A 70782-nucleotide genomic window follows, 5' to 3' on the forward strand; every position below is an offset into this window, starting at 1 on the left:
CACTGGGGATTCGCATCGAGTGAACGCCTGGCCTGATCACCCAGACGCCTTGCACCCCCCGCTCTTGAGTCTTACTGAGTGTACTCCGAGTTGGTCGACCCGAGTGGAGACAGTTTATGAGCGTGTGACCGGTACTTGTGTTCCTGCTGTCTCCAGAACTGGTATAACCCCCCCCCCCCCCCGCCATCATCCCTATCCTAATTGATTTTTTAGTTGTCCTTATTGCTTGCCAAGTGACAGTGGCTAAAAAGTTACTAAGTTAGTTTATAAATAGTTGTGGTTTAGGTTTTTTACTGTTTCCTTGTATAAAGTTGTGTAAATAGTCAGCCCTATGGATAATACCAGTGTTAATTCAACTGTTCCTAACCCCTGGGCAGTTATTGGGAATTATTGTGATTTAGAAAAGCCTCAGGGAATTGTTTTGTGTTGTCTGGCAATCTGTTTAATTTTTGTTCTGATGATTGTCTGGCGCCATCAAAATAAAATCAGTTTGTACTTTTTGAAACCCCCAGTTGTGGTCTCATCCTTTCCGGCATCCCTTCGAACCTCGTGTATTACGGGGACTGACATGGCGTCACGAACAGGATGCCGGAACCCCGGAGACCATGACAACTCTGATAGTTGCCCCTGGGCTAAAACTGAGACCCCAGGTTCTGAGGAGGATCAGTTTAATCATTTGCAATACCACCTCCTCTGTACTCGACAGCGCGAAGGGGCCCCTAACACTTTTGACTGGGTCTGTGTCATAGGACACGGCCATGATTGTAGGACCTACACCATTCCTTTGGGGTTGAGCGATGTGGGCTGCTTGCTAACTTGCCATCCCACCTTCAGGGCCACCCCGGCTGATAATAGCCTTCAACCGTGTCTCACTCAAGTGGGTGAGACAGCCCCTAATTCAAACCCTCTTAGCCTCTGGAAAGAGGTGAACAGAGTAATTAAACTCTGTGGGGTAGCCCCCTCCATCTTGGCCCCCGAGCCAAGAGCCCCACATGGATCACCTGCACACCACCTGTTAATAGGATTGGTCCAAAGGTTAGATGGGATAAAAAAGGTTAAAAAACTACGCCCCGATTCTTATAAATCAGAGGATGTTCTGGCTGCCATCTGCAATACCCTAGCAGCGGCCCTTGATAAAGTTACCATCTACCATGGGGCCGTTACAAATTGTGCACGTGGGGTGGCGCACTCACAGTCAGAGGGAGAACCGGAGTTTTCCCCTCAGGCGCCAAAGACGCCTCCTTTAGAGACACAACTTCCTCCCCCATACCAAGGCTCTCATGACCCACCAAACATTTACCCTGGCTTGACTACCCTGAGTTCAACCATACCCACAGCTCCCGACCTGATTGTACCGGAGGCCCTCCCTGTGACTGTAACCCGATTAAAAAGGGATGGTCAGGGGAATACCTCTCAGGTAACTGAGACCCGCCCCCGAACCAAGGCGGAAATGAAGGAGTTCATCACAGATACTGCCCGACGTCCGGATGAGCCTCCTATAATCTGGGTAGGGAGATTAGCCTTGGAACAGGGGAGTGACTGGGTTGACCGGGAGGAAGCCTTAACGTTAACCCGTACCGGGAGTTGGTCGCGGGGCCTTATGGGGGGAGTATTGGCAGCGAATAATCATTGGCCTGTAACGGCCGCAGCTGCCGCGCACCTCCAAATACAAGGGGGATTTCGCGCAGTACAGATGCCACCTGATTGTGTGAATAACTCCACTACCCTTATGTACGCAATCGCTGGGAGTTCTATTCTGCTCTGGGATCCCACTGCACACCCCCTCAACTTAACTAACGTTCAGACGGTAGCACAAAACCCATTTCGTTTTGTTGATGATCCCACTCAGATTCCCATAGAAGATGCGGCTGTTACCCTAGCCGTGGACAACAGCCCTAATCTAGACACAGGGGCTCTTCTGTGGCTAAGGGGATACACAGGACAACCTATTGGCCGACTATACGACGCTGTAGAGAGGGTGAAGTGGGCAACACTAAAGGCCGCCCTACTTGCAACCCCCTCTACTCTGGTGAAAGGGTCCAAAATGGTGCCCAAACCCAAATACCCCGAGCGTTCGTTCATCGAGCGTAAGATTTTTGGATTTTTATTGGGTAAGGGACTCGCCAAGGAAGCTATTAGGAAAATGAATAGTGATCAACAGAAAGACTTGGCTGTGAAATTGGGGTGGGAAGATCGCCCTATTCCCCCGCAGCCAAAAAACGGGGAGAGGCCGAGTGCCTAGCGGTCACTTGGCCCGATTTAAATGACCCTCGACCCTATCAAAACCTGACTACCGAAAACGAGACAATTATCCCCTTTTTGTTAGGCACGGGGGCACAGGTATCCATCATCCCCCCCGATATGTCCCACACCCCCACTGGAAAGATAGTCTTTGTACAGGGATTAAATAGCGTTGAAGCAACCTACGTTAGTCCGTCACAATTGGCTTTCTCTTCGATCTTAATTAGCCCGCCTTGAGGGCGTTGTTTGTCCCCTTTTTGTTTTTCAGGTACCAACCCATTCGAGCCCCCCACCGGCTGTTTGACTTCCGGAGCCGACGAGAACCATTAAGATGGAAAAAATTTAAGTCTGCCACTGAATCTTTCGTTTGGGGATATGTTACCAAATGTCCCGCAATCTCGAAGCCCTCATTAATTTGACCGCTGAAGGGTTTCGACAAGTCGATTTGGCTCTTACTGTACTAGCTCATTATGCCGAACAGAATTGTCTAATGATACAGGTTATATTGCAGAAGGACTTTTGTATGGCACTCGAGGACCTTGACCCCAGGTTTAAGGACCAATACCGTTTGCGTTTCAAGCCCGGGTGGAACAACGTTTCAGCCATCACCCAACAGCTGACCTCACTTGCAGTTCAGATTCGCGAACAGCGGGAAGAATGGGACTGGTGGCAAACAAAACTTTCCTCTTGAGGACTGAGTACTTGGGCATCCACCATTAAGCAGTGGTTGATTGTATGTGCTCTTGTGTTACTAGCCTTTTTAGTGGGCACTGCTGTTGCAAAAGCTCTTATCCACAGAGTTGTTTCCGCTTTCCCTGTTACTGTTGCTTACTTTTCCCTTTCTCCCCTTTCTGAAGACAGCAGCTCACCAGAACCTCAATTTACCCAATTGGCTTCTTGCTGATTACCCTTACGTGCGCTCTCACCTTAGGCAACCCCCTTACCGCTTGCTCCGGACAGCCACGGGGGCATGTCCGAGACAGAACATCAGAAATGACTGCCCGTCGCAGGGAGCCATAGCCTGTAATACCTCTGAGGCTGGTATAGGGGGCTCTGTCTGTGAGGTGGAGTGTTTTCCATATAAGGGCATGTAAATTAATAATCTTCCCCTGCTCGCTCCACCCATTGCAGTAACAGATCAGCCAGTGGGCTGACTGGTGCTCAGGCCTGCTACTCCACCCACTGCAGCAAAAACCAACCTATGGGGTGATAAGTTCACAGGCAATAAAACAGGCAGGCAGCCCCTCTCTCACTGGGGATTCGCATCGAGTGAACGCCTGGCCTGATCACCCAGACGCCTTGCACCCCCCGCTCTTGAGTCTTACTGAGCGTACTCCGAGTTGGTCGACCCGAGTGGAGACAGTTTATGAGCGTGTGACCGGTACTTGTGTTCCTGCTGTCTCCAGAACTGGTATAACCCCCCCCCCCCGCCATCATCCCTATCCTAATTGATTTTTTAGTTGTCCTTATTGCTTGCCAAGTGACAGTGGCTAAAAAGTTACTAAGTTAGTTTATAAATAGTTGTGGTTTAGGTTTTTTACTGTTTCCTTGTATAAAGTTGTGTAAATAGTCAGCCCTATGGATAATACCAGTGTTAATTCAACTGTTCCTAACCCCTGGGCAGTTATTGGGAATTATTGTGATTTAGAAAAGCCTCAGGGAATTGTTTTGTGTTGTCTGGCAATCTGTTTAATTTTTGTTCTGATGATTGTCTGGCGCCATCAAAATAAAATCAGTTTGTACTTTTTGAAACCCCCAGTTGTGGTCTCATCCTTTCCGGCATCCCTTCGAACCTCGTGTATTACGGGGACTGACAGTTCTGAGGTGAGAGCCCTAAGCTCTGACACCCTCCTTGCCGAGGTAATGGCCACGAGGAAAGCCATCTTATAGGACAGGTGCTTCAAAGAGCATGAAGCCAGCGGCTCGAATGGGGGCTTCATAAGGGCAGTCAGGACCAGGTTAAGGTCCCAAGTCGGGACCGGAGGTGTCTCGTATGGCATCATTCTGTCAATTCCCTTCAGAAATCTTTTAACCAAGGGATTGGCAAAGATAGACCTTTGACACCCCTCCCCCTCCCCCCCCTCGGCGTGGAAAGCTGCTATGGCCGCCAGATGTACCCTTAGGGATGCTGTGGCCAGGCCTTTTTCCGCAGGTGGAGAAGGTATTCCAAAACAGTCTGAACTGCTCCTTCACCTGGAGCGAGCGTCTTGCCCTCCAGCCATGAGGTAAACCTCTTCCACTTAGCCTCATAAAGGGCCCTAGTGGATGGCTTTCTAGGAGGACCTCCTGGACTGCTCTAAATCAAGCCAGCTTCGTCACTGAGAGTCACTGAGGAGCCACGCTGCTAGGTGCAGAGATGGTAGGCTCGGGTGGAGTGCTACCCCGGCCTCGCAGTTCTGAGCGATTAGATCCGGCACGAGGGGTAGCCTGATCGGGCCCTCCACAGTCAGATCCAGCAGGGTGGTGAACCAGTACGGCCGAGGCCACACTGGTGCTATCAGGATGATCTGGGCCCTGAACCTCTGCACTCTGAGGAGTGTCGTGGATCAGAGGGAACGGGGGGAAAGCATAGAGTAGGCCCCTGGGCCAGCTGATCTGCAGTGCATCGCCCCAAGAGCCCAGACAGTGTCCCATGTACGAACAGTACTCCCTGCACTTGGCGTTGCTCAGAGTCGCAAACAGGTCCAGGCGGGGAGACCCCCACCTTTGGAAGACCCCGTGAAGTACGTCCCATCTTAGCACCCACTCGTGTGCCTGGATCAAACGGCTGAGCCTGTCCGCTAGCCCGTTCCTGGTTCCCGGGAGGTGAGATCCTCCAGGTAAATACCGTGGGCTATACACAGTTCCCATAGATCGAGGGCTTCCCGGCACAGGGGAGAGGAACGCGCCCCACCCTGCTTGTTGATATAAAACATGGCCGTAGTGTTGTCTGTCAGCACCGCCACCACTCTGTTCTGCAAGTGGGGAAGGAACGCCCTGCAGGCCAACCTGACCGCCTGCAGTTCCTTGATATTTATATGGAGGTGAACCTCCTCTGTTGACCATGTACCTTGCGTCCTGAGGTTGCCCAGGTGAGCGCCCCATCCCACGTCCGAAGCATCCGTGACCAGCTGCACTGACGGGGACGGTTTGGTGAATCGGACCCCTGCACACACCACGCCCTCATCCTTCCACCAGTCCAGCGAACGAAGAATGTCCTGAGGGATAGTCACTACCGCATCTAGTGGCGACCTCAAGGGGTTGTGCGCTACCCTGAGCCACCCCTGCAATGGGTGCATGCACAGCCTGGCGTGTTGGCCTAGGAGCCTCGTACAGGTCCTCACCATCGTAGTTGGGAACTCCTGCAGCTCCACTACCAGCGAGTGAATAGCCATGAATCTGTCTCTCGGTAGAGACGCCTTGCCCAAGGGCGAGTCCAGATGGGCCCCTACAAAGTCTATGACTTGCGTGGGATCTAGCAATGATTTGGCATCGTTTATGAGGAGGCCGAGGCTCTCGAACAAAGCTCTGGCCCGTGAGACATGATCCATTACCTGTTCTCGAGACTTGCCCCGTATGAGCCAATCGTCCAGATATGCAAACACTTGGACCCCGTGCCGCCGCAGAAACGCGGCTACCACCATCATACATTTGGTAAAGACTCTCGGGGCTGTACACAGTCCAAATGGGAGGACCGTAAACTGGAAGTGGTCCTGTCCCACCGTGAACCGTAGAAATTTTCTGTGACTTGGAAAAATTGAAATATGGAAGTACGCATCCTTCAAATCGAGAGCAGCGTACCAGTCATAGAATCATAGAATCATAGGACTGGAAGGGACCTCGAGAGGTCATCGAGTCCAGCCCCCTGCCCTCAAGGCAGGATCAAGCTCCGTCTACACCATCCCTGACAGATGTCTATCTAACCTGTTCTTAAATATCTCCAGAGAGGGAGATTCCACCACCTCCCTTGGCAATTTATTCCAATATTTGACCACCCTGACAGTTAGGAATTTTTTCCTAATGTCCAATCTAAACCTCCCCTGCTGCACTTTAAGCCCATTACTCCTTGTCCTGTCCTCAGAAACCAAGAGGAATAAATTTTCTCCTTCCTCCTTGTGACACCCTTTTAGATATTTGAAAGCCGCTATCATGTCCCCCCTTAATCTTCTTTTTTCCAAACTAAACAAGCCCAGTTCATGAAGCCTGGCTTCATAGGTCATGTTCTCTAAACCTTTAATCATTCTTGTCGCTCTTCTCTGTACCCTTTCCAATTTCTCCACATCTTTCTTGAAATGTGGCGCCCAGAACTGGACACAGTACTCCAGCTGAGGCCTAACTAGTGCAGAGTAGAGCGGCAGAATGACTTCACGAGTTTTGCTTACAACACACCTGTTAATACAACCTAGAATCATATTTGCTTTTTTTGCAACAGCATCACACTGTTGACTCATATTCAACTTGTGGTCCACTATGACCCCTAGATCCCTTTCTGCCATGCTCCTTCCTAGACAGTCGCTTCCCATCTTGTATGTATGGAACTGATTGTTCCTTCCTAAGTGGAGCACTTTGCATTTCTCTCTATTAAACCTCATCCTGTTTATCTCCGACCATTTCTCTAACTTGCTAAGGTCATTCTGAATTATGTCCCTATCCTCCAAAGAAGTCGCAACCCCACCCAGTTTGGTATCATCTGCAAACTTAATAAGCGTACTCTCTATCCCAATATCTACATCATTGATGAAGATATTGAACAGTATGGGTCCCAAAACAGACCCTTGAGGAACTCCACTTGTTATCCCTTTCCAGCAGGATTTAGAACCGTTAACAACCACTCTCTGACTACGGTTATCCAGCCAATTATGCACCCACCTTATCGTGGCCCTATCTAAGTTATATTTGCCTAGTTTATCAATAAGAATATCATGCGAGACCGTATCAAATGCCTTACTAAAGTCTAGGTATATGACATCCACCGCTTCTCCCTTATCCACAAGGCTCGTTATCTTATCAAAGAAAGCTATCAGATTAGTTTGGCATGACTTGTTCTTCACAAACCCATGCTGGCTATTCCCTATCACTTTATTACCTTCCAAGTGTTTGCATATGATTTCCTTAATTACCTGCTCCATTATCTTCCCTGGGACAGACGTTAAACTGACCGGTCTATAGTTTCCTGGGTTGTTCTTATTCCCCTTTTTATAGATGGGCACAATATTTGCCCTTTTCCAGTCTTCTGGAATCTCCCCTGTCTGCCATGATTTTTCAAAGATCATAGCTAAAGGCTCAGATACCTCCTCTATCAGCTCCTTGAGTATCCTGGGATGCATTTCATCAGGACCTGGTGACTTGCTGACATCTAACTTTCCTAAGTGATTTTTAACTTGTTCTTTGTGTATCCTATCTTCTAAACTTACCCTCTCTCTGCTTGTATTCACTATGTTAGGCACACCTCCAGACTTCTCGGTGAAGACCGAAACAAAGAAGTCATTGAGCATCTCCGCCATTTCCAAGTTTCCTGTTACTGCTTCTCCCTCCTCACTAAGCAGTGGGCCTACCCTGTCCTTGGTCTTCCTCTTGCTTTTAATGTATTTATAAAAGGTCTTCTTGTTTCCCTTTATGCCTGTAGCTAATTTGATCTCATTTTGTGCCTTTGCCTTTCTAATCTTGCCCCTGCATTCCCGTGTTGCTTGCCTATATTCATCCTTTGTTATTTGTCCTAATTTCCATTTTTTATGAGACTCCTTTTTTATTTTGAGATCATGCAAGATCTCCTTGTTAAGCCAAGCTGGTCTTTTGCCATATTTTCTATCTTTCCTACACAGCGGAATTGTTTGCTTTTGGGCCCTTAACAACGTCCCTTTGAAATACTTCCAACTCTCCTCAGTTGTTTTTCCCTTCAGTCTTGCTTCCCATGGGACCTTACCTACAAGTTCTCTGAGCTTATCAAAATCTGCCTTCCTGAAATCCATTACCTCAATTGTGCTGGTCTCCCTTCTACCTTTCCTTAAGATCATGAACTCTATTATTTCGTGATCACTGTCCCCTATACTGTCTTCCACTTTCAAGTTCTCAACTAGTTCCTCCCTATTTGTTAAAACCAAATCCAGAACAGCTTCTCCTCTGGTAGCTTTTTCAACCTTCTGAAACAGAAAGTTGTCTCCAATGCAGTCCAGAAACTTATTGGATAGCCTGTGCCTCGCTGTGTTAGTTTCCCAACATATGTCTGGATAGTTGAAGTCCCCCATCACCACCAAATCTTGGGCTTTGGATAGTTTTGTTAATTGTTTAAAAAAGGCCTCATCCACCTCTTCCACCTGGCTAGGTGGCCTGTAGTAGACTCCTAGCATGATATCACCCTCGTTTTTTACCCCTTTTAGCTTAACCCAGAGACTCTCTACACAGCTATCTCCTACATTCATCTCCACTTCAGTCCAAGTGTGTACATTTTTAATATACAAGGCAACCCCTCCTCCCTTTTTTCCCTGTCTGTCCTTCCTGAGCAAGCCGTACCCTTCCATACCAACATTCCAATCATGCGTCCCATCCCACCAGGTTTCTGTAATACCAATGATATCATAGTTGTATTTATTGGTTAGCAATTCCAGTTCTTCCTGCTTATTACCCATACTTCTCGCATTTGTATATAGGCATCTAAGATACTGATTTGATCTTGCCTCCCTGTTGTGCCCTGACCCTCCTTTCTCCTTGCCATTATAGGCCGTAGTCCCCCCCATTTCCAACCCATCTCCCAGTCCCGCACATTCAGCACTTACCTGTGGGCTTTGCTCACCTGCCCCCGACAAACCTAGTTTAAAGCCCTCCTCACAAGGTTAGCCAGTCTGTGTCCAAACAAGGCCTTCCCGCTCCTGGAAAGGTGAACTCCATCTCCGCCAACCAGTCCTTCCTGGAAGAGCACCCCGTGATCAAGGAAGCCGAATCCCTCCTGGTGACACCATCGTCGCAGCCAGGCATTCACCTCCAGAATGCACCTCTCTCTGCCCGGGCCCCTACCTTTGACAGGAAGGATAGAAGAGAATACCACCTGCGCTCCAAACTCCTTCACCCGTACTCCCAAAGCCCTGTAGTCACACTTGATCCGCTCAGTGTCACACCTGGCAGTATCATTTGTGCCCACGTGGATGAGTAGCATGGGGTAGTAGTCAGAGGGCCGGATAATCCTCGACAATGCCTCCGTAACATCTCGGATACGGGCCCCTGGCAGACAGCATACCTCTCGAGATGAGCTGTCAGGGCGACAGATGGGTGCCTCCGTTCCCCTCAGAAGAGAGTCTCCAACCACCACTACCCTACGTTTCCTCCTCGCAGTGGTGGCAGGAGACTGCTCAACCTTGGTGGTGCAAGGCCTGGTCTCCTCCACTGTGGGGGATGACTCCTTTTCTCCTGCTGAAAGTAAAGTGTAACGGTTATGTAACACAGTGGGAGGGTTAGGAGCAGGGGTGGAACACTGCCCGCTGCCAGAAGTAACCAGCTGCCAGTGCTCACCCTGCACCACTGCCTCCTCCATAAGTGGCTGGTCAACAGTCCCACATCCTACGACAGTGACCTCCGTGGACTCCACAGGAATACTGTCCAGGAATTCCTCATGGCTTCGAATGCTCCTCAGCCTGGCCACCTCCTCCTGTAGCTCTCCCACCTGCTGCCTGAGAGATTCCACTAGCAGGCACCTTTCACAATGGTTGTCTCCCCCAGCCTGGAGATCACTCAGTGGGAATTGCAAGCCACAAATACAGCAAGACCACACCAGGACCTGGGTAGAGGCATCCATGCTCAGGTTCTCTGTCTGGATACAGGCACAGGTGGAGGAGACAGGAGAAGCACTGGCACAAGCGCTTCGGGTCTTCATCACCATCAGTCACTCCCTCTGCCCAACTCCCTCTTCAACTCCCCTGTCTGCAGTCCCCTGTCCGCTTCCGGACTCCCCTGTCCGCAGTCCCCCTTTTTGAACGATGGGATGATGCAAGCTAGCGTCACCATCCTGAACTTTGCTTTCCTTATAAAGGTGTTCAGGTTTCGGAGGTCTAATATGGGACGCATGCCCCCTTTCGCGCCTTGGGTACTAGGAAGTAGCGGGAGTAGAAACCCTTTCCTTTCACGTCTGGGGGCACTCTTTCTATGGCCCCTAGCGTCAACAGGTTGGACACCTCCTGCCGAAGGAGTGTCTCGTGAGAAGGGTCCCTGAAAAGGGAAGGGGATGGAGGGTGGGAGGCAGGGCAGGAAAGGAAGGGGATAGTATATCCCTGCTTTACCAGGTCCAGGACCCAACGGTCCGACGTGATCTTTATCCATTCCTGGTAAAAGAGGGAAAGACGGTCCCCAAAGAGTGGGCAGGTAGGTGCGACTGGTACTCTGCTCTCTGGCGTACCTTCAAAATGATGGCTTAGTTTGGTGACCGGGTGACGGTCCTGAGCCTCTCTCGGAGTCTGACCGAGGGCCCCTACGCCTGCCTCTAAAGAGGTCAGGGCAGCTATTGTTACGGCCCCTCCTGTGACCCCTATCATTGTTTTGCCCCCGTCTGGGGTAGGGTCTAGCCTGGAAGGAGCGCCTCTGAGGTGCCGGGGTATGTGTCCCTAGTGACTTCAATGTCGCTCTTGAATCCTTCAAGCTATGAAGCTTGGAATCAGTCTGCTCTGAAAACAAGCCCAGCCCCGCAAAAGGCAGGTCCTGAATAGCGGTCTGCACCTCGGGCGGGATGCCAGACACCTGCAACCACACACTATGCCTCATGACCACCCCTGTGGCCATAGTGCGGGCTGCCGAATCGGCCGCGTCCAAGGCCGCCTGGAGAGAGGTACGCGCCACTGCCTTTCCCTCTTCCGCCAGGGTACACGAGGAGTACAGATAGTTCAGAATGGCTACGTAGTTCGAACTATCTAGCCCGTGCCGCGTGTAGCCGCGCAGCACGGGGTTCGCACTAGCCGGCTTTTAAAAATGGCGGTGGCGGCTTTATGCTAATGAAGCCCGGGAAATTCAAATCCCGGGCTTCATTAGCAAGTTCGGTATGCATACATTACCCCGCTACTTCGAACTAGTGGGGTAGTGTAGACATACCCATAGTGTGAGCAGGGATCGGTGCCGGGAGAGGCATCAGCGTCGGTGCCGTGCGGGGCGCCGGCTGTGGCACCGCGGTCAGCGTATAGTACGGTGCAGGGCCCTGCACCGCCCAAGGGCCCATCTGCGGCACCGGACCCTGCACCGGTGCCAGTGCCGCCGGCGCCGCAAGTGCGCTCACTCCTGGTGCCACTGTCGGTGCTCCCACGAAGAGGCCCGGGGTCGGTGCTGGCGTTCGTCCCGGCTCCGGTGCTCTTCCCGGCACTGGGAAAAGCTGCTGCTGGGTCGAGGCCTGCCCTTCGCCCAGAGGGTCCCACGACCCGGCCATAGCCTGCTGGGGGGCACTTGAGGCCGACGCCGGCCTGGTCTGCTCCTGCAGCACCGGGCCCTCTCCTTCATCCGCGGCCATCTGAATGAGGTCCCGGGTCGCCTCAAAGGTTTCTGGGGTGGAGGGCCAACGGACCTCTCCTATCCCCGCGGACTGCCCTGGGCTCTTGCCCTTGTCTGGGCTGCGCCTCTTTTTGGAGGACTTAGAAGAAAGGTGCCCCTCCTTAGGGCGCACCTTCTGGGCACTCCTCTCTGCCGAGCGTCCCCTCGAGCTCTTGGAGGCCCTCGGCACTGGGGACTGCAATCTGTGCCTCGGTGCCTTGTCGGTCTCAGGGCGATGCTTGGCCGACACGGGTGCTGCCGACGGTGTGCTGCGGACAGAGTGAGGCAGCTCCTCGCTCTGAGGCTGCAGTGCCGACTCCATTAGTAGGAGTTTTAGCCGGGAGTCCCTCTCCTTTTTGGTCCGGGGCTTAAAGCTCTTACAGGTAGAGCAGCTTTCAGCTCGATGGGCCTCACCCAGACACTTTAGGCAGTCGGAGTGGGGATCTCCACAGGGCATATGTTTGGAGCAGGAAGCACAGGGTTTAAAGCCCTGGGGCCCTGGCATGCCCTCCCCTCACGGGGAGGGTTCCGCTGTGCTCCCCTATCTAACTAAATATTTACAGCACTTAACAACTACTTAACTAGATAAACTTCAACTAGAACTATAATACAACAGATAAGGAATACAGCTGCTAAGAGATAGGCTATCAGCCTGAAAGCATGCTCCAGCTACCAACACAGGCGGTAAGAAGGAACAGAGGGGGTGGAGGGGCCAGCAGGGGTATATATGCACCGGTATACCGGCGCCACTCCAGGGGGCTCCCTGATGGCCCTATGGATACTGCTAAGGGAAAAAAGCTCTGGAATCCGTGCACGTGGCGCACGTACACCTAATCAGAATGGACATGAGCAAGCACTCATCTACCTCATCCGCTTGATTCAGTGGCCTGTACTAGACACCAACCACAACATCACTGATGTTGTTTTCACCTCTAAACTTAAAACTCATAGATTCTCAACAGGTTTTTCTCCCTCTATATACTGGAGTTCTGAGCAATCATAGTGCTCTCTTAGGGTATGTCTACACTACAGCGCTAATTCGAACTAACTTAGTTAATTCGAACTAAGCTAATTCGAACTAACACATCCAGACTAAAAAACTAGTTCGAATTAGCGTTTTGCTAATTCGAACTAGCATGTCCACATTAAGTGGACCCTGAACTGGGGTTAAGGATGGCCGGAAGCAGTGCCGGCAGGGCATCAGAGGAGGACTTAGAGCGTGGAGCTGCTGCCTCAGGCTAACTGAGGGCTGTGCTTAAAGGGACCCGACCCCCACCCCGGACAGACAGTTCTCAGGGGTGCCCCGCTTGCAAAGCAGTCCTGTCTTGGAGTGCCCTGAGTGCCCACGCTGGGCACATCACAGCACTCGGCCATCAGACCGGCTGCACTTGCCGCAGGCTGCCATCTGGGGAGAGGGTGCAACTGGGGGGCTGCAGGAGAGCTTCCTCCCCCAGAAGCCTGCAGAGCCAGCCCAGTCCTCCCCATCGGTGGCTCGTACCCCATTCCTCCCTCACTTCCTTCCACTTACACCTTCCTAGCCCCCCTTCCTGATGTACAAAATAAAGGATACGTGTGTTCAAAAATAGAATCTCTCTTTATTGAACAAAACTTGGGGAGACTGGGAAAAGGAGGTGGGTGAGGGGAAGACAGAGGGTGGGAGAGGAAAGGGAAACTAAAAGGATCAGAGGTTTGGAAGAGGTCCCATATGAAGAGAGGCTAAAGAGACTGGGACTTTTCAGTTTAGAAAAGAGGAGACTGAGGGGGGATAGGATAGAGGTCTATAAAAGCATGAGTGGGGTGGAGAGGGTGCATCAAGAAAAGTTCTTCATTAGTTCCCATAATAGAAGGACTAGAGGACACCAAATGAAATGAATGGGTAGCAGGCTTCAAACTAGTAACAGAAAGTTGTTCTTCACAAAGCAAAGAGTCAAGCTGTGGAACTAACGCCTAGTTCGAATTAAGTAGTTCGAATTAAGGGCTGTGTAGCCACTTAATTCAAACTAGTGGGAGGCTAGCCGTTCGCAGCTTGCCCTGGTGGCCTCTCTGGGCACCACCAGGGAAACTCGTCTGCCCCTCTCCTGGCCCCGGAGCCCTTAAAGGGGCACGGTCTGGCTACGGTGCCCGGGCCAGGTGCAAGCCTGCCAGCACCCAACCAACAGACCCTGCACCTGGCACGGCACGAGCCAGCCACCTGCTGCCACCCAGCCCTCCACCTCTTCCCGGGATCAGGTAGGCGGCTCCCAGGAGTCTGTCCGGGGCCGCAAAAGGCGGGCGCCCACCTGGTCTAGTGCGGACATTGTGGACCTCATCGAGGTTTGGGGGGAAGCCTCCAACGTCCATGACCTCCGCACTAGGCACAGGAAAGTGGCCTTCTAGGGCAGGATAGCTGCTAGCCTGGCCACCCAGGAGCAGGTTTGCATGAAAATCAAGGTGGTTGGGTGAGACCCTGACCCTGAGCCCTGAGCTTAGAACATAAAAACAGAAGAATGGCCGTACTGGGTCAGACCAAAGGTCCATCTAGCCCAGTAGCCTGTCTGCCGACAGCGGCCAACACTAGATACCCTGGAGAGAATGGACTGAAGACAATGACCAAGCCATTTGTCTCATGCCATCCATCTCCAGCCTTCCACAAACAGAGGCCAGGGATACCATTTCTACCCCCTGGCTAATAGCACTCCATGGACACAACCTCCATGAATTTATCTAACTTCTCTTTAAACTCTGTTATAGTTCTAGCCTTCACAGCCTCCTGCAGCAAGGAGTTCCACAGGCTGACTATTTGCTTTGTGAAGAAGAACTTTCTGTTATTAGTTTGAAGCCTGCTACCCATTCATTTCATTTGGTGTCCTCTAGTCCTTCTATTATGGGAACTAATGAAGAACTTTTCTTTATGCACCCTCTCCACACCTCTCATGCTTTTATAGATCTCTATCATATCCCCCCTGAGTCTCCTCTTTTCTAAGCTGAAAAGTCCCAGTCTCTTTAGCCTCTCTTTATATGGGACCTGTTCCACACCCCTGATCATTTTAGTTGCCCATTTTCTGAACCTGGCTTCCCCCTACCAGTTCCCTCCTCCCAGGTTTCCTTCTCCCCTCTCTCTTCCCCTCTCCCACCTCCTTTTCCCAGTCTTTCCGAGTTTTGTTCAATAAAGAGAGTTTCTATTTTTGAACTCACGTGTCGTTTATTTTGTACATCAGGAAGCGGGGGCTAGGGAGGGGTAAGTGGAAGGAGGTGAGGCAGCAATGGGGTACGAGCCCCCTATGGGGGCTCTGTGGGCTCCTTGCGGTGGAAGCTTTCCTGCAGCCCCGATTTACCCTCTCCCCTTAGTTAATTTGAACTAAGCTAATTTGAACAAGTGCATCTAGACCTAAAAACTAGTTCGAATTAGTATTTTGCTAATTTGAACTAGCATGTCCACATTGAGTGGACCCTGAACCGAAGTTAAGGCTGGCCGGAAGCAGTGCCAGCAGGGCATCAGATTAGGACTTAGAGCATGGAGCTGCTGTCTCAGGCTAGCCGAGGGCTGTGCTTAAAGGGACCCGACCCCCCACCCCGGACAGACAGTTCTCAGGGTTCCCCGCTTGCTTCTCTAACTTGATGAGGGACAGCAAAGCAGTCCTGGCTTGGAGTGCCCTGAGTGCCCACACTCGGCACATCACAGCACTCGGCCATCTAGCCGGCTGCACTTTCCGCAGGCTGCCATCCGGGGTTTGATACAGGTCCCATGAAATGAATGGGTAGCAGGCTTCAAACTAATAACAGAAAGTTCTTCACAAAGCAAATAGTCGATCTGTGGAACTCCTTGCTGCAGGAGATTGTGAAGGCTGGAATTATAACAGAGTTTAAAGAGAAGTTAGATAAATTCATGGAGGCTGGGTCCATGGAGTGGTATTAGCCAGGGGTAGAAATGGTGTCCCTGGCCTCTGTTTTGGAAGGCATGAGACAAATGGCTTGGCCATTGTCTTCGGTCCATCCCCTCCATGGTAGCTGGTGTTGGCCGATGTCGGCAGACAGGCTACTGGGCTAGATGGGCCTTTGGTCTGACCCAGTACGGCTGTTCTAAGCTCAGGGTCAGGGGTCTCACTGGACCAGCTTGATTTTCATACAAACCTGCTCGTGGGTGGCCAGGCTGGCAGCTATCCTGCCCTAGATGGCCACTTTCCTGTGACTAGTGCGGAGGTCGTGGATGAGGTCCACGATGTCCACACTAGACCAAGCGGGCGCCCGCCTCTTGCGGCCCCGGGCAGGCTCCTGGGAGCCGCCAGCCTGGTCCCGGGAAGAGGCGGAGGGCTGGGTGGCAGCGGGTGGCTGGTGCGTGCCATGCCAGGTGCAGGGTCTGCTGGCTGGGTGCTGGCAGGCTTGCACCTGGCACGGGCACCGTAGCCAGACCATGCCCCTTTAAGGGCTCCGGGGCCAGGAGGGGGGCGGGCAGAAGAGTTTCCCTGGTGGTGCCCAGAGTGGCCTCCAGGGAAAGCTGGGGAGGGCTAGCCTCCCACTAGTTTGAATTAAGTGGCTACACAGCCCTTAATTCGAACTACTTAATTCGAACTAGGCGTTAGTCCTCGTAGAATGAGATTTACCTAGTTCGAATTAAGCGCTCCGCTAGTTTGAATTAAGTTCGAACTAGCGGTTTGTATGTGTAGCGCCTATCAAAGTTAATTCGAACTAACGTCTGTTAGTTCGAATTAACTTTGTAATGTAGACATACCCTTGGTTAGGTGGATCTCATCTCTTCCTAACAATCCTTGTGCCTGAAACAGAGTCCCAGGGTTGAAGAAACCAAAGCCCTCTCTGCGACACCACCTGTGCATCCACGCATTTAATTCCTCAATTCGACAATCCCTGCCCAGTCCTTTCCCTTCAACAGGGAGGATGGACGAGAACACCACTTGTGCTCCTAATTCTTTGATCCTTCTTCCCAGCGCTACATAATCCACAGTAACCCGCTCAAGGTCATTCTTGGCCGTATAGTTAGTTCCCACGTGGAGAAGCAGGAAGGAGTAGCAATCTGAAGGTTTGATCGATTTTGTAAGCCTGTCAGTCCCGGTAAGCAGCACACCTCTCAAGATTCCAGGTCCGGATGGCAGATGGATGGAGTTTTCTCTCTCTCTTTTTTAAAACCTCTGAGAAGCAATGTTGTTAGACGGCGGTAGCTTCTTTTGACTTGATCTTTTTGGCCTGCTGCCCAGTGTTCGTGGGGCTCCTCCTTGCATTTCTTTGCTTCAACTTTGCCAATATCTGCACTGGCAGTGGTATGTAGGATACGTATAGTTACATGCCTCAGAGAAAGGTAGGCTGTGCCCAGTCTCACCCCTGAAATGGGAAAATGAAGAGAACAGACAGGAACTCCCTAGGTGTTGGCCATTTATGGTCCCGAGAAGTACCCGTCTAGCAGGTCGGCCAGCATGTTCTGACAGTCGGGAAGGAAGGAGGCTGAAAGGTTTATGTTGTGGTGGATGCACCAGTTCCACAGTTTCATGGCTTGGTGCAAACCAATGGGGAAAGAATCCAGTGGCAGGGAGGCAATGGACACTATAGAGCTGGGAGAATAGGTATAAGACTCTTATATTAGCTCTGTGGGGAAATGATCACAAGATTTGGCACGAGAATAAGATAGAAATTCAGCTTTGTCCTTTGCATTGAATGGTACAAGTTTGGTGAGGACCAGAGTGAAAGCTGATGTGATTTTAGATATTTAAAGTTCATTAACTCCTTTTGGCTGTGTCTAGACTGGCAAGTTTTTCTGCAAAATCATCTACCCTTGCAGAAAAACTTGCCAGCTGTCTACACTGGCCGCTTGAATTTCCGCAAGAACACTGATGATCTCATGTGAGATCGTCAGTGTTCTTGCGGAAATACTTTGCTGCTCCTGTTCGGGCAAAGGCCCTCTTGCGCAAATCATTTGCGCAAGAGGGCCAGTGTAGACAGCACAGTACTGTTTTGTGCAAAAAAGCCCCGATGGCTAAAATGATGATCGGGGCTTTTTTGCACAAAAGCACGTCTAGATTGGCACGGACGCTTTTCCGCAAAAAGTGCTTTTGCAGAAAAGCGTCCGTGCCAATCTAGATGCTCTTTTCTGAAAATGCTTTTAACGGAAAACTTTTCAGTTAAAAGCATTTCCGGAAAATCATGCCAGTGTAGATGTAGCCTTTGGGTTTAGAGAGATTAGTTCCATTAAATCTTTGTCCCAAGGGGACAATGCCTGAGGGAGAGGTGAGGAGCACAGGGACAGCCAGGACAAGAGCTAGGACAGGGGTGGGCAATAATTTTTGACATGGGGCCACTCCAAGATTGTGGAAAGTGGTCAAGGGCTGTACTGTCTTGTGATATTAATGGAGATGTGTAATCTGGGATTGAAGTTGTGTGCAGAGGGGAGCTTGGGGTAAGGGAATGGGGTGGCAAAAGAGGGCCTCTGAGGGGGTTGCTAGGGATAGTGACCAGGAGCACCAAAGAACAGGCCTGGGCAAAATGCAGCCCACCAAGCCACCAAATCCAGCCCATAGAGGCAGAGGGGAGCCCCAGGCAGACTCCTCTGCTTGCCCCACAGCCCCACACCCCGTGCAGAAACATGGCTGCAGGGCTCTGTTTCTGCTTTAAAACTGGAGGGGAGGAGGGAAGTTTCAGGATCCGCCACGCACCCTGCACAATCCCATTGGCCAGTTTCTGGCCAGAAACCGGCCAATGGGAGCTGTTTGCTTGAATAACAGGCAGCTAACAAGAACCATGCCCCCTCTCCTTGGCTCAGTTATTCACACAAGCACATGGATGGGCTGGCAAGCAGGCTGGCTAGAAAACGTTTTAAGCTCTACAAGGCAGGCAGGCAGGCAGGCTGGTTTGGCTGCTGGTTGATAAGTTTCCTGGCCACAGACTGCTTCTGGCACCCCAGCCCTTCCCTACCCCAATTCTCTTCCCCCCGCTACTCAACATATCTAAACCCTCTGCCCTTGTCTTACCCCCATACCCATTCTGGCAACCCAATCTCCTGCCTCAGATCACAAGGCCCTCCTACCGTAGGTCACATCCAAAACCCCTGCACTCCAGTCACCTGCCTTAGGTCACAACCATGGCCTTCACCCAAACTCCCTCCCAGACTCCAGTCTCTCCCCTTACCCCACGCTCCCCTCTGCATCCAACCTCCATCCCAGATCCTGCATCTCCTCCATTAATATCATGAAAGAGTGCAGCCCTTGATCTCTTTCCAAAATCTTGGAGTGGCCCCCCGTCAAAAATTATTGCCCACCCCTGCCCAAAATCCACCACTGGACCTGAATTTTGCTCAGCACTCCTGTGTGCAGACTCCATGTCTGCCCTGTAGTAATGCTGGGTCTCTGGGGCTTTTGTTAAAGGCCGCCCTGTTTTATTCCTGCCCCTATCTTTCTCCCTGTTATTTTTCTCCTTTCCTCCCTTGGTAAATATCTCTTTCCCTTTTCTATATTCACTGCACTCTTCTGTGATTCTGCACACACCTTTTCCTGGCCAGAGCTGCCTGCAGAACAGACTCCATCTTGGCCATGAGGACGCTGAAATTCAACAAAACCTTGTCTACGAACCCTCACTAAGCTTCCTTCTGCACATAAAGCATAAAAGCTTCCCAGCATACCACAAGTCCCGCCCTTTGTGCCTGTCAGCTTTACTTTCGGTTTCCTTTTTACTTGTGGAAAGAGAGGTGAAAGGAGTCAAAGAACAGTATAGTCTGCAGGACAGAAGAGACCTGACCCCAGAAGAAAAAAAAGAGTTGAGTTAGTGACTTGTTTTTTTGTGACTTTGCCGGAATGAAAGCTGGAAGGTGAGGTGCCGGGCAGAAGTAGCAGCTGCATGCCCAAGCTGTATATCTCTTGGTGTGCAAAGAAAATGTATTGTAACTAAGGGTTTGGAAGGAGAACCGCGGGGGCATTTTGAATAGAAACATGTTTTAAGGAAAGGAGCATTTACTAGAAGTGTCTAATTCAGTGAGGAAAGAGAAGAGATTCTGTTATTTGTGTTCCCTGTGCTGCTTTTTCTATTATCCTGTGTTAGGTATGCATGCTGCTTCTGTGATTTGTTAGAGAGGAGACCGGTTTGTTGAAGCAGGGCATAATGAGGCCAAGGGAAGACCAGATCATATCTTACAGGAACAGGAAATACAGAACTGCTAATGTGCAAAAATCATTGGCTTAATAGCTCTTGACCTTGGTTTTACATGTATGTGTGCCATATATGCCCTTTACTGAATCACTTGAGCTGGTGAAACTGAGTTAGCCACTGGAAGAAGGAGGATACGGACCGGAGATAGAAATTCCCATTGATCTCAGGTAATAGAGGTCTGTAATTTGAGAAAGATTTAGAGTTGCAGATGTGCATAGCAGAAGACTGCAGGGTATATGTCTGTACCTACCATTCCACTGGGTTCTGTTTTTGAGGAAGAGACATTTAGAACCAGGGCTATGGTAATTTTTTGCTTAAGAAGGGGTTCTAACTGGTGTCCTCACAGGATATTACCTTGAATAATTATATTGTTGTACCAACTATGTAATATGAATTGTTGCTTTTCAGTTTTCTTCCCTGAAATTTTTCATGAAGTTGGAATTCTACACGAAGGCTGTGGCCATAGATGCAGACTCAGAACTCTTGGAAGAGATCAATCTGATAGAGCCTACCTCCAAAATGGAGGAGGAAAAGGAAAAAGGTAAATAATTCCAGAGGGACTGTAATCTCTGATTTGAGATTAAGCCAGTAGAACTTAAAAAGTTGTTCTGGTCAGAAAAGTGACGAAGGCTGTGCCTAAACTACATTCCTTTTCTCAAAAAAGGGATGTAAATGAGACATTTCGATATTGCAAATGAACCTGGGATTTAAATTTGCCGTGCTTCATTTGCATAATGGTGGCCACATTTTTTTCCCAAAAATTAGTACAAGATCTTTCAAAAAAGGGTTTTATTTTTGAACGATCCTCATCTAAACAGCCATTTTTCCTTAGAAAAGCCCTGTTTCGAAAATAACTTCGGCCACCATTTTGCAAATGAAACACAGGAAATTTAAATACTGGCTTCATTAGCAATATCAAAGTGTCTAATTTATATCACTGTTTCGAGAAAAGGGATATAGTCTAGACACAGCCTAAGTACAAATTCACTTTTACTCAGATTCTTCTGTGTGTCAGTCAGATAAGTGTGCACCTTCCCTTCCCCATGGGTGGATTGCCATATTGGTTCCTGTGCATATCAGTGCTTGTATAAACATACTTAGTTCTCAGAAAACTGGGGTGTAAATCTCTGTATGTGCCTGCTATGCACTAACTCGATTTATGAAACCTGATACTGCACATTAACAACTCTATACTGTATTTAGATCTACCCTGCTTTAAATCAGATGTAGATCATAGCACACTACTAATGCCCATTCAACTGCTAATGCCCATAAGCAGAGTCCTCATGGACACCTAAGGTGTGGCTGGCTACGGTGGGGTAAATTCACATGCCATCTTTCTGTGAATTAAGTGTGCAGACAAACCCTCAGAGTCAGACTGGCTTCCAGTGTGTGCATCAGACAGATGCATGTTAGCAGGACGCATCAGGTAGACACTTGGGAAAGATTTCTCTGTGATAACTCTGTCTACACAGCAGCATTATTTCTGAATAACTGATAGTATTCCCAAATAACAAAGACCATGTTAGACTACAAGCATTTATTTCAAAATAATGTTGAGCTAGAGGACTTCTTACTCTGACTCATGATAATATTTTACGAGTAAGGGAAGTTGGAGGAAGAGTGTTCTTCCTTCGACTTCCTGCTGTACCTAAAGCCGAGTTAAACTATTTTAACTTAAGCTACGCAGTTAATGTAGCTGAAGTTGCATAGATTAATTTGACTTTAGCCCTGCTGTATAGACGTATCTTCAGAGCCCTCCCCACTTCCTGTCCCATCACTGGCCATTACAGATATTTGCTACCAGCAGTCACACATCTGCTACTATAGGCTGTATCATCATACCATACATTTCATAAATGTACCAAGCTCAATCTTGAAGCCAGTTAGTTTTTACCCCCATTGCTATTCATGGAAGGCTGTTACAGAACTTCACTCATCTGTTTTGTTAGTCTACAAAGTTCTACCAGACCATTTGTTGTTTTTTAAACTCTTCTGATAGTTAGAAACCTTTGCCTAATTTCAAGCCTAAACTTCTTGATGGCATTTATATCCATATGTTCTTGTGTCATTATTGGTTCTTAAGTTAAAACTCCTCTCGCTCCTTGGTATTGATTCCTCTGAGGTATTTATAGAGAACAATCATGTTGCCCCTCAGTCTTACTTTGTTTAGCACAAGCCAAAAATCTTTGAGTCTCCTTTCATAAGGTAGGAAAAACATGGATTTACCCAGGGAGCCAAGCATGGAGTATCCAGTGACATCCATACCTAAAGAAGGATTAAATCTTGGACCAACAGATACATGAGTAGAACATGGAATGTTTAGTCAGAAGCAATCAGGTTATTTTCTTTACTTTTGCGTTTGCTGAACTTCTCTGTTCTGAGCATACATAACTACCTCCCTATACAGTGACTTTCCAAACTGAACCCCAGCAATTCTCTATATTTTAATCCATTTCCCTCCCCCCCCCCCTTCAGTTGCTCTGTAACAGCTAGCAACCAAGGAATGTTTCACCAAGGCTGTGTCTACATTAGCATCCCTCTTCCGGAAAAGGGTGCCAATGAGACAAGTCGGAATTGCAAATGCTGCGGGGGATTTAAATATCCCCCGCGGCATTTGCATGAACATGGCTGCCGCTTTTTTCCGGCTTGGGGCTTTGCCGGAGAAAAGTGCCAGTCTAGATGGGATCTTTCAGAAAATAAAGCCTTTTCCGGAAGATCCCTTATTCCTGATTTTAAGAGGAATAAGGGATCTTCCGGAAAAGGCTTTATTTTCCGAAAGATCCTGTCTAGACTGGCGCTTTTCTCTGGCAAAGCCCCAAGCTGGAAAAAAGCGGCAGCCATGTTCATGCAAATGCTGCGGGGGATATTTAAATCCCCCGCGGCATTTGCAATTCTGACTTGTCTCATTGGCATCCCTTTTCCGGAAAAGGGTGCCAATGTAGACACAGCGGGCTCGTCTACACTGGCCCCTTTTCCGGAAGGGGCATGTAAATTTCACCTATTGTAGTAGGGAAATCCGCGGGGGATTTAAATATCCCCCGCGGCATTTAAATAAAAATGTCCGCCGCTTTTTTCCGGCTTTAAAAAAAGCCGGAAAAGAGCGTCTACACTGGCCCCGATCCTCCGGAAAAAGCGCCCTTTTCCGGAGGCTCTTATTCCTACTTCAAGGCTTTGAAGTAGGAATAAGAGCCTCCGGAAAAGGGCGCTTTTTCCGGAGGATCGGGGCCAGTGTAGACGCTCTTTTCCGGCTTTTTTAAAAGCCGGAAAAAAGCGGCGGACATTTTTATTTAAATGCCGCGGGGGATATTTAAATCCCCCGCGGATTTCCCTACGACGACTGGTGAAATTTACATGCCCCTTCCGGAAAAGGGGCCAGTGTAGACGTAGCCTTTCTGTTTCCCTAGCATTACTGGGGACTCTCTAGGACCCACTACCTTGTAACTCTTAAGTTCATCACCTTGCATTTTTCACTGTTATGTTTCATTCCATTGCTATTACTCCAGTTTTCAAGTGTGTCCAGATCTTCTTGTATGATAGTCCATTCCTCCTCCATAAATAGGGTTGCCAGGTGTTCAGTTTTGAACCGGACAGTCCAGTATTTGAGCCTTCTGTCCGGGAAACAAATTGAGAAAATACCAGACAATATAAATGTCTGGTATTTTCTAATTAAGTAAATTTTATTATTATCATGAGTATCAGTATGTAGTTGCATACTGCCTGGCTAGTAGACATGCTCACATTGTGTAAGCATGTCTACCAGCCAGCCAGTATGCAACTGTACAGTCGAAGGGGGGGGGGAGGGGCGGGCCCGAGGCAGGATGGAATCCATGGGGCCGCACTCGCCCATGTGCCCCGCGGGGACCGTGTATGAGACCATGCATGGGACAGGCAGTGCTCTGAAATTTGCATGTACCCAGGCCAGCCCTGCTCCCCAGCAGCCAGTTCCCCCCTGGCCAGACCCATTCCCTCCCGGCCAGCACCGCTCCCTGCTGCCCTGTTCCCTCCCCTCTCCCCACCCCAGCTTGCTCTTCTCCCCCCAATCCCCGCCCAGCCAGCCCTGCTTCCAGCCAGCCATTCTCTCCTCCCCAATCTCCCCCTCTCAGCCCTGCTCCCCCCCAACCTCCTCCCAGACAGCCCAGCTCCTCTCCCAGCCAGTCCCCCTCTCCCCCATCTGAGATCAAGTGTGTCTGGTATTTTTTTGAAATCATCTGGTAACCCTATCCATAAAAGCTCACTGAAGTTAGTAGGAATCTTTACAGTCACTTCATGGGGCTCTGGTTCAGGTCCTTTGAACAGGCTGTATTGTATTGTTCCTTAGGAAAACTAGCAAGAAGACATGCAGCTAGTGTGGCCTATTGTACATTGTGATATCATTATAAAAGACTATGTTCTTAAGTCCTAAACAGTTATCAAAAATATCACTTTAGTGTTTTAAATACCTATATTACTAAATAGTGGTTTTGCCTTTGTAGAGAATGTGCTAATGGTACAACAGTGTTTCTCTGTATGAAATAAATTTTCAAATTGTAAGGATCAAATATATAGAAAGTCACATTTCCTAGTTAAGTAAATATTTCTCAAGGATTGGCTCTAGAGTCTATTATTAAGCAGAAAACACAAGCAAAATCATTCCCCTTTTGAAATTTATTAGATTTTTCCCAGTCACTTTATGGAGACAGGATCTCATGACAGAAGTACAGGTGGGAAAAAGAAATGAGGAAATCAGTGGGAGTGTAGTCCACCAGCTTTCCATTAAATTCTAGGTAGGTACATCTCTGTACCTGAGGCTCATAGAGCAAGCAATAGGAACCTTTTGGAAACAGATTTGCAACAGGTTATGATGAGTAGTCTCATTTGTGAACGGTAACCAGCAATGCTGCCAAAATACCGAACATTTCTTTACCAGCAGATCTTCTGACCACAATTGGAAATCCATCCCTGCATTTATTAACCTATTAAATAGAGCAGTGTTTCTCAACCTTTTCTTTTTTATATAAAGTGCCCCTTTTTTATCACCTTTCTCCAAATTTCAGTTGTGTTGTTGTACCCCCCAGACTTCTCTCAAATACCCTAGAGGGTACTCATACCATTGGTTGAAAAACACTGAAATAGAGGACATCCAACACATACACACACACAAAGGCTGTGTCTACATTGGCACCCTTTTCCAGAAAAGGGATGCTAATGAGACACTTCGGAATTGCAAATGCCGCGGGGGATTTAAATATCCCCCGCGGCATTTGCATGAACATGGCTGCTACTTTTTTCCGGCTCGGGGTTTTGCCGGAGAAAAGCGCCAGTCTAGATGGGATCTTTCGGAAAATAAAGCCTTTTCCGGAAGATCCCTTAATTCCTGATTTTAAGAGGAATAAGGGATCTTCCGGAAAAGGCTTTATTTTCCGAAAGATCCCGTCTAGACTGGCGCTTTTCTCCGGCAAAGTCCCGAGCCGGAAAAAAGCGGCAGCCATGTTCATGCAAATGCCGCAGGGGATATTTAAATCCCCCGTGGCATTTGCAATTCCGACGTATCTCATTAGCATCCCTTTTCCAGAAAAGGGTGCCAATGTAGACACAGCCAAAAAGAGAGAGTGGAAACATGAGTTCACTCCTACACCTTCACTACTTTCATTTCAGTCTTGGAAAACGACAACCATGCTGCACCATCCCTGATCTCCAGCTTTCAGGATGGCACCTCAGCAACGGATACTTGCGCAGCAGAGGAAGAGAAGAGCAAAACACCTTCAAAGAACCAGGGCCAGATAATTTTTGATGACCACTTACACCTGAAATGGGTTGAGTGGGAAGGCTCAGTTCCAAGGGGGGCAGTTTCCATCTGGAATGAGAAGGCATCTCGCACAGATTATGTCTGTGCAGAGACAGGATGTTCTGTTGGGTTTTTCACTGAAAGTAGAGGTCCATACTGTTACTATTCCAATGCTGACCAGGAACACCGCACCTCAAATTTCAGGATGTTAGTAAATGAAGATAGCTCTGAAGTTTTAGCATGGGAGAAAGGATCATATGGTTCAATTCCCCCAAACTCAGTTCCAAGCTATCCAGGAGTTAGTGTTTTTGTTGGTAGGAATGGCTTTGGCTTAGGGAAAGTAGTCCCTAGGTTTGAAGCTTTCTTCTTACCTCACAACGGCAAAGAGGAGTGTTACAAAGAATACGAAGTTCTAACCATTAACAAACAAGGAGAGAAGAAAGTTCAGCATTGAATAAATAAGGCAATTAACAATTTTCAGGCTATAAAAGAAAGCACCACTGATGAGCATCTTTGAAACATTGGTCACCCAACTTGAGCTGGAGTCATTTCCACCATCTGCACAAAAATGCCCACTGACAATAGAACATCAATAATTTTTTCATTGACAAAGCTTGGCCAGCCACTGTAGCTGCCAGTTGCACCATCTCTCTCCCTGTGAAATGCATGTGCCAGCCCATCAACTATGTGAAGTGACTGTGATGGATGCAGAGGAGTGCACATAAACTAGGAATGTAAAACCCCATTTAATTAGTTACCCGTTTAAGCGTTATGTTTCCCCATGGCATTAGTAAAATAATTTTACTATTTAACTCTTTCTTTTGTTTTCTTTAGACACTGACACCAAGACCAGCATAAATAATTGCACAGAATTTTTCCTCTTTTTACTTCCCTATGGGTGTGCAGCATTATACATGGTAGCTGGGGACCTAAGAACAGAGAATAAAGTGGATAATATATAAGAAGGGGCTCTTTGGGGTCTGGCATGGGCTCCAGCTACCATGTATAATGCTGCACACCCATAGGGAAGTAAAAAGAGGAAAAATTCTGTGCAATTATTTATTTTTGTCTGATGGTTTTAGCATGTCCATTCTTGTAGTAGACAAGTGCTGCATACCTCAATTAATTGTGCATTGTGAGGGCCATAGTAGGCTTCTGTTCTGCATCCACAGGAATAGCTTACTTCTGGGCTTTTGTCACAGCATCAGCGCAATGGCTGCTGCTTTACAACAGTCGTGAGGGTAACTGTTCAGGTGTCATATTGGTTTGCTAGGGTAAGCCATGAGGCTTTCCTGCGTCCTTAGACTGTAGCTTGGGCCTTTGCACCGTTTCACACCATGAGATCTCTTCAGTGAGGAGACAGATGTCTGAGGGAGATATGCCCAGTCTTCAGGGATTCGTGCACCTCACTCAGCAATTTCCAGTGACACTAAACCAGCATGATCACAACAGAAGAATTTATTAGTCTACCGGAACACAGCATAGGAAGATTGCACTGAGAAATGAAAGGTGAGAGCTTTTGGAGTCATTGTAGCTAGTTCTCTGAAAATATCCATGCAGTGTGCAGTGGCAGTCAAAAAAGTGAACAGGATGTTAGGAATAATTAAAAAAAATAGATAGAGAATAAGACAGAGAATATTTTATTGCCTTTATATAAATCCATAGTATGCCCACATCTTGAATACTGCATACAGATGTGGTCTCATCTCAAAAAAAGATATACTGGCATTAGAAAAGGTTCAGAGAAGGGCAACTAAAATGATTAGCGGTTTGGAACAGGTCCCATATGAGGAGGGATTAAAGAGAGTAGGACTTTTCAGCTTGGAAAAGAGGAAACTAAGGGTATGTTTACACAGCAAAGTTATTTCAAAATAACAGCCTTTATTTTGAAAACTTTTCTGGCATCTACACAGCCAAACCACTATTTCAAAATAAGTTTGAAATAGCGGAGCACTTATGTCAAATTTGGTAAACCTCTTTCTATGAGGAATGACGCCAAATTTGAAATAGCTATTTTGAAATAAGTGCTGTGTAGATACTTATTTCAAAATAGGGGGTCTCCAGCCTTCCCAGGGTGCCACTGCAGCTTCAAACAAGAACACTCCTCTCCCTCCCCCCTGCCGGAGCCCTTAAAGGGGTAGACTCTGGCCACAGTGGCTGTGCCAGCCCCAAGCCTGCCACCCCAGAGCCAGCAGTCACTGCCCCTGACTCAGGGTATGTCTAGACTGCACCCCTCTGTCAGCAGACGGATATAGATTAGGCAGGTCAACATTGCAAATGAGTTTCATTCCCCCCCAGTTTTGTTCAATAAAGAGAGTTTGTTTTCATGAAAATACGTGTTTTTTATTTGACATCAGGAAGGGGGGTTAGGGAGGGGTAAGTGGAAGGACACGAGGGAGGAATGAGGCATAAGCCCCCAGTGGGGCAGACCACAGAGGTTCTGAGTGCTCCTCAGGGTGGAAGCTCTCCCCCAGGGCCTCCTGCATACTAACAGCCCCCCCAACAGACCTCCCAGATGGCAGCCTGCAGAAAGTGCAGCCAGGCTCACAACAATGCATGCACGAGAAGTGTCACAGTGCCCTGAGGCAGCTCTGGCTCCCTGTTGCAGACTACTGTGGTGTCCCGAGTAAAGGCAACCAGAGCACGCAGACACAAAATGCTTTGCTGTCCCTCATTGAGGTAGACAAGCAATCAGGGAAACCTGAGAACTGGCTGTCTGGGGGGGTCCCTTTAAGCACAGACCTCAGAGAGCCTCAGGCATCAGCTCCACACAGTAAGTCCTGACTTGGTGCCTTGCTGAAACTGGTTCTGGCCAGCCTTAAATGTGATTCAGAGTCCTCTCAGGGTGGACATACTATTTCGAAATAGCAAAATGGTATTTTGAAAAGCATTGGCTGCGTGTAAAAGTATTTGCACAAGAAAGCGTCTACACTGGGTATGTGTTTTTGCACAAGAGATGTGCTTTTGCGCAAAAGCATCTGTGCCAGTGTAGATGCTCTCTTGCGCAAGAAAGCTCCAATGGCCATTTTAGCCATCAGGCTCTCTTGTGCAAGAAATTAATGTTGCCTGTCTATACTGGCCTCTTGCACAAGAATACTTGTGCAAGAAGCACTGATTTTGTACATTAGAACATCAGTGTTCTTGTGCAAATACTCATGGCCAGTGTAGACAGGTGGCAAGATTTTGCACCAAAGTGGCCACTTTTGTGCAAAATCTTGCCAATGTAGACACAGCCATTTTGTGTGTAGACACATTATTTTGAAATAACTATTTCAAAATAATACTGTAGTGTAGACTGTCATGGCTCCTTCCCCACTCTGGCATGATAAATGCAGAAGTGGGGGCCAGCAAGTGTACCCCAAAGCCTTATCTACCAGGCTTTGGTATAAAACTTCCCCCAAGATCTTAAAACCCTAGATCTTGGGAATAAAACTTCCGCTGCCACCACCCAAATGTTGCTAAAGAAACCAGGGGAAAGATCATTTGGGAAATCTTCCCCCTAAAACAAAAATCAGGGCACACCATTAACCACTGCCAGGTTAATAAAAGAAAAGAAAGAACTTTTATTATTACAACAATATTCTGGTTGCAAGTATAATGACTAGAGAGGAAGGTAACAAAATATACTCATGGAGAAACTCCATGGGCCTAGAACTTAGTTACAAAGAAAAGCCAAAACATCTTTTAAGCAGTGCCAGATTTCAGATCCCATACCCAATCCTTAAAACAATAAAACCTAACGAAACTGCCTAAACTTTACCCTACTTACAGAAAATGAAGAATGATGTCTTGGAGAGAGAGAGACATGCTTGTCCCTCTCTGTAGCTGCAGAGAACTCTCCAGAGACCAAAGGGAGAAGAGAAAAAAACCCAAATTCCTTTGTCCCAGTTTGAAAAGTCCCACCTACATTCTTATTGGTCACTCCACCTGGCTAGGTGTAGTTAACCCCTTAATACCCAGGCTGCTGGCTAACCCTCATAATCATGACATGCCCACCAAATCACAGACGGTGCTGGACAGCCTCTGGCCACACTGGCTGTGATTTCTTCCTGTAGGTCTAAGATAAAACATAGTAAATACATTATGCACACTTGACTAAACGCTTGAAGACATAAAAAGTAAGCAAAGAGTACCATCACAGCTATACAGAGAATATTAAGTAGTTGAGTTCAGAAATGCCTCATTAACCAATCAAACTCTCAGTCTCAAAATCAAATTTAGAATAGCGTGGGGTCTTGATCTAAAGTTCAATTGACCAGGTTCTGTGTCTCTTGCGAAATACATCACTATCATACACCAGGCCAGGTCTTGGCACCACTGAGAGTGTCAGCTCAGGGCGAATTGCTTAAAACCAGGGCTATTTACCGCCCTCAACCGGGGTCCTTTCCCAGGTACCCCTCAAATTACACCGAGCACTTCAGCTGCCTCCCCGGTCAGCCGGAAGCCTCACCAGCAAAACCCCTTAGACACTTCAGCTTCCCGGTGCCATCACCAGACTTAGGCCTCCATACACAGGTGAGAGGTTACCAAAACCCACTCACCAACTCCAAACAGATCCTCCTGGTCCAAAGGACTCAGCCACAGTCCCAAGCCATTTTTCACTTTAGATTTTACCCACAAGGTCACGCTGGGCCAATCCTTTAGAATCTAAACTCTAAAGATACATTACTGAAAGGAAGAAAATGTCGAGAGTAAGATTGTTAATGAGAACCTTCATATATAAACATCACACCTGTACACATGTCTCATACATAGAATCAACAGTGAACAAGCTTTCATTAGACACCTTACATGGGTCCCTTTGCACAAAAGGTTGCCGTGCCTCAGTTTCCCTTCCCATACAGCATATCAATTTTGGAATGTCCCTTCTCAGGTGAGAAGCTTCAACACTAATTACAAGTATTAACAGTGAAATACCAGGGTCCCAAAGCTTTTGAACATCCAGTGTGTCCTTGGGTACATCTTGTAACAGTTTCCAGGGTTTTGGTACAAAATCATGCATAGTGGACATCGTTACCATTCTTAGTAACAGCAGTACAGTGGTTATGCAAGTTAACATAAGCAGTAGGAACACATCCACCCCAACTGTACATTGACAATTCTGGCTTTTTACATTTAAAAAGTTGCAACCTTCCTGGGCAAACACAAGTCTTGCCCCTCCCCCATGCCCTGTGGGTTTAGGTTGTGAACTCCCTCCCACACAGACATAGGCCTGGCTGGGTGCGGCTCCCCTGCTCACAATGGCTATGGAATTCCTTTGCTCCTCACAGGATCTTTCTATCCCCAAGTCACTTTTACCCCCCTCAGGCACAGCAACCTGCTGGCCAGCCTCACCATAAGGATCCTCTTCCTTATGGCTTTCTGCAAGCAAAAGCTCATCTTCCCCTGGCTCTACAGCAGCATCACCCTGCTGAGCCACCACCAACTCCTCCTGCGATCCCTCTATCCCCTGAACAGGCAGGTCTTCACACAGCCCCCCTTCAGGAAAACACCCAGACTCCTCTAGGGGAAGATCAGAGACCTCCCCCTCTCCTTTCTGGGCTTCAGCTGCCCCCAGAGCTAAATCTGGGCCCACAGCACTCTCCTCAGCCAATCCAGGCTGACAGGCACCTTCTGTAGACAAAGAACTGGGAAGAAACCCTTCCCCCACATGCATACCCCCCTCCTCAGCAGCCAAACTGCCAGGCTCCACACACACAGGCTGCTCACACTGAACACCCTCCAGAATTTGATCTTTTTCCCCAACTAAACTTTCACTCTGGCCAGCCACCCCAGACTGCACCAGAGGGACACTTTCCTGAAATAGGGCAGGGAGAGCCCAAAAATCTGACACTAGCCTCTCCTCTGAGGCTCCAGGCAGATATGTAGAGGCCTCACTCACAGACACACAACTATTTCCCTCAGGCAAACATTGAGGAAAACTTTTACCTGGTTCCCCATAGGCCTGACTAGCCACAGACAACTTCCCAGATTCCCACTCACCCCCTCCCCAAACCTCATGCATGTTCTGGGGCTGGGTTAAGGTATCTGCCTGATTATACATACTATTCATGCCATAATCACACCCCATCCCCACATGGTTCTCCACTGAACCCCCCTGAGGATACAGTCTCTGTTGTTCTTCCACTCCCTGGACCTGGAGTTTCCTGAGATATTGAACAGGGACTGGAGCATTCATGGGAGCAGGATGGTCAGTTGATGGGGCCTTCGCTTTAGCAATCCTCTCCTGTGTTTCCACTTCGATTCGCCTGGTCTCGGCCTTTATTTCCGCTAGTCTTGCCTGTGCTGCTGCTAGCCTCGCCTGTGCTGCTGCTAGCCTCTCCAGATGTTCTTGCTGGGCACACTTCTCGGCCTCTCGTTGTGCACGCCTGTCTTCGGCCTCTCGTTGTGCACGCCGGTCTTCGGCCTCTCGTTGTGCACGCCTGTCTTCGGCCTCTCGTTGTGCACGCCTGTCCTCCAGCTGTAGGAAAAACTCTATCTCCTTGTCAGTTAGAGGCCGGCCGATCTTACAGGCAACTTCCCATGTAGAAGGCATTGGTGAGGGGGGAGAAGCGCTGCTATACATTGCTCCTGCCCTCTCCTTGGGGAATGAATCTGTCCTAGAGTTGGACATCCTGTCTTAACTAGCCTAGCTATCCAGTTGTCCCGAAAGCTAGAAAAAAACAAACTGTTTGGGTAGGTCTGTGTCTGGCTTAAGGTCTGCCCCTCCCTGAGGCAGCCCAAAAACAAAAGAAAAACAAAAGGAAAACTGCAAAGCTTGCAACTCAAAAGAAAACTGTGCCCTTTTAAAAATCCTGGGTTCTCCAAATAATCCCACCGCTATGCTACCATGTCATGGCTCCTTCCCCACTCTGGCATGATAAATGCAGAAGTGGGGGCCAGCAAGTGTACCCCAAAGCCTTATCTACCAGGCTTTGGTATAAAACTTCCCCCAAGATCTTAAAACCCTAGATCTTGGGAATAAAACTTCCGCTGCCACCACCCAAATGTTGCTAAAGAAACCAGGGGAAAGATCATTTGGGAAATCTTCCCCCTAAAACAAAAATCAGGGCACACCATTAACCACTGCCAGGTTAATAAAAGAAAAGAAAGAACTTTTATTATTACAACAATATTCTGGTTGCAAGTATAATGACTAGAGAGGAAGGTAACAAAATATACTCATGGAGAAACTCCATGGGCCTAGAACTTAGTTACAAAGAAAAGCCAAAACATCTTTTAAGCAGTGCCAGATCTCAGATCCCATACCCAATCCTTAAAACAATAAAACCTAACGAAACTGCCTAAACTTTACCCTACTTACAGAAAATGAAGAATGATGTCTTGGAGAGAGAGAGACATGCTTGTCCCTCTCTGTAGCTGCAGAGAACTCTCCAGAGACCAAAGGGAGAAGAGAAAAAAACCCAAATTCCTTTGTCCCAGTTTGAAAAGTCCCACCTACATTCTTATTGGTCACTCCACCTGGCTAGGTGTAGTTAACCCCTTAATACCCAGGCTGCTGGCTAACCCTCATAATCATGACATAGACATACCCTAAGGAGTGATACAATAAGGAGTGATACAGTAGAGGTAAATCATGAGTGGTGTGGAGAAAGTGAATAAGGAAAAGTTATTTACTTGTTCCCAGAATATAAGAACTAGGTTGCACCAAATGAAACTAATGGGCAGCACGTTTAAGACAAATAAAAGGAAGTTCTTCTTCACACAGCCAACTTGTGGAACTCCTTGTCTAAGGAGGTTGTGAAGGCTAGGACTATACCAGGATTTAAAAGAGAACTAGATAAATTCATGGAGGTTAAATCCATTAATGGCTATTAGCCAGGATGGGTAAGGAATGGTGTCCCTAGCCTCTATTTGTCAGAGGATGGAGATGGAAGGCAGGAAAGAGATAGCTTTATCACTACCTGTTTAGTTCACTCCCTCTGTGGCACCTGGCATTGGCCACTGTTAGCAGACAGGATACTGGGCTGAATGGACCTTTGGTCTGACCACATCTGGCCATTCTTATGTTAGCCCTGCTCCTGACTGCTTCCAGCACCTACCTCTCCAGTGCTTTGTTCCCCAGCTGGCTTGCTGCGGTGAGGTGGATTCCCATGCATAGTCATTGGCTGCCAGGTTTTAATGTCCTAGTGATTGAATTCTCCACTAATATGGAATCAGCCTCTGTCAGTCACTCTCCAATCACCCACTTAGTCCCAGACAACTAGGTGCCATTCAAACCTGTGTGTTACACTTGCTCTTAGAGCAGGCTAACATCAATAGGCGGAACCAAACCTGGGATCGTTGGAGCTTAGTGCATGACGCTCTAAGCCAGTTCTCAGCTAAGGCTGTACAGCAGATTTATTCTCTCTGTAAGTGGTTTAAGTGCCACTACATGGGACAGTGGACTACACCCAGTAGGAGCCTGGGTTACAAAAAGAGTGCCTTTCCACACCAGCGTTCCCTCTAAACTGCACAGCTTCACTGGTGATTAATCAGCCCCACCCAGTCAGAGGCTCAGGGCTTCCTGCAGGAAGCTGACTGACTGGGCAGGTCTGATTAATCACCCGTGAAGCTGTGCAGTTTAGTGGGACACTGTTCCACACCCTATGTAATAATGAAGCATACAAGGGAAAGTGAGGCAAATACAGAACTCATAACAGTTCAAAAGGATTCCCACCTTGTCATACTATTATCCCATCTTGCTTGGAGTGTGCCACTGTCATGCTGCCTGGTATGGGACGCAGCTATGAGCACCAGTCTCAAGTCAGACTGCCAGAAAGCAGGGCAGGTACCCCAAGTTGGAGGGATACATGAGATTTCACCACACCAGTGACCAATATGTGTTCACAGAAGACGCAGAGCAAAGCCGCGGAGGGGCTCGGGCAGCCCAGGGGCACCTGAGCTGCCCGAGCCCCTCCCCCCACCCCCCCGCGGCTTTGCAAAGCCGCAGGGAAGCCAGCAGCGGAGCAGTCCAGGCGCGCCTGGGCTGCCTCGCTGCCCGAGCCCCCCCGCGGCTTTGCAAAGCTGCGGGGAAGCCGGCAGCGGAGCAGTCCAGGCACGCCTGGGCTGCCTCCTGCCCGAGCCCCCCTGCAGCTTTGCAAAGCCGCGGGGGGCTCGGGCAGCGAGGCACCCCAGGCGCGCCTGGGCTGCTCCGCTGCCGGCTTCCCCGAGGCTTTGCAAAGCAGCGGGGGAAGCCGGCAGCGGGACAGCCCAGACGCCCTGCGGCTGTCCCGCTGCCGTCATCCTCAGAGGCTTTGCTCCCCGTCTCCCTGGTCTGCTGGTCTCCAGCAGACCAGGGAGACGGGGAGCAAAGCTGCGGAGGACCCAGGCGGCGGGACCGCGGTGCGTCTCAGTCCGCCGCCCGTGTCTTCCTGGTCTGCTGGGGTGCGGGGGGCGCAACTAGTACGCCCCCCCCCCCCCAGCAGACTAGGCTTTTCTCCAGATGCCTGTGGCAGAGCAGCTGGGGTGCTGCCGGTTGGTCCTGCAGCGCCGCTCTGGGCGCTACTGGTCCAACCCAGCAGCACCCCAGCTGCTCTGGTCCTGATTCAGCCGCTGCTGGTCAGTTTCAGCAGCGGCTGAATCAGGACGCCTGGGGCAGAGCAGATGGGGTGCTGCTGGGTTGGTCCAGTAGTGCCGAGGAGCGGCGCTACTGGAGCAACCCAGCAGCACCCCAGCTGCTCTGCCCCAGGCGTCCTGATTTAGCCGCTGCTGAAACTGACCAGCGCTGACTACAGGAAGCCCGAGGCAAAGTTGCTCTGCCCCGGGGTTCCTGGAATCAGCTGCTGATCAGTTTCAGCAGCAGCTGACTTGGGGACGCTTGGGGTTCTTAAGTTGATTCTGTATGTAAGTCAGAACTGGCGGTCAGTTTCAGCTGCGGCTGAATCTGGACGCCAGTTCCGACTTACATACAGATTCAACTTAAGAACAAACCTACAGTCCCTATCTTGTACGTAACCCGGGGACTGCCTGTATGTGAAAGTTTAAGAAAACTTCCAGTCACATGTTAAAGAAATGTTGAATTGAGAGGTACAAAATGGAAACAGAAAAACTAGAGCAATGGCTCTCAACCAGCGATACACAGGGCATACCTTGGGGGTAAGCAAAGATCTACCAGGGGATAGATCAGCCCATCTAGGAAACATCTACCACAGCAGAGCAAAATTCGAATTAAGCTATACAACTTAAGCTACACAATTGACATAGCTGAAGTTGAAATAGCTTAATTCAGCTTTTGGCACTGTCTACACAGCAGGAAGTCAAAGGAAGAGCACTCTTCCTTTGACTTCTTACTCCTTGCCAGCAGTCTACACTGGCCCCTTGAATTTCAAGAAAAGCACTCAGGATCTACTGTAAGAAATCAGCTGCTTTTCTGGAAATACTATGCTGCTCCCGTTAGGGCAAAAGTCCTTTTTCCAGAAAACTGATCCGGAAAAGGGCCAGTGTAGACAGCACAGTAGTGTTTTCCACAAAAGAGCCCCGATCACAAAAATGACGATCGGGGCTTTTTTGCGGAAAAGCGCATCTACATGGGCACGGACGCTTTTCTGGAAAGTGCTTTTCCGGAAAAGCATCCTGCCAATGTAGACGCGCTTTTTCCGGAAATACTTATAATGGAAAACTGTTCCGTTTTAAGCATTTCCGGAAAAGGGTGCCAGTGTAGACGTAGCCCTTGTGAAATGAGGGTAAAGGAATCCTCCAGCTCAATGTTATTTCAAAATAAAACCTTGTAATGTAGACACAAACTATGTTATTCCAAAATAATGCTGCTGTGTAGATGTACCCCCTAGATATTTGCCTCATTTTACAACAGGCTACACACAGAGCACTAGCTCAATCACTACAAAGATTTTATACAGACAAGGACTTGTTTACATTTCAGTGTATAGTGCATAGAGCAATATAAGCACAATATTTATATTTAGTCCCATTGATTTATTTTGTAGTTGTGACAGTTAAAGTAATTTTAATAGCTGATTTTTGGAAGAAAGTCATTTTTAAGTGAGATGAAACTTGCGTACACAGAACAAACTGGACTCCTGAAAGAGATATTGTAAGCTGGAGCGGTTGAGTACCAATGGAGTTGAATAATCCGACATAAATGTCTATTCAGATAATCCAAGCTCAGTGTTGAGAGCAAGAAAGTAAGAGAATTGAGGCAGAAAACAATGTGCCAAATTGGTGGTGTCAAAAATTATGCCTAATTGGCAGACAAAATAATGTGAAAATAGGTTACTCTGCCCATCCCCTCTCCCCTGGTGTCCTTAAAAAGGGGAAATCCAATGTGGAACAGATGCCTGGGATGGGAGATTCCCGAGGGAAGGGCCTTCAGGCCCCTACTTCTCATTAAAGATTGTCCCTCATTCATGAGCCTCGCCATGATCAGCACAACACCCAGACTTTGGTACATCCACATCACTGTACCAGCGAGGTTCCTCACCTGATACATCTAAGACCCTGCTTTGTCTCCCCTCCCTCATGTCCCTTTCCATCCCAAATTTTCTTCTTCCTGTCCTTGTCACCTGGTCCTCAGACCAGCTGCACTGACAGGATAGAACAAGACAGACCCTCTCAGGCTGGGCAGAGCTAGAAGATCTGGGACAGAGAGGGACTTGACCAGCCCAGCTGGATGGTATCCCTCACTAGGGAAATGAGACAGGGTGTGATGTAGTGCGGACTGTATTCACTGTTTGCCTTGTTATGTTGTATGGATTCCTACTATTCTGTGCCATTTTGTAGTAATGCTGTGGGTGGGTGTGCTTCATTTCCCTGGGCACTGCAGCACTATCTAGATGAGATGGGTTTGTGGTGGTTTTCACCAAGAAAGTTGGTGGCAATTGGATGCCTAACAGTGAATGCCAGTGAAGATTGGGTAGGTTCAGAAGTTAATGTAGGAAAAGAACAAGTTAAAAATTACTTAGAAAAGTTAAACTTAGACAATTAATAGTCTAGCAGCACCTTAAAGACTAACAAAATATCAGGGGCTCATTTAACTGCACATCCACTAATGTGATCTGTCTTTAAGTTGCTGCTAGACTATTTGTTGTTTAAGTTTTTCCAATTACAGACTAACTCGGGTACCCCTCTGAAGCTTTAGAAAACGCAGATGTCTTCAAGTCATCAGGGCCTGGTGAAATGCGTCCTAGAATACTAAAGGAGCTGATTGAAGAGTTCTGAACCAGAGAGTTGTGAAGGCCAGAACTTTTAACAGGGTTCAAAAAAGAGCTAGATAAACTCATGGAGGATAGGTCCATCAATGGCTATTAGAAAGAATAAGTAGGAATGGTGTCCCTAGCCTGTTTGTCAGAGGCTGGGAATAGGTGGGATCATTTTATGATTCTATTCATGCTCTCTGGGGACATCTGGCATTGGCCGCTGTCAGAAGACAGGTTACTGGGCTAGACGGACCTTTGGACTGACCCAGTATGGTCGTTCTTATGTGGGATTAACCACCACCTTTGAAGAGTCACATGGGATTAACCACCACCTTTGAAGAGTCATAGAAGACACAGAGGACAGAAGATTGGAAAAGGGTTCATCTATAAAAAGGGAAATACAGGCAATCCCTGGGTTACGTACAAGATAGGGACTGTAGGTTTGTTCTTAAGTTGAATCTGTATGTAAGTCGGAACTGGCGTCCAGATTCAGCTGCTGCTGAAACTGATCAGTTTCAACAGCGGCTGAATCTGGATGCCAGTTCTAATTTACATACAGATTCAACTTAAGAACCCCAGGCGTCCCCAAGTCAGCTGCTGCTGAAACTGATCAGCAGCTGATTCCAGGAAGCCGGGGGCAGAGCAACTCTGCCTTGGGCTTCCTGTAGTCAGCCGCTGGTCAGTTTCAGCAGCGGCTGACTTGGGGACGCCTGGGGCAGAGCAGCTGGGGTGCTGCTGGGTTGCTCCAGTAGCGCCACTCCTTGGCGCTACTGGAGCAACCCAGCAGCACCCCAGCTGCTCTGCCCCAGGCGTCCTGGGCAGAAAAGCCTGGTCTGCTGGGGGGGGGAAGAGGGCACTAGCTGCACCCCCCCTCCCGCCCAGCAGACCAGAGACACGCAGAGCAAAGCCGCGGAGGACGCCCGCAGTGGGACAGCCCAGACGCGCTGTGGCTGTCCCGCTGCGGGCGTCCTCTGCGGCTTTGCTCCCTGTCTCCCTGGTCTGACCAGCAGACCAGGGAGACGGGGAGCAGCTTCTCGCCCCGGAGGACGCGTGCGGCGGGACCACGGCTCATCTGGGCGTCCTGCCACTCCCGTCCTCCGGGGCGAGAAGAGCCCCGTTCGTAACTGCGGATCCGACATAAGTCAGATCCGCATAACTCGGGGACTGCCTGTAAGAACTTAGGAAACTACAAACTAATCAGCTTAACTTCTGTGCCAGGAAAGACAATGGAGCAAATTAAGGCCTTTTCCGAAAGATCCCTTATTTCAACAGGGATAAGGGGCAAAGTTCCGTGCTGAAAAAAGCGGCAGCCATTTATGCTAATGAAGCAGGGGAGATTTATATCCCTGCTTCATTAGCAATTGCGATAAGTCTAATTTACATCCCTTTGCCGAAAAAGGGATGTAGTCTCGCTGCAGCCCCTGAGTGTGACTTGGGCTACACTGGACCTCTCACCAGAACATATGCACAGTCTTCTTGCCCAGAAATGTCTGTAATCATAGAAGCCTGGAGTTGGAAGAGAAGTCAGGAGTCATCTAGCCCAAACTCCTGCCCAAGCAGGGCCAATCCAACTAAATCATCCCAGCCAGGGCTGTCAAGCCAGGACTGAAAACCTCTAGGGATGGAGATTCCACCACTTCCCTAGGTAACCCATCCCAGTGCTTCACCACTCTCCTAGGGAAATAGTTTTTCCTAATATCCAACATAGACCCCCCCCCCCCGCCCCCACTGAAACTTGAGACCATTGCTCCTTGTTCTGACATCTGTCACCAAGAACAGCCCTCTCCATTCTCTTTGGAAATCCCTTCAGGTAGTTGAAGGCTGCTATCAAATCCCACCACCATCACCACTCTGAATTAAAACAAGTCCAAATCCCTCAGCCTCCTCTCAGTCATGTGCTCCAACCCCCTAATACTTTGTTGCCTCCTGCTGGACTCTCAAATGTGTCCACATCCTTTCTGTAAGGAAGGGCCCAGAATTGGGCAACATTTCAGATGTGGCTTCACCAGCACCAAATAAAGAGGAATAATCACTTGCCTAGATCTGCTGGCTTTTTTCTTTAAAAAAAAAAACCCCTAAAGTTAGAGGGGAAAAGAAACAAGGGGATGATTAAATAAGTCTTGCTTAATACTCAGCATTTCATACTCAGCATTTCAAAGGCTTTAACTGTTTTCCTTTCTTTTTCTGTATCTTTAATAAAAGGTTAAAAATGTATTTAACAGTGTTTGCCATGGGACTAAGCATGCTGAGGTCTCTAGTTAAAACTTGAGTCTTGTTTAACTGTTTAGTATTGTACAGTGAAAGTGTCACATTAACTTCTTTGACTCTGGGCCCATTTATTCCATCCAAATTAACAGCACAGAAAGAGTGGATGGAGACAGGGACAAACACAAAAACAATATAGGAGAGAGGAGACTGGAGGAGCAGGAACATAGGACAGGGGGGAGAGAAATCAAGGAGAAAGGAAAGACAGGACAACACCAAAAGACAGAGTAACTTAAAATCATCACCATTGTATGGCCTGTCTGGGGCTAACAATGCAATGAAATACACTTGCAGGCCTGCTGATCTTAGGGCTTATACAGCACAGCTTGGTCCCTCAGCACATGAAGCAGGTAGTGCACCCTTTTCCTGCTCTCCAGTTGTGAGAGTATCCTTGTGCCCACTCCTCCCACATTGCCTCTCCCAGACAAGGGCAGGGGAATCCTTGCACTCCTAGATCCCAGAGGGAATGTGGTCATTTTGTTGAGGTGTAGGTGGTAAGGAAATAGCCACTTTGGTGAGGAAGTTGAAATGCTGGGGTCTTTCCTCCTCTTCCTTGTTCTCCTGTCATTGTATTTTAATGCAAGTTTTGCAAAATGTTATACACATTTTCTTTGAAGATGTCAGTTTATTGCAGTATCTTTTGTTAGGACACGAAGGCACTACTGTAATATAACAGTTTCCAAGTGTCATACCCCAGCTCCTCCTCACCAGCAACTATCACACTAGTCATCCTGCAGTTCTCCCCAACACCCACCCACCTCATGCTCCCAGCAGCAATCCCCAAGCCCAGTAGACACCCCTCAGCACCCAGACACACAACTCCACTCTCCCACCTGCCTTGACTGCAGACACTAAACTGTTCAAGCAGCACTCCAGGATCTCCCCTCAGCCCCCTTCCCTCTGCAAACCCTTCACAGCCATGAAGCCACCCCCAGACCCTCCACAGGCAAACAAACACCCCTCCCCTAGCAGGTCCAACCCCCACAGTTTCCAATATGCCAGCTCCCACTCCACAAACAGCCACCACCTGCTCCCACACAGCTCCACATACTTACCCCAGGCACAGCAGCTTAATTTTCTGCAGCTCCAATCCCAGGCTGGATTGACCAGTAACTGAATATGGCCATATGGGAAGTAATATACAAGTTAGATGATTCACTAATGTGCATAAATCATGTATGGAACATCACAAAACCTAGCATCTTGATACAAATCAGTAGTAGTAGTTGCAGTTTTTAGTTCTCTAAATTGTAAAACATGGTGAGAATGTGGAACAAGCACAGAAAAACCTCATGTGCAGGGGAAACACACACACACACACACACACACACAGAAAAGGATACGAAACCTGTAGTCAGAAGCTAGAATTCATTACCAGGCTGAGAGAGCTAGCTTTTAAACTACAGCTACTCATAAGAAATAAGAGACCAGATTTAGCTAGAGAAATAATTAGAACAAAGATCTTAAAAAAAAAATCCATTTTCAGATTTCAAAAGGACATTTTCTGATAACAAAAGGACAGCAATATCTTTATCAAGACAACTGCTACAGCATTTAAAGAACAGGGGGGCTAAATATCAAAGCATGCAAGAGATAACAAAGGGAAAAAACTAACAGTAGAAAATACTGTGAGAAAAAAATATGAATGAAAGAGGCCTGTGCCACAGACATGCAAGAAGAGAGGGCTGACAAGGAAAGCCATATAGAGGTTATCAGGAAAAGTCTGTCTTTCTTCTAAAACCCTCTAGAGTAAATTAAATATAATTAACTTACATCCTTACCTGAGTCTGTGCAAAAATAAAAGGCACCTGCCTAGAGACCATCTCTGCCGGGACTCGAACCCGGAACCTCTGGATTAGAAGTCCAGCGCGCTCGTCCATTGCGCCACAGAGACATCACTGCAAAAGCCCCATCAGTACCAGAACTGAAAAAGCACATACCTTCTGCATCACTGCAGGGTTAATCTCAGCATCCTGCTATTTCTGTGTAACTACAGGGGCAGAGGGAAAACCTGGAGTTCTGATCCATCTCACAGCAAAATAGGCTCTTCTCAGCATCCGCTTCAGCCAAGGGAGGTGGGACTGGGGGAAAGAGTAATTCTGGATATGATCTATCTCTCGATTCCCAGCACTATGAAAGATATGACAAAAACCTGGATCTAGGATTGTCCTCTGCATCCCTGACAAGGTCATCTCAGCAGTTCAAACACTAACAAAGCTGCAACTAAATCCTGGAATAGGATTAGCCACTGCATCCCTGACAGACTCAACTCAGCATCCCCAGAACAAGACCAGGGAGAAAGTAAAATGATTCAACTTTCTCTTTCACTTCCTGCTTCTCTCCACGTCCTAACTGGTAAAGGCTGGTTGGTTGTTATGAGGAAAATTGTGACTATTACAAGAAAGTGATGGTACTCAGGTTTTTAATAATTGTTAAGTATATTTCCCATTAGAAAAGTGTTACAGAATGTTCAATCATTTAAAAAGTATAAGATCATTCACACAAAAGAGGCAAACAAAGGTTATAAACCAGTGGCCTCCGTTAAGTATCTAGAAACATCTGTATTTAACACACTAGAGATATGCTAAGCTGGTATAGAAAAACATATTAATGCAATACATGGAAGTCTAAAATTCAGTTCATGACAGTTATACTGGCCCTATACAACTGAATCATTTAGCTATAGGTAAACTGGAAAATACAACTTAGATGGGGCTACTATAAGGTGGGTACATAACTGGCTGGATAACCATACTCAGAGTAGTTATTAATGGTTCTCAATCCTGATGGAAAGGTATAACAAGTGGGGTTCCGCAGAGGTCTGTTTTGGGACCGGCTCTGTTCAATATCTTCAACAATTTAGATACTGGCATAGAAAGTATGCTTATTGAGTTTGCAGATGATATCAAGCTGGGAGAGGTTACGACTGCTTTGGAGGATAGGGTAATAATTAAAAATGATCTGAACAAACTGGAGAAATGGTCTGAGGTAAACAGGATGAAGACAAATGCAAAGTGCTCCACTTAGGAAGGAACAATCAGTTTCACACATACAGAATGGGAAGCGACTGTCTAGGAAGGAGTACAGCAGAAAGGATCTAGGGGTTATATGAGTCAGTGTGATGCTGTTGCAAAAAAGCAAACATGATTCTGGGCTGCATTAACAGGTATGTTATGAGCAAGACAGGATAAGTCATTCTTCTGCTCTACTCTGCACTGGCTAGGCCTCAGTTGGAGTACTGTGTCCAGTTCTGGGCACTGCATTTCAAGAAATATGTGGAGAAATTGAAGAGGGTCCAGAGAAGAGCAACAAGAATGATTAAAGGTCTAGAGAACATGACCTATGAAGGAAGCCTGAAAGAACTGGGTTTGTTTAGTTTAGAAAAGAGAAGATTGAAGAGGGACAGGACAGCAGTTTTCAGGTATCTAAAAGGGTGTCATGAGGAGGAGGGAGAAAACTTGTTCGTCTTGGCCTCTGAGGATACAGCAAGAAGCAATGGGCTTAAACTGCAGCTAGGGAGGTTTAGGTTGGACATTAGGAAAAAGTTCCTAACTGTCAGGGTGGTCAAACACCAGAATAAATCGCCCAGGGAGGTTATAGAATCTCCATCTCTGGAGATATTTAACAGTAGATTAGATAAATGTTTATCAGGGATGGTCTAGTAAGTACTTGGTCCTGCCATGAGGGTAGGGGACTGGACTCAACCTCTCAAGGTCCCTTCCAGTCCTAGTATTCTATGATTCTATGGAAAAAAAATGGAAAAAATCCAGGTCACTGTCCCATTATCCACCCTGCTCAACTCAGATTCCAGTTTACATACATTTTGGGAACAGACTGTAGCTGGCTGGTTTTAAAGCCGGGGCCATGACTTTGTGAACATCAAAAGTCTTAAATATGACAAATATTACACCTAAGCAATAGGGAACTAACACAGAGTTAGACACTGTTGCAAGTCTTATCATTCCAGACAGGTGTTCAGATGCTATGTATGTATGCATCCCAGTAATACCGCAGTGTGTGTCCAGTCCATAGCAACTCCAGCACTAGCAAACTAACATTAGAGGTCTATAAAATTCACAGAACACAAAGGGAAGCAACTAATTAAACAAAATGGTTATCTTTCTCCTTTCCTGCATCTTTATGTTCATATTTTAGAGAATTTGTGCATTTGTCTGTGAATCCAGCCACCTGTTTGTTCAATAACTCTTCCTAAATGGTAAGAGCTAAGCCCACCAAATTTGGTATGCAGCTTCCTCTCATCCTAATGAGAAGCAAGAACAGGGTTTGGCTGTGCCAGGAAGATGGAATCCGCCTGGAATGAGATTGTTTCCCATAACATGAAAGGGAGGGAGTTGCTAGGAGGGACAGTTATACTGCAGAGTGACTATTGGGGCAGTGAGCATGGGGGACAGCTATGCTGCATACTGGCCACAGGGAGGCAGATGCACCTGGAAGAGAATGGACAACTAGGGGCAGGGTTCTCCATGTTGCCAGTCACCAGTCCAGGTAAGTGCCCCCTCCTTCCCCGCCCAAAACCGCTCACCCCAGCCCTCAGTCACAGCACTGGATGGGTGATCCCTGCCAGCCAGCAGCTCTGCTGCACCACAGCAACACTACTGTTGTTTGGGGCCAGGTCATGCAGCCCCATTCTTTCCCAAAGAACACTACCGGGGCAGGAAGCTCCCTTTCAAGGAGCACTGCTGGGGGTTATAACCAAGCAGTGCAGCCTTGACCCCTCCCAACCAATCCCCCACTGGAGGAGCCAGTGGCAGCCCCATTCCCCACACCCTAGAAGAGCCAGGGTTGAGCTGGTAGTTGCAGCACCATCCTCACAGCCTTAATCAGCCCAAGTGTGCCCCTCCCAGCCCCTTGCCTTCAGCCTCCCACTGCCTGCCCTGACTCATAGACTTTAAGGTCAGAAGGGACCATTATGATCATCTAGTCTGACCCCCTGCACAATCTAGGCATCAGAATCTCACCCACCCACTCCTGGAATAATCCTCTCACCTATATCTCAGATATTGAAGGTATCAAATGGTTTAAGGACCCCAAGATGCAGAGAATCCTCCAGCAAGTGATCCGTGCCCCATGCTACAGAAGGCAAAAAACCTCCAGGGCCTCTGCCAATCTACTCTGGAGGAAAATTCCTTCCCGACTGCTGCACCCAGCCCATCCCCTGAGTCCCCACACCCAACCCCCTGCCCTGACTCCTGTACTCCCCATGCCACCTGAAGGGCCCTGCCCTGAAGGACCCAAGCAACACCAGTTAAGTTTTCTAATAGATTCCTAGATTCCAGTGGTAGGAAAGACCACAGTGATCATGTAGTCTGAGCCCCACCATAGAACAGGCCACAGAACTTGCCCAAAGAACAGGTCTTTTATTTAAAAAAAAAAAAAAAAAAAAAAAAAGATCACCCAATCTTAATTTAAAAGTGGCCAGAGATGTGAGAAGCCATCATAACCCTTGGCAAATTGTTCCCAGAGGTAATTTTTTGACAGAGGGCAATTTACACCTTATTTCCAGTCTGAACAATTTCAATGTAAAGATATGTCCCTAATGCTGTTTTTAATTTAAAAGAGTTTGCATGGGGTTTTACAGCCATATAAGCAGACAGGCTGGTGCCCTGAAGGGTTTGTCCTCAAAACATGCAGCATAGCATAAATAGTGAGTAAATGACTAATACTGTACTCAATATAATTTGCATTAAGTACATTAAGCCTGGCTCCTACTACATTTAAACGGCAGAGATGCAGCAGGGGTAAGTCAGGACCCAGCACAAACCAGGACTGGCCACACCAAGGTCAGGACCATTATGGCTCATTTAAAAGGTAGAGGTGCAAGCCAGGACTACTTTCTCTTCAGTAGAGGCAGGAGCCACAGCCTACTGAGCCATACTCATCACAGGACAGTTCATCAGTTTGGAGTAAAAATCCCCTCTGAACACCTGACCTCTCTTCTCCAGGCAGATTTTGAGGTAGCATGGGAAGTTCAGGGGAAACCTGGACCCACTTACTACTCCAGGTTCTGGCCCAGGGACCCTAAGGCAACAGCAGCAACAGGCAAGGTTACTGCCACTCCCAATGTCACAGCTGTTCTGTAGGCCACTTCCCCCAGACAATCCCTCCCAGCTCATTTCCTTTAGTACCTGTTCATCAGTCTTCCACTCACATCCATGCAGCTCCTACACATGGACACTTTCTCAGTGTACTATTTTTTCCCTCTTCACCCCCACTTTGTTGGCTGGGGGATACCTTTTATAGCAGCACCACAGGCCTAAATTAGCTGCAGGTGTCTAATTAGCCTTTGGCTTCTAGCAAGTTTTAATTGACCACAGGTGCCTGCCAGATTATGCTGGATTTAGGGTTGGCCTTTTTTTTTTTTTTTTTTTTTTTTTTTTTTAAACTCAGGGAAGAGAAAGCTGTTCACAGAGGCTGTGTCCAGACTCAGGGGTTTTTTCGAAAAAAGTAGCCTTTTTTCGAAAAAAACTTCACCTGTGTCTAGACTGCAGCTGCATTCTTTCGAAATTAAATCGAAAGAATGCGGCTTTTCTTTTGACGGCGGTAAACCTAATTCCACGAGGAAGAACGCCTTTTTTCGAAAGTGCTCTTTCGAAAAAAGGCGTTCTTGAAAGCAAACAGGCTTTTTAGAAAGAGAGCATCCAGACTCGCTGCTTTCTTTCGAAAAAGCGGCTTGCTTTTTCGAAAGTTCCGTGTGCAGTCTAGACGCTCTCTTTCGAAAGAGGCTTGCAGTCTAGACATAGCCCCAGTCTCCAGCATGTCTTCCCTCCACTAGTGAGCAGCAGATGGCTAGTCTGGGTCTTTTACACAACCTACTTTCCCCCTGTACCTCTCCTCTCTTTCTTTGTGAATGCAGGGGGCTACTTCTGTTGTAGTAGGCAGGCCCTGGCTACACCCTTATTCTGGGCCAGTCTCCCTCTTCTACTTGCTTTATTTGCAGGTGGCTTCCTCCCCCCACTTTACCTCAGCTAATTGTTGAGGGGGGTGAGAGTAAGGGTGGTTGGGGGCTTCTGCTGCCCTGCCCCAGGGAGGGGAGAACCCCCCCTTTCATCTCCTTGTTGAGGTAAAATGGAAGGTTCGAGAATGTGGCCAGCCCCAGGGAGGTGCAGAAACAGGCAACCTTGTACTGAATATCTTTTAACTTTTATGTAAAATGCTTTTAACTATAACTTCTTATTTATTAGCTTTTTACAGGCATGGGCGCCAGATAACTATTAACAGTAACAAACAAACTGCAATGCAATAGAGGAAGATACCCTGAGGTTTTTCCAAGTCCCATTAATTATCAATAACACCCCAGGGATTTTTATCAGTTATATTTACATTAATTTTACTCATAAGGTCTGACATCTATCTAAACTCCTAACGATACTATTTAACAAACTTCTAACTAACTTACTATTAATGCTATTATTTATCAAACCTTTAACTAACTTTACACAGCAATACTCACACTTATCAGACATACAAGAGACAACAGCATATTTGTTATTCGTTACGCTCTGCGGAAGATTCGGTGAGCGGGAGGGGGCCTTCGGGTGATCAGCCCTCAGAACCTGGCTGGTATTCTGCCTTCCAAATTTTCGGGAACCCTCAACTGCTGCTTTATAGAGAGAGCAAGAGCTTTCCCGCGCTTAGTTGTGATAGGCTTAACAGATTCTGTCTGCCTAGTGACAGGCTGAGGGGGAAGGGGAAGGGGTGAGATGGCCCTTGACTGGCGCGAACTTTGCATGACCCTTCCCTACCTGGTGTTTTACTCCTGGTTTTTACTGATCTTAAGTCACGTAGTGCAGGATTTTTGGTTTGAGGGGAAGGTAATCTTGGGCTAGGAAGCCTATGTGCACGAGGCCTGGCCAGAAAAGAGCCTGCTTTTACACTCCTTGGGGGTCTTCCTGGCCCCTTTTTCTTCCCTACTGCAGGCCTGGACTCCACCTTTCTTGCTGCCCTTGCTGCTGCTCCCTCCTGAGGTAGAGGACATAAGGGGGCTGCTTTGGGGCTGCTCCTGGGGTCCTCTCTCCCCACAGCTTGCTCTTTGTTGGGGGTGCATTTTAAGGGGCCCACTTTCCATCTGGGTTCCTAGATGGTGCAGCTTTTATGGGTCACTGGGTGCAGTTCACCTCCTCCTTGGCTCCCCTGCCTCTGCATTTCTGCTGCTCCCTCCCCAGCCTCAGTTGCTGCAGGGGCCCTTTACATCTTGGCCCCACTGCTTGCCTCCTAGCTCCTCTTTTGCTCTGCTGGGTCTTGCACCTGTCCTTCCTTTCCACTACTCCCCTCATCTCGTGTGCCCATGCCCCCCTCTGTTCTTTTGTTTGGCACCTGAGCCCCCCCTTCTTTTTCAGTTACCCTCCCCAAACACACCGTTTCACTTCCCCCATGGTCTTTAAATAATTTATCCCCTCATCTCCCCAGTGCAGCCGGAGGAGCCGATCATACCATCCCATGCTGTGAGTTCTTATTTCATTGCCCCCCTTCCTCCTATCTGTATTGTATCCCACCCCACTTCCCGCCTAGCATGGGGGAGTGGTGAACCATCTTACTCCTCTCCCTTCTCCCCATTTCCCTCCCCTGGCTCTATTGTCCTCTCCAATTGATTGTTATGGACCGTCATGGTTTGGGCCAGAGCTCAAGACCCTTCGCGAGTTCTGGGGAGAGGAGGAGGCCTTACAAGCCATAAAAAGCCGGCGGCGAAATGCGGACATTTATGGCCGCATGGCAGAGGCCCTGGCCCAGAAAGGACACTACCCCCGCACCCAGGACCAGGTGCTCTCCAAAGTTAAGGAGCAGCGCCAAGGGTATGTGAAGGCCAGGGAGGATAGCTCCCATTCTGGGGCAGCCCCCCACTCCTGCCCCTATTATACTGAGCTGGACCAGATCCTGGGTGGTGGTGAAGCACGCACACCACGGCGTCTCGTGTAGTCAGGCTTGGCGGACCCTGTGGTGGATGCGCCAGAGCAGGACCCAGAGCAGTCTGCAGATGGGGACATGGTGCCAGAGGAGGACAGTGAGGAGACGGCGACCCTCACCCTGGAGCCAGTCACACAGACCCCAGAGGCCTCCCAGGTGTCATCTGACGCTGGAGATGAAGCAGCAGGTGAGTGCAGTGAGGTTGTGTAACACCTGGGGGAGGAGGGAGGAGGTGGGTGCAAGTGGGTGATGCACAAGGGAAACCTGTAATGCTCAGGCTGATGCCCATGTCACACATGGTGTTACTTTCAGAATGTCTGATTCCCCTGTCTCAAGGAGAGGACATGCCCTTTTGGACAGCTGTTGCACACATGACTGATTGTGATAGAAATGTAGCCATGTTACTCTGATCTGAGGAAGTGGGTCTGGGCCACGAAAGCTCATCCCCTAATAAACCATCCTGTTAGTATTTTAAGTGCTACATAGTCCAGTTTTTTATGACTGATTGTGTCTTCCTCTTTTCCTCCACAGCCGGACCAGCTGTGCAAGAGGGCCGCAGCACCCTAGCCCCACCTCCATCTCGGGGACATGGGAGCCACAGACACAGGCGTGTGTATGCGGACATCCTGAGGCAGCATGTGGAGGCCGTGCAGGAGCTCAAAACAATCCTGCGAGAGAGGGTGGAGGCAGAGGATCGGTAGCATGACCGGCTGATGGAGGAGCTTCAGCTGCACATCCCTGAGTGCCACTCCTGCTCCTGCTCCTGCTCCTCCAACACCCCATGACCCCGCCCCACCAAACCCCCCTTCCACAGCAGCATCCCTTTCCCCCCTTGGACCTCCCTCTCCCCCAGTCCTCCCAGTTCCCCAGCCCCTCTCTCCCCCTGGCTCTCTTCTCCCCCAGGCCTCCCAGTCCCAAGAGCACCTACCCGCTCTTATCCAGCCAACTGACAGGTGTACCACCCGATCCCGTGGACCCCAAACACGAGGCCCAAGCAGGAGACTGAGATCAGGCAAGCACCGTGCAACCTGATCCCCTTCCCCCCTCCAGGTTTCAAGTCCCCTTCCCCACTCCAGGTTTCAAGTACCCCCATTTACCCAGTTAAATGACAAGGAATGTGTTAAACAAAATGTTTATTGTACATAGTTTGGCATGAAAGTATATTTTCTACATAAAAAATGAACAAAAGCTTTTTTATGTTTGCAACAGATATACTATTTTCCAGTGAGTGATATTTAAAAAAATAAAACCGAACTTATTATTTTGAGACAAACCCTGGTGTTTATTATTTCTCCAAACAGAGTCAGGAGATGGGTTGTGGAGGGAAGCTTCTATTGGGCCAGGGCCCAGTCCCCAGGCAGAAGCCCCTCAGTAGTGTCAGTGGCCTCTAATTGAGAATTGCTCCCGTAGGGCCTCCCGTATGCAAACAGCAGACCGGTGAGCCTGGCGGATAGCAGCTGGGCAAAGTGCCTCTCCTGACCATCAGTACCTGTACCCCACCCTGGTAGGAAGGCCTCCCCTTTCCTCTCCACCAGGTTATGGAGAACGCAACACGCGGCCACCACCTCAGGGATGTTGCTCTCCCCCATGTCTAGGCGTGTGAGCAAGCACCGGAATCTGCCTTTTAAACATCTGAACGCACATTCCACCTGGTTGTGAGCCCGGTTAAGGTGAGCATTAAACTGCTCCTTGCTCGCATCCAGGAGGCCAGTGTAGGGCTTCATCAGCCACAGCATCGGGGGTAGGCAGCATCAGCCACTATGCACACCGGCATGTGCACATCCCCAACCGCAAAGTTGTGATGCGGGAAAAATGTTCCTGCCTGAAGCCTCCCGTAGAGGTACGAGTTCCTGAAGATGCGGGCATCATGTGCCTGCCCTGACCAGCCAACACAAATGTCAGAAAACTGGCCACGATGGTCGACCAGGGCCTGGAGGATCATAGAAAAGTAGCCCTTTCTGTTAATGAATTGGGCTGCTCGATGGGGCGGTGCATGGATTGGAATGTATGTCCCATCGAGTGCTCCTCCACAATTCGGGAAGCCAAGGGCAGCAAAGCCGGCCATGACGCTGTCCAGATCTGGTAGACAGACGAGCCTGTTCAGCAGCTCTGAATTGATGGCCCTCACCACCTGCAGAATGAGACAGACAACAAAATGTTAGAAGGGGTGCCTTATCTCTGAGGAGGAGAACCCACCACCCACCTTCCCTCTCAAACACCCCGGGAATCCCCTCCTCAGAACTCTCTCCCCAACAATTCAGGGTGAGTGGAGGAGCTCCCTCCCACTCACACTCCACTTTGCCCTTCTTGACAGTCTCCCTTCCTCCCACCCCAAACTGTGACTGTCCCCAGACAATGACTTACCTCCATCAGGATGTATCCAACAGTAGACCTGCCCACTCCAAATTGGTGTCCCACGGAGCGGTAGCTGTCGGGGGTTGCCAGCTTCCAGAGGGCAATGGCGACCCTCTTTTCCACGGGGATAGCGGGCTGCAGGTGGGTGTCTTGCCGTTGCAGAGCAGGGGCGAGCCAGGTACACAGCTCCTGGAAAGTGGTCTTTCACATCCGGAAGTTGCGTAGCCACTCTTGGTCATCCCAGAGCTCCATAACCAGCCGGTCCCACCAGTCAGAGCTGGTGTCAAGCCTCCAAACACGCCTGTCCACAAAGAAGTTTGGAGGCAAGGGCAGTGGGGCTGCATGACGGACAATCTCTTCGTACCTCTGATCTGGGTCCAGATGGGGAAGTAGCCTCATGACTGTGTCATGCAGATGCAGCAACACTTGCAGTATGATGGCATGGGGCTCTGGCTCCATGCCAAAAAACGGGTCTAAAACAAAAAAAACCTCCAAACAAAAAGCCTGCTGGGGTGTCCCAGGAAGCTGAGCACTCCAAACCAGCACTGCAATGCCTTGCTTACCTCCTAGAGGGACAGCAAAGGCAGCTGCAGGAACAGAGCAACGGGTGTTCAGGGGCGTCCCTTTAACCACGCGTCTCTGCAAAGGGCAGGCAGCAGCACCCGGAAGGAAATGCTGCCCCCATGCCCTGGCAGAAGCGGTTCCGGGTGGCTTTTAATTTCGAAAGAGCGTCCAGCAGTCAGGATGCTCTTTTTCGAAAAAGTGGATCGATTTTCCGATCCGCGTATTGTAGTCTAGACGCTCTCTTTCGAAAGAGGCTTGCAGTCTAGACATAGCCTAGCTTATTTCAAAATTTGGTGCTGTCTACACAGTACTTATTTCAAAATAATGATAGAGATGCAGCTGTGTTAGTCTGGTCTAGCTGAAACGAAAGACAGAACTACAAGATAGTTTATTAGATGATGAGCTTTTGTGGGCCAGACCCACTTCCTCAGATCAATTTGTGGAAGAAAATTGGCACAACCATATATACCAAAGTGATACAATCAAAAAAATGAGCACATATGAAACTGACAAATCAAATTTTAGAACAGAGTGGGGGTGAGGGGGGAAGGTTAGTGTCTGTGAGGTAATGACATTAGGGGTGATAATAGGGGACGTTTCTGTGAGGTAATGACATTAGGGGTGATAATAGGGGACGTTTCTGTGAGGTAATGACGTTAGGGGTGATAACTGGGGAAGCTATCTTTGTAATGGGTGAGATAATTAGAATCTTTGTTGAGACCCATACATAAAGTGTCAAATTTAAGCATGAATGACAATTCTGAAGCTTCTCTTTGAAGTCTGGAGTTAAACTCTCTTTGAAGCAATATGCATGTTTTAAGGTCATTGAGGGAATGGTCAGTCTGGCTGAAATGGCAAGCAACAGCTTTCTCCCTCTGAGAGTCTTATGTTTGTTTTGTGTGCATTGATTCTTTGGCGAAGTGTCTGAGAAGTTTGTCCAATGTACATAGCAGACTTTAGGCACATGATGGAATAAATTATATTTCTGGATGAACAGGAATATGTGTTCTTGATCTTGTAACTGGCATGGTTAGGTCCAATAACAGTGTCAGCAGAGTAAATATGTGGACAAAGCTTTGCGCCAGGGTTTGTTGCAAGGGAAGGTTCCAGGGTTGGTATTAGTGTGGTATGTCCCATAGTTTGAGGTAAGGATCATCCTGAGGTTAGGTGGTTGTCTATAGGGGTATGTCTACACTACCACCCTTGTTCGAACTAGGGTGGTAATGTAGGCAACCAGAGTTGCAAATGAAGCCCGGGATTTGAATTTCCCGGGCTTCATTTGCATCTCGCCGGGTGCCGCCATTTTTAAATGTCCGCTAGTGCGGACTCCGTGCCGCGCGGCTACACGCGGCACGGACTAGGTAGTTCGGAATAGGAAGCCTAGTCCAAACTACCTAGTCCGTGCCGCGTGTAGCCGCGCGGCATGGAGTCCGCACTAGCGGACATTTAAAAATGGCGGCGCCCGGCGAGATGCAAATGAAGCCAGGGAAATTCAAATCCCGGGCTTCATTTGCAACTCCGGTTGCCTACATTACCACCCTAGCTCGAACTAGGGTGGTTGTGTAGACATACCCTAGGACACTATGGGTCTGTCTCTCAGAGCCTCTCGGAGGGTAGTATCCTGTTCCAGTATAGGTTGTAGTTTATCTATAAACGCATTATCAATAAACTCCAGCCATCCTAAGTAAAGCAATAATTTGTTTTTTTTGTTCAAAAAACCATTATTCCATTCTTACCTATAGCTACATGATATCAAACTTATTGATACTTTAGCAAAATGACCAGAAATGTTAGTGAAAACCTGTTCCTAGCAACCTCTCCCACAACAGTGACACGTGCTTAGCCCTGTGGTAATAAAAGGGGCCTGACCGACTTGGCAAAAGTGAGGATTTTTATAATATTTTTATGAATCCCATGTGTACCTTAGGGTATGTCTACACTACAAAGTTAGTTCGAACTAACGTCTGTTAGTTCGAACTAACTTTCCTAGGCGCTACACTAGCGCTCCGTTAGTTCGAACTTAATTCGAACTAGTGGAGCGCTTAGTTCGAACTAGGTAATCCTCATTTTACGAGGATTAAGCCTAGTTCGAGCTAGCTAGTTCGAATTAAGGGCTGTGTAGACCCTTAATTCGAACTAGTGGGAGGCTAAGGCTTCCCAGGTTTCCCTGGTGGCCACTCTGGCCAACACCAGGGAAACTCTATTGCCCCCCTCCTGGCCCCGGAGCCCTTAAAGGGCCACGGGCTGGCTACACACTTTGTGCCAGTTGCAAGGCTGCAAGCACCCGTGCCTGCACAGCCTGCACCTGCCACACAATGAGCCAGCCATCCGAGGGCTCCCAGCCCTCCACTGCTCCCCAGGACCAGCCTGGCGGCTCCCAGGAGCCTGCCCGGGGGCACAAAAGGCGGGCGCCCGCCTGGTCAAGTGCGGAGATCGTGGACCTCATCGAGGTTTGGGGGGAAGCCTCCAATGTCCACGATCTCCGCACTAGCCATTGGAACGCGGCCGTCTATGGCCGCATGGCTGCCAGCCTGGCCACCAGGGGCCACCAGCGCAGCCAGGAGCAGGTGCGCTGGAAAATTAAGGACTTGCGGCAGTCCTACTCCCGGGCCTGCCTGCCAGGGGCCGACCCGGAGGCCTGCCTCCACTTCCATGCCCTGGACCGCCTCCTGGGGGCTCATGCCGTCCCTGCCCCCCGGGACGTGATTGACCCCGGGGCAGAGGGACCGCTCCTGAACACAGAGGAGGAGGAAGAGGGCTCTGAGATCCAGGAGCCTGCCGCCAGCCTGCCCAGGACCCGGGACCCCCGAGGCACGCCACAGAGCCACTCGCCTGCGTCGTCTGAGGCCGGGGAGGCGTCCACCTGTGAGTACCCTCGTGTTCCCCTTATGTGTACGGGGGGCTGGGGCGAGAGGGAGCCCCGGGACCGTGTGCCTGGGCCTTGCCCACCACGGAGCAGCAGCTGGGGATCCTGCAGGGGCCCTGGCCTTGCAGAGGGGAGCTGGGTTTCACACACCTGGGCCCCTGGGGTAATTGACCGCTGGTCTTCTTGCACCACAGCCGCAGCACCTGGGACTGCAGGGCACACCACCCCGCCTGCAGCAGCCGCCCGCGCCCAGGCAAGCAGGACAGCCAGGAACCAGGAGGACTACCAGAGGCGGCACCTCCGGTTCCTGGATCGACAGCTCCGTCTCCAGGACCACTGGGTCCAGGAGGACCTCAGGCTGCGCCGGAGGAGTCTGGAGGCCCTGGAGGAGCAGGGCCGTGCCCTGCGAGGCCACCTCCAGAGCCTGCTGGACCGCTTCCCATTTCCTCCTCCCCCTGCTCCCCCTCTTGCTCCCTCTCTTGCTCCCCCTCTTGCTCTCCCTGCTCCCCCCGCTCCCGCTCCTGCTTCCGCTCCTGCTTCCTCCACACCCCCTGTCCCTCCTGCCCCCCCCTCCACAACCATTTCCCACCGACGCCCCCGGACCCGCAATGTGGCGAGACGGGAGAGGCAGCCGGACTCCCACCCCTGAGCTTTCCTTTCCCTTCCTCCCTTCCCTCCCCTTCCCTTCCAGCTCCCTCATCCCAGGTTTCCCCCTCCCCTCTCCCACCCTCATTCCTCCCTTCCCGCACCCAGTTATGTTCAATAAACAGACGTTTTTGTTTCAAAAACAGGTGTCTTTATTGTACAGTAGGTAGGGAGGGGAAAGGGGAAGGGGGTAGGGTGGAAGAAGGCCCCAGTGGGGCATGCAGGGAGAGGTCAGTCCTCCTCCTCCTCCACCAGGAAGCTCTCCCGCAGGACTTCCTGGATCCGGACGGCCCCCCGCTGGGCTTCCCGGATGGCGGTGGTGGGGGGCTGACCGTAGTGTCCAGCCATGCGGTCAGCCTCAGCCATCCAGGCTGGCAGGAAAGCCTCCCCCTTCCGCTCACACAAATTGTGGAGCACACAACATGCCGCCACCACGGGAGGGATGTTGTGCTCGGCCAGGTCCAGACGGATGAGGAGGCATCTAAAGCGGGCTTTCAGTCGCCCGAAGGCCCCCTCCACCACGATGCGGGCCCTGGTCAGCCTGGCATTGAAGGCCTGGCGGGAGGGATTGAGGTGCCCCGTGTAGGGCTTCATGAGCCAGGGCTGCAGTGGGTAGGCGGCATCCCCCACCAGGCACACGGGCATGTCCACGTCCCCGACCCTGATGTGGCGGTCGGGGAAGAAGGTCCCGTCCTGCAGCCGCTGGCACAGGGAGGAGTTGTGGTTCATCTGGGCGTCGTGTGCTTTGCCGGACCAGCCCACATTAATGTCCGTGAACTGTCCCCGGTGGTCACACACGGCCTGCAGGATCACGGAGAAGTACCCCTTTCTGTTGACGTACCGGGACGCCTGGTGTTCCGGGGCACGGATGGGGATGTGCGTCCCGTCGATGGCCCCCCCGCAGTTGGGGAAGCCGAGGGCGCCGAATCCCCGGATGACGGCGTCCGGGTCGGCAAGGCGGACCACCCTGCGGAGCATCACCCGGTTGATGGCCTTGACCACCTGCGGAGAGAGACACAGCAAAGCGCCAATCAGTGGGGCGCCCGGGTGGCTGGGAGCGTGCGAGCCCTGGCAGTGCCCCGTGCCCCACTCCCAGAAGCAACCCCCCCGGCGGAGTGTAGTACGGCCGGGACAGACCGACCTCTCCGGTGCGGGGCGCTTTCGCCTCCTCCCGCCCCCTCTTTGTCCCTTGGGCGGCCCATCCCCTCCTCGCGGCTCCCCTCCCCTCCGGCTCGGTGGCCGACGAGTGCCGTACCTGCATGAGCACCGCTCCGACGGTGGATCTCCCCACGCCGAACTGGTTCCCGACAGATCGGTAGCTGTCTGGCGTGGAGAGCTTCCAGAGGGCGATGGCCACCCGCTTCTGGAGGGGGATGGCAGGTCTCATGCGAGTGTCCCTTCTGCGCAGGGCAGGGGCGAGCCACTCGCAGAGCTCCAGGAAGGTGTCCCTCCTCATCCTGAAGTTCTGGGTCCACTGTCGGTCCTCCCAGCGCTCCAAGATGATGCGGTCCCACCAGTCGGTGCTGGTGTCCAGACGCCAGATGCGGCGGGGCACGCCGGTGCCGGGACGCCGCCGCGGCTTCTCCACGGCCCCCAGGGCGGCCAGGCGGAGAGGCAGGGGGCTGACGTTCACCAGGTGGTGCCAGGCAGCCTCGAGCCATTGCTGGCAGGCTTGCAGTAGCAAGTCCAGAATGTGCACCAGAAGGTGCAGGGCGAGCCGTGGCTCCATGTTGCCACCTGCGGCAGCCCCCCCGAAGGGAAGCACCGACACAGACGGGCACAGAGACCAACGCTTTGCTGTCCCTCGGCGAGGTTGGCAAGCAAGCAGGAAAAGCTGAGAACTGGCTGTCCGGGGGGGGGGGTGGGTCCCTTTAAGCTCGAGCCTCAGATAGCCTCAGACAGCAGCCACACAAAGCAACTACTGACCTGATGCCCTGCCAGAACCGGTTTCAGCTGCCCTTAAATGCCCCCCTGCGTCCAATCAGTGTGGACGCGCTAGTTCGAATTAGCAAAACGCTAATTCGAACTAGTTTTTAGTTCTAGACGCGCTAGTTCGAATTAGCTTAGTTCAAATTAACTAATTCGAACTAAGTTAGTTCGAATTAGCGCTGTAGTGTAGACGTACCCTTAGTTTCCCCTATATGCTGTACTTACACCCAGTTGAGGGGGAAAAGAATTTGGGGCTTTGTCTACACTACACAGCTACAAGTCAAGCAGTGTAAATGCTGTTTGTCGGCACCTCTGTCAACAAAATACTTCCATCCCCTACAAGAGGGGTTCATGTTGTGGACAGGAGAGGGCTCATGCCTACATTTACACTGCCACTTTCCATGATACAACCTTTTGTCTTTCAGGGTAGAAGCACATATGAACAACAAAAGTTGTCATTCAACTGGCAGTTTGCTAATCTAAGTTTGCTCTCATAGCAGAAACATAGGCTTTGTCTATACAGGCAGTCCCCGACTTACGCGGATCCGACTTATGTCGGATCCGCACTTACGAACGGGGCTTTCTCGCCCCGGAGCTCTCAGGCAGCATCCGCCACCCATGTTCTCTGGGGCGAGAAAAGCTGCTCGCGGTGCCCCTGGTCTGCTGGGGACCGTCTCCAGCAGACATGGGGCACCGGGAGCAAAGCCGCAGCCGCGGCGGGTTTGCTCGCGGTGTCCCTGGTCTGCTGGAGACGGTCCCCAGCAGACCAGGGGCACCACGAGCAAAGCCGCAGCGGCGGCGGGTCCCGCGCCAGAGCAAAGCCTCAGAGGCGCGGCACCCTGCCACTGCGGCTTTGCTCCCCGTGTCCCTGGTCTGCTGGGGCGGGGGGCGCAGCTAGTGTGCCCCCCCCCAGCAGACCAGGCGACCAGGCTTTTGTAGTGGACTCTGGGACAGAGCAGCTGGGGCGCTGCCGGTTGCTCTGCCCCAGGCTTCCTGGAATCAGCCGCTGATCAGTTTCAGCAGCAGCTGACTTGGGGACTTGGGGTTCTTAAGTTGAATCTGTATGTAAGTCAGAACTGGCGGTCAGTTTCAGCAGCTGCTGAATCTGGACGCCAGTTCCGACTTACATACAGATTCAACTTAAGAACAAACCTACAGTCCCTATCTTGTACGTAACCCGGGGACTGCCTGTATTGGCAGGTGTATCATCAGTTACAGAGCTGGTCACAGAGCACAGCAGTGATTAGTGTTCGCGCTAAGATTTTCCATCCATAATCGGAGTGAGTTTAGTCTTGTGCACCAGTATCGAGGTCATGTGTGCTTGTTTGGATGTGTACCACTGTGGCACCCAAGTTATAAACCCTCCCTTTCCTCCTCTGCTGCCATGTCTCCCACCTTCCCCTTGCTCCATCTGCTCCCCTGGTGCTTGCTGCTTCCCGCCATCCCTCATCCTCCTTTGCTGTCCTGACTCCTGCCCTTCTCACTCCCCTCAGCCCTCCTGGGACCTGCTCCCTTCCCCATCCTCTCTGACCACTGGACCTGCCCCCCTTCCCTTTCACTCTGTGACCACCCCTTCTCTAGTCCCCCTCCCCATCCCCTTTCCTAACATCTCCCTTTCTCCCTGCTGACTTGCCTCTCTTCTTTGCCCTCTGGTGCCCATCCCTCCCTTCCACTCCTCTCCTCGTGTCTGCCCTTCTGCTTCACCCCCTCAATATCCCTGAAACTTGCATCTTACCCCTGCATCCTCCTGGTGCCTCCCTCTTCCCTCATTGGCCCTGCCCTCCCAACACTGCCCCTTTTGCTCTTTTCCTCCCTGGTGCCCATCCCTCACCACCCTCTGCCCCAGTTCTCCTCATACCCCTCTGTGCCCTCACACATGACTTGCTCCAAACCCCACCTTTCTCATGCCTGTCCCTCCTTTCAATGCCTCTTCTCCCAGCACCCACTGCTCCCCTCTCCTCTTCCTTCCTTTTGCCCCCATTCTCCCTCCCCTTTCCTGTCCCAGCATCATCATGTCCCCTCCCCTCTCCTTCTCCACTGACACCTTCCCATTCCCCCCATCCCCACTCCTCCTGCCCTTTCCCCTCATTGTCTCTTCTTGGCCCCCTGGTATTTGTCTCTCCTCCATCCTGCCCCTTGGTGCCTTCTCTTTTCTTCTCCTGCCTTGGCTCCCTCCATTCCCCTCAGCACAAGCTCCTTCCCCTCCTCAACTCCCCCCCCTCATCCCCTTAGGTCTCCCTCTGCCCCTTCCCTGGCTGCTTAGAAAGCTTGGAGGTTTCCTAAGTTTGAGCAGTGCTGGGGAAAGACAGGCAGGATTGGGGCAGCTCTGGCCTGGCCTCACTCCCAGGCTGTAGGTCCTGAAGCAAGGCCCAAGAATACTAGGGCTGCAGGGGAGCAGCCAGAATAGGAAAAGGCAGCAGGTCCACTTGCCTTGCCAATGATGAGTGGCCAAAACAGACTGCAGTTTGCCCCGAGGCAGGGGCTAGATCGAGACTGGCAGTGGGTCACCGAGGCAAGGAGGGTACAGGAGAACTGGGTGTTTCCTGGGAGGGGAGGACCCTGGAGTGCAGAGACTGATAAACACCCCCTGGAAGGAGGTCAAGAGACACTGGAGTGGCACTGCCAGAGGGTATTGTCCTGAAGAGAATGCCGCAGTCTGGGAGTAATGCAAGCCTAGAAGGGAGCATGTGGCGTGAGGACATGGGGAGACACCAGCCAGAGGAAGGTGCCCTGTGGGCATGTGAGCTAATTCCCAGTGCTACCAGAAGGAAGCGCCATGGTGGTGAGTTGCATCCTAATAGGGATGAGAAAGTTTAAATGGTAAGCATCACCAGCCATCCCCCGTTTTGCCTGGGGACAGCGGCTGTGACGGGGCAGACGGTCCGGCCATGCTGCCCCGCACTAAAGCCAACGATGGGCCAGGGGAAGGTCCAGGTGGTAGCGGGCTGGCAGGGGAATGCCACGGGGAGGTGCAGGCCACCGCGGCTGCAGTCAGACAGGCCAGCCAGACGCAACCGGATGATGTCACGGGCGATGTCATCCGGAGTCCCCGGAGGGGCGGAGCTGGGTGCGCAGGGCCAGCAGGGGACGCCGGAGCGCGGCCCGTTCAAAAGGGCCGGGAGCATGAGAAGGAAGGGGGGACCCAGAAGGGAGAAGTTGTTCTTCCACCACCCGTCAGGAGGCGAGCAGCGGTAAGCTTATCCCCACACTGAGGAACTTGAGACCCTGACTGGGAAGAAGTAGCCCAGGGCAGGGCTGCGGTTCCCATGAGTGGAGGGTTTAGGGGTTCTAGCCCCCTCCACTGGGCAGGGGCAAGTATCCCTCCCGTAGGGCCCTGGGCTGGGGCTCGGAGTGAGGGAGGGCCCGAGCCCCCTTCCCGGGTCGGAGGAACCGAACAATCCAGGGTGCTAAGATATAAAGCAGAGCAAGGAAAAAGACAGTTCGGGGAGCCATAAACATTAAGTGGCACCCCCCCCCCCCCGAACACGTGAGGAACGGGTTCTTCTTTGGATAATTCGGTAACAGAGGCGCACAAACAGCCTCTTGCACCACTTGATCCCCTGTGGCGGCCCGGCTGAGCAGTGCAGAAGTCAGTTGAGTGCCACAGTGGGAGGCGAAGGACGTGATTCAGGCAACAGCCACAATAGCTATAATAAAAGTTACAGCCTATCTCAATTAACTGTCCCCAAAAAAGAACAGTTTATATCATATTTAATGCCATCAAAGAGACTGCCAAATAGGCACTTTCTGCATTAAAAACTACTTTTAAAAACTAAAGGGAATGTGAGCAAAAGACATTATTAAAACGAAAACCTTATTCAATACTTTAAATTTCACAAGCTTGAACAGTTTTCTCCCTTTTTTGTAATGTTAATAAAAGACATAAAAACAAAGAACGGTGTATTTGCCATGGGACTAAGTAGACACTTGAAATCCTAAGCCTTGTTAGGCTGTGTCTATATTGTCACTTTCAGTGCTAAAACTTTAATATTCAGGGATGTAAAAAAAACACACCCCTGAGCAACAAAAGTTTTAGCGCTGAAAAGTGCCAGCACAGATAGCACTTTATGGCCTGGAACCACACTCTTGACAATAAAGGTGTTTTTTTTTTTACCCCCTAGCCATGGCTACATTTTCCACATCACAGTGCCACAGCTGCAACATACTGTAATGTGGGCACCTTAGACAAACCCTCAGAATACTTGGTGTTATAGAATGTCAAGGTCATGTTAAATCATTTACTCACTGGGTCCACATCTTATCTTACTATACTTTAAAAAGATTTTTCCTGTGGGATGACAGTGACATCATGTGTCACTCTGAGTCCTGCAGCCCCTCTCTCTGCCCTCAGCCATATGCTCCCACCCATGCTCGGTGGGAGCCGCGAGCCCTGCGGCCTCCCCCACTCTCTGACCTGCCCTGGAAGGCCTGGGACAGCGGGAGCCACGAGTTGTATGGCTCCCAGGGCATGCAGCTTCCCCCCTCCACAGTGCGAGGAGAGGCAGCGCAGCTGCCCTACTTTGTCCTCCCCATGATCTCCTATTGGTTATACGCCGCACAGACTGGGGGTTAACTCCTCCCCAAACACACCACCAACCCCTGAGCATCCCTCCAGCAGCCACCATGTATGCAGGCAGCTGCCAAAATTTAAACTGAACCGCGCAGCTCTTCTGCTGTCCAGGGTTGGGGAGGAGGGTACACGTGAGCTAAGGGGGCTCGAGTGGGGGGAGGAGGGTGCACAGGAGCTGCAGGGGCTTGGGTGGGTGGAGGGGACGCGTGGGAGCCACAGGATCTTGGGTGGCAGGAGGACATGCGGGAGCCACAGAGTCTCTAGGGGGTCACCGGTGGTCCGGGTGGAGGGGGTACATGGGAGCTGTGCAGCTTTGTCCCTTGCTGGCACGGGGCCAGAGCCACGTGGCCTCCCTTCTTGTGGCCAGAGGGAGAGAGCCAGGTGCTGCACCTCCCTTACCCTCCCCCTCGCCCTCTTCCTTCCTTTCCCCACCAGCAGGAGAGGGCTGAGCCAAGCATAGCCTCAGCCCAGCCCAACCACTCAGTTGCTGGAGAGGGGAAGCCACGGCTGCTATGCCTTGACCTAGCTCTCTTCGGCAGCCAGGGAGAGCCACGGCTGTCTACCCCCAGAGATGGGGATTGGCGAGTATAGCGAGCAGTGGGTACCGCCCCCTAGTATCCTATTAAAATGAATACAACAATATTCTAGTATTCTAATTGCAAATACTAGTCTGCAATTGCTCGTACCATTCACCTCACATTCCAAGGCCTTAAATTAGGAGTGGATGCCTTTATATTAAAGTTTGCCTTTGTCTTACTGCTTAGCTACTCCAGAATTCCAGGACTGGAGCACTGACAGTACCAAAGGTGAAAGCTATTAGTGCAGGAAAGGTATGGACATTGCTTGTACCAATGCGGAAGCTTGTAAACCATCACAAGACGTTGGGAAGGACATGGACCCTCAAATCAGAAAATAAGAGTGATCTCTTGCCAATAGTTTTCCCTCAGTCAATTCCCCAAATTGGTAATAATAATCATAAAACACAGCACTAGTAGGACACACACTCTTGCATTGCAAGATAAGGCTAGGTGAATACAATCAGTGCAAAGCCTATTTCTATAGTTATGTCTACATTGGAATTGAAGGTATAATTTCAAGTTCAAGAAGACAGACCCTCTCTCATTCTAAGGGCACATCTATATTAACCAGGAGATCGATGCTCCGGAGGTTGATCTCCTGGCGTTCAATTTAGCAGGTATAATATAGACCCTTACATCAACTGCTGACAGCAGCTACCACCAGTGTCTGGTACTCCTCTTTTTGCGAGGAGTAAGGAAGGCAACAAGAGCATTTGCTCCCATTGGCCTGCAGTGTGGATGCCATCAAGGCTCGGGTTAAGATATGCTGGTTGAGATATAAGTTGCCGGTCTTCCTGGTCTAGTGTAGAGAGGTGCTCCTTGCCCCTGAAAGGGGTGGGGCCAAGGACAGTCAGTCCTTAATGCCATGCAGATCAGGGCACACTTCTCTTCCCCTCCCCAGCCCTCAAAGCTGTGCAGAGTGGCACTCGGTGGCAATTCAAAGGGGCACAGGGCTCTGCGTGCCGCCACCGCCCCGTTTGCCCCTACACCTGTTGGCAGGCCTGCCTGCGGCTACATTCTTACAGCAGTACTTTCATGTGAAGCATGTGAGGAACAAAGCTTGTTTGCATAGTGCTCTGTCCTCAGCCCAGGCCCAAGGGTGGGTGTGGGGAAAATTCAGCAATCCCAAGGGTAAATTGCTAACCAAGCCAGGCCTGCTCTGCGGGTAGCGCAGCTGTCCTGCTAGGCCACGTTCAAACCTCAACTTGCCAGAAAGGAGTCCCTGCTCTGCCCTGCGCACACGTGTCAGGTGTATGTCACAAGCGCCTCCGGGTAAGGCCGCCGGGGCATTCACTGGATCCCGCAGCACTAGGCTCCCGCGGCTGAGCCCAGGAGCCTTCGCCAGCCCTGTTCCCCCTGCACAGGCGCTGCCTGGCCAGGGACGCGCGGGCCTCTCTCCCCGCTCGCAGCCGCACTTCGATCCAACTTCGGCACAAGTCTGTGCGGCTCGGCTCCCTCTTGTCCCCAGCCTCGCTTCCTACCTGCCGCTGCTGGCGGGGCCGGCTCCGGCCCTCCCTCCAGGGCACGCTGGGACTCCCGGTTCGCCTTTCCGCGGCCTCCTTTGTCCCTGCCTCCGGCCCGCTCCGGCCCGCGGCGCGCCACCTCACTGAGGCCCCGCCGCGGGGCAGGCTGTCCCCATGGCATCGGGTTACCATGGGGATAGGGAAGCGGCTGAACTGGGCTCTTCTGTCGCCACGCAGCGAAGCCCAAACAAAGCGGGGACCTGCCGGAGTTGCTCAGAGGCGCTCAGAAGGCGGCAGCCTGGAGGGATAGGCGATGGGGCGGAAAGCTGGTGTCTGGGAATCTCAATCCCAGATCAAAGGGTAGAAGATGTGTATAAAATAGCCGAGAACACGGACTAGGCTCTTGTCTTTTACCTTCCTAATGTGCAGGGGAAATGAAAGGGAATTCAGTTGCAATTATTAGAATAATTAGATTGCAGAACTCGCTGCCAAAAGCATAGAGGATCCAAGAAGCAATTAGTCATTTACATAGATAATAAAATATCCTACAAGGTAAAATGAGAACAACTCCGAAACTTTCATACTTGAGAATGAACCTTCAGGGGGTAGCGGAGTTAGTCAGTTACAGAAAAAAATAATGAATGGTCTGGTACCATTTTATAGACTAAGGAAACATGTAGATGGTATCATGAGCTTTCGTGGGCACAGCCCACTTCTTCAGATGACTCCCCGAAAGCTCATGATACCATCTACATGTTTCCTTAGTCTATAAAGTGCTACCAGACCATTGTTGGGGTTTTTTTATACTTATACTTTATACTTTTTTTATAACTTAGGTTTCCTCTACACTACAAGGTTTTTGCACACACAAAAAAAGCCTTAAGCTGCTTAAAACATTCCTGGCAGTTGTCAGACCATAGGACTGCATTTAGTTGTTTTTTCCTGGCAGGGGCGGATGAGAGATTTGCAGGGCCCAGGGCAGCACAATTTTGCGGGGCCCCCCCCATGGAGAAAAAATAGAAAAAAGGTGTAAAATGCGCAAATTGAAGGCTATTTTCATATTAAACGTGAACTGGGTAAATTTGATAGAAACTTAATTTAGTTGGATAATTTTATTTTAATTATATTGTAATTCATTCATAAAGAAAATTCTACATTAATAATTAAAACATTTCATTTGTATTTAGGTCTATTATAGCTGTCTAGCTCTTTTGGCAGCACATTCTTCAATTATGTCTTTAAAGTCCATTTCTTTACACAGGTAATTTTCAAAAAAGTTTAAAAATCCTTCTTCACAAACAAATGTCACAGCAACCACATGACAAGTATGCGTGACTGAGGACTCTAAATATTAAGCAATACATTCACCTGCCAACATGATTTTTAAACCCCTACAGCAGTGAAATCCTGCATGATTGTCCTCTCAATACTCCTATTATTCTGCATCCTTTTAGACCTTTAGAGAAAGGTTTTCAAAATGACAAATAGCAGTTAGACCCAACTGCAATTGCCCAATTCTAATGATAAAGTCCAACTTTATCAGCTATACCTTTGAGAAAAATCTCCCATCTATATCTATGTGACAATTTCTCATTTAAGGAACACATTTTCAGAAATATGCAAATGAACATGTCTCAGATTCAGCCCTGCTGGCTATCTACATATTACTTCCGAGATGGCTACAAAGTGAGACAAAGTTTAATGTTATATGCACACACAGTATAATTATATGATGCAATGTAATCTGGTGGAATATGCATTGCCTGTAACCTGAGTGATTTCTATCATGAAGACCATGTAGCTCAATGAAAGAAATAGTCTGTAAAATGTAAAGGGTACCCCATCCCCCCCACAGCATAGCTATTAAACTGGCTACAGTGAAGAGTGAGGATAATATTTTATCCGAAGTTTCTTCCTATTTATTTCTGGGAGACTTTTCTTTAGCTGTTCCTTTAAAGGTGATGTAAAGGCAAAACTAGACAACCTGAGTTCCTGTTTCCTTTTACCAATAGTAGCCTCTGATATTATATTTGGCATTAGTAATTACTGTTGCTAGCTGGTGCTTTCTCACATAAAACACTGCCTTAGTACTCAGTGCAAGTCCCCACAAGAGGAAAACCTCTCAACAGCTTGCTCAGGTCTTCAGTCTTTCTAGAGCTATAGATGGCACAGCACAGTCTGGGTACGTCTACACTACAGCGCTAGTTCGAACTAACGCGTCTAGAACTAAAAACTAGTTCGAATTAGCGTTTTGCTAATTCGAACTAGCAAGTCCACATTGAGTGGACTCTGAACAGGGCTTAAGGATGGCCGGAAGCAGTGCCGGCAGGGCATAAGAGGAGGACTTAGAGCATGGAGATGCTGTCTCAGGCTAGCCGAGGGCTGCGCTTAAAGGGTCCCGACCCCCACCCCGGACACACAGTTCTAAGGGGTGCCCCGCTTGCAAAGAAGTTCTGGCTTGGAGTGCCCGGAGTACCCACACTGAGCACATCACACCACTCGGCCATCAGCCCGGCTGCACTTGCCGCAGGCTGCCATCTGGGGAGAGGGGGCAATTGGGGGGCTGCAGGAGAGCTTCCACCCCCAGAAGCCCGCAGAGCCAGCCCAGTCCTCTCCATCGGGGGCTCGTACCCCATTCCTCCCTCACCTCCTTCCACTTACCCCTCCCTAGCCCCCCTTCTTATTGATGTACAAAATAAAGATAACGTTTCTTCCAACATTGACTCTGTCTTTATTGAAAAAAACTGGGGGAGACTGGGAAAAGGAGGTGGGAGAGGGGAAGAGAAAGGCTGGGAGAAGGGAGGGCAACTAAAATGATCAGGGGTTTGGAACAGGTCCCAGATGAAGAAAGGCTACAGAGACTGGGACTGTTCAGCTTAGAAAAGAGGAGACGGAGTGGGGACAGGATAGAGGTCTCTAAAAGCAGGGGTTGGGTGGAGAGGGTGCATTCAGAAAAGTTCTTCCTGAGTTCCCATAAAGAAGGACTAGAGGACACCAAAGGAAAGGAATGGGTATCAGGCTTGAAACTAGTAAGAGAAAGTTGTTCTTCTTGACAAAGCAAATAGTTAACCTGCAGAACTCCTTGCTGCAGGAGGCTGTGAAGGCTACAACTAGAACAGAGTTGAAAGGGAAGTGAGATCAAGTCATGGAGGTTGGGTCCATGGAGTGGTCTTAGCCAGGGGGTAGGAGTGGTGTCCCTGCCCAAAGTTTGTGGAAGGCTGGAGAGGGATGGCACAAGACAAATGGCTTGGTCACTGTCTTCGGTCCATCCCCTCCAGGGTCCCTAGGGTTGGCCGCTGTCGGCAGACAGGCTACTGGGCTAGATGGACCTTTGGTCTGACCCAGGACGGCCATTGTAAGCTCAGGGCTCAGGGTCGGGGGTCTCAGTGGACCCCCTTGATTTTCATGCACACCTGCTCCTGGGTGGCCAGGCTGGCAGCTCTCCTGCCCTAGCCGGCCACTTTCCTGTGCCTAGTGCGGAGATCGTGGACGAGGTCCACGATGTCCGCACTAGCCCAGGAAGGTGCCCGCCTCTTGCGGTCCAGGGCAAGTTCCCCGGGAGCCCCCAGCCTGGTCCCGGCAAGAGGGGGTGGGCTGGGGGGCATCGGGTGGGTGGCCCTCTGTGCTGTGCCAGGTGCAGGGTCTGCTAGCTGGGTGCTGGCAGGCTTGCACCTGGCACGGGCACCATAGCCAGCCCGTGCCCCTTTAAGGGGTCCGGGGCCGGGAGGGGGGCATAGAGTTTCCCTGGTGTTGGCCAGAGTGGCCACCAGGGAAACCTGGGGAGGGATAGCCTCCCACTAGTTCGAACTAAAGGGCTACACAGCCCTTAGTTCGAACTAGCTAGTTCGAACTAGGCGTTAGTCCTCGTAAAATGAGGTTTACCTGGTTTGAACTAAGCGCTCCGATAGTTCGAATTAAGTTCGAACTAACGGAGCGCTAGTGTAGCGCCTAGGAAAGTTAGTTCGAACTAACGTCTGTTAGTTCGAACTAACTTTGTAGTGTAGACATACCCTCTGGCTCTTCTTAGGCTCCCCAGGACTCCTCTCCCCATAAAACATTCTTAGTCCTTAGATATTTCAGTACAACAAACCAAATTATCAACAGGCAAAGTTTCTGCAACCCCTCAGGGAGCAGCTTATACAGCCTAACCACAGAAAACGTATAGCTCCACCCAAAATGAACAAGACTTTACCTATGCAATTTCCTTTCCTTTTAAGCAGACATAAACTACCCTCAATATCCCTTTTTTGTCTCAACAACATAGAATATTTAAGCGTTTTTACTATTACCCGAGAGCTGAGCAATTCCTCCATCCTGACTGGCTAATAGGAGTACAGCTCCGCTGACCCAATGAGAACGAGGATCCTAAATAAACCGATGAGAAAGCCTCTTTTCTTTCCTTCGCTCTGTTAACCTCTACAGTCAATATAAACAGCTGAAGTGGCCGGTGCCCAATCTTTTAGAAGGCAAGAACGGAACAAGGCACTTGCCTGGTGATCTATCAGTTGTCCTCTAGTCCCAGCATCTGGCATTCCAAGTTTAGGGACCTCTAGAACATGGGCTTGGATCCTTGATAATCTTGTCGGATAAATTCACCCGCTCCGTTTAGAAACCATTCCTCCCCACCCGCACCAAACCATCTGTTGAATTCCTTCATGAATCGATTGATTTGTTCATTCATTCCTGATCCTCTTTCAGTTTAGAGACAAGGCGGGGAAATTTAACATTCGTCGCGAGAAAATAAATCAAATACTAGTCCAGTCTGAGCGCACAACTGTGGGTGTGGGCAAAGCTTTGCTGTTGTTGTCCCCCCCCCCCCCCTTGCTCCCAAGCTAGCGATGGGTCATTCCTTAGGAGCAAATCTACAGAAAGAAACACCCTCCGGCTCCGATCAAGATGCCTGGCTCCTGTGGAATAACGGGAGGCCTTGGGTGTCTCTGGGGATTTCGGTGTTTCAGACACACACTTTTCGAGGAGAGCCAGAGAGGCCGAGACAGGAGGGCCGGGAGGTTGATTCGGCTGTGCCCGGGTCCAGGCTATAGTAGCAGCCTGCAGCAGCTCTGGCTTCCAGTAGGTGGCGTGAAGGGGCGAGAGCGGCTCCGCTGGAAGCGCCTGGCAGTGGAGAGCCAACCCGCTTCTAAAGAATCAGGGCGGGCGGTGCTGGCGCCCAGAGAAAACCCCAGGCAGTCAAAAGAAAAAGAGAAAAAAGACACTACCTAGAAGACAGCGGGCGGCTTTCGCCCAGCTCCTCTCGTGGAGCGCGGACTTCTCCAAGAGCCGCAAGGAGTGGGCCGCGACTGGGATCGACGTCCAGAGGAAGAAAAACCGCATCAAAGCGCTCAAGGACACTTCAAAGCGGGGCCTGTTGAAGCGCGGGGCCCGGGGTCCGGGGCAGCCGCCCCTCTCGCCCTGTTTCCTGGTCAGATCTGTTAGTGGTGCAACAGTCTCACTATATCGGGGGTACAAATCAGCTGTAATACTGGAAACAGGATTGGACCTGTTTCTTTGACTTAGAGACAGGCCAGTTTTGAATTGCCTCTACCTTAGCCTGTAGAGTTGATAGTTCCTTGACCCTACCTGATGTCCAAGGTAAGTCACTCCGGGTATGTCTACACTACAAAGTTAGTTCGAACTAATGGACGTTAGTTCGAATTAACTTGCATAGGCGGTACACTAGCGCTCTGTTAGTTCGAATTTAATTCGAACTAACGAAGCGCTTAGTTCGAACTAGGAAAACCTCATTTTACGAGGATTAAGCCTAGTTCGAACTAGCTAGTTCGAATTAAGGGGTGTGTAGCCCCTTAATTCGAACTAGTGGGAGGCTATCCCTCCCCAGGTTTCCCTGGTGGCCACTCTGGCCAACACCAGGGAAACTCTTCTGCCCCCCTCCCGGCCCCAGACCCCTTAAAGGGGCACAGGCTGGCTACGGTGCCCGTGCCAGGTGCAATCCTGCCAGCACCCAACCAGCAGACCCTGCACCTGGCACGGATCGGGCCAGCCACCCGATGCCCCCCAGCCCTCCCCCTCTTCCCGGGACCAGGCTGGCGGCTCCCGGGAGCTTACCCGGGACCGCAAGAGGCGGGCACCCGCCTGGGCTAGTGCAGACATCGTAGACCTCGTACACGATCTCCGCACTAGGCACAGGAAAGTGGCCATCTAGGGCAGGAGAGCTGCCAGCCTGGCCACCCAAGAGCAGGTGTGCAAGAGAATCAAGGGGGACCAGTGAGACCCCCGACCCTGAGCTTACAACAGCCGTCCTGGGTCAGACCAAAGGTCCATCTGGCCCAGTAGCCTGTCTGCCGACAGCGGCCAACCCTAGGGACCCTGGAGGGGATGGACCGAAGACAGTGACCAAGCCATTTTTCTCGTGCCATCTCTCTCCAGCCTTCCACAAACCTTGGACAGGGACACTACTCCTACCCCCTGGCTAAGACCACTCCATGGACCCAACCTCCATGCCTTGATCTCACTTCCCTTTAAACTCTGTTCTAGTTCTAGCCTTCACAGCCTCCTGCAGCAAGGAGTTCCACAGGTTGACTCGTTGCTTTGTGAAGAACAACTTTCTGTTACTAGTTTGAAGCCTGCTACCCATTCCTTTCCTTTGGTGTCCTCTAGTCCTTCTTTATGGGAACTAATAAAGAACTTTTCTTGATGCATCCTCTCCACCCCACTCATGCTTTTAGAGACCTCTATCCTGTCCCCCCTCCGTCTCCTCTTTTCTAAGCTGAAAAGTCCCAGTCTCTTTAGCCTCTCTTCATATGGGACCTGTTCCCAACCCCTGATCATTTTAGTTGCCCTCCCCTCTCCCAGCCTCTCTCTTCCCCTCTCCTACCTCCTTTTCCCAGTCTCCCCCAGTTTTGTTCAATAAAGACAGATTCCATT

General features: G+C 50.0%; 2 protein-coding genes and 1 non-coding gene across 4 annotated transcripts; 2 read left to right on the forward strand and 1 right to left on the reverse strand.

Moving 5' to 3' along the window:
* The first annotated feature begins 185 nt into the window (after positions 1 to 185).
* Positions 186 to 2242, forward strand: LOC149521840 (uncharacterized). The gene has a single exon (XM_089772721.1). The coding sequence runs from the start codon at positions 332 to 334 to the stop codon at positions 2240 to 2242; it is 1911 nt and encodes a 636-aa protein (XP_089628847.1). The 5' UTR covers positions 186 to 331.
* A 17103-nt stretch (positions 2243 to 19345) lies between these two features.
* LOC149521841 (uncharacterized) lies at positions 19346 to 53039 on the forward strand. 2 transcript variants are annotated; one of them, XM_089772286.1, is made up of 5 exons: positions 19346 to 19504; positions 20251 to 20383; positions 48436 to 48470; positions 48943 to 49117; positions 49462 to 53037. In XM_089772286.1, the coding sequence occupies exons 2-5, from the start codon at positions 20272 to 20274 to the stop codon at positions 49629 to 49631; spliced, it is 492 nt and encodes a 163-aa protein (XP_089628412.1). In that variant the 5' UTR covers positions 19346 to 19504; positions 20251 to 20271; the 3' UTR covers positions 49632 to 53037. The 2 variants fall into 2 exon arrangements, with proteins under 2 accessions (XP_089628412.1, XP_089628413.1); XM_089772287.1 differs by having other exon boundaries at positions 48943 to 53039.
* Positions 41829 to 41902, reverse strand: TRNAR-UCU (transfer RNA arginine (anticodon UCU)). The gene has a single exon. It is a non-coding gene; the product is annotated as a tRNA-Arg (tRNA).
* Positions 53040 to 70782: the final 17743 nt, after the last annotated feature.

This window comes from Pelodiscus sinensis, chromosome 22, assembly GCF_052426305.1.
Source record: "Pelodiscus sinensis isolate ZL-2025 chromosome 22, ASM5242630v1, whole genome shotgun sequence".
Taxonomy (NCBI): Eukaryota; Metazoa; Chordata; order Testudines; family Trionychidae; genus Pelodiscus; species Pelodiscus sinensis.

Bases quoted from the DNA above. Each gene is read 5' to 3' on its own strand.
- LOC149521840 (XM_089772721.1), top strand. From the start codon at position 332: ATGGATAATACCAGTGTTAATTCAACTGTTCCTAACCCCTGGGCAGTT.
- LOC149521841 (XM_089772286.1), top strand. From the start codon at position 20,272: ATGAAGTTGGAATTCTACACGAAGGCTGTGGCCATAGATGCAGACTCA. The intron at 20,384-48,435 runs GTAAATAATTCC...TCATCTCCCCAG, and splicing joins GGAGGAGGAAAAGGAAAAAG to TGCAGCCGGAGGAGCCGATC. The intron at 49,118-49,461 runs GTGAGTGCAGTG...TTTCCTCCACAG, and splicing joins CGCTGGAGATGAAGCAGCAG to CCGGACCAGCTGTGCAAGAG.